Raw genomic sequence first — 72,089 nt, forward strand, 5'->3', positions numbered from 1 at the left:
AATAATCCCCAATCCCCCCAATAAACCCCAATCACCCCAACAAACCCCAATAAACCCCAATAAACCCCAATAAACCCCAATCACCCCAATAAACCCCTATCCCCCCAAATAACCCCAATCACCCCAATAAACACCAATAAACCCCAATAAACCCCAATCCCCCAATAAACCCCAAACCCCCCAATAAACCCCAATCCCCCCAATAAACCCCAATCCCCCCAATAAACCCCAATAAACCCCAATAAACCACAATCACCCCAATAAACCCCAATAAACCCCAATAAACCCCAATCACCCCAATAAACCCCAATCACCCCAATAAACCCCAATCCCCCCAATGAACCCCAATCACCCCAATAAACCCCAATAAACACCAATAAACCCCAATAACCCCAATCACTCCAATAAACCCCAATCACCCCAATAAACCCCAACCACTCCAATAAACCCCAATAAACCCTAATAAACCCCAATCACCCCAATAAACCCCAATAAACCCCAATCACTCCAATAAACCCCAATCCCCCAATAGACCCCAATCCCCCCAATAAACCCCAATCACCCCAATAACCCCAATAAACCCCAATAACTCCAATAAACCCCAATCACCCCAATAAACCCCAATCACCCCAATAAACCCCAATCCCCCCAATCCCCCCAATAAACCCCAATCCCCCCAATAAACCCCAATCCCCCCAATAAACCCCAATCCCCCCAATAAACCCCAATCACCCCAATAAACCCCAATAAACCCCAATCACTCCAATAAACCCCAATCACCCCAATAAACCCCAATCCCCCCAATAAACCCCAATCACCCCAATAAACCACAATCACTCCAATAAACCCCAATCACCCCAATAAACCCCAATCACCCCAATAAACCCCAATCACTCCAATAAACCACAATCACCCCAATAAACCCCTATCCCCCCAATCCCCCCAATAAACCCCAATCCCCCCAATAAACCCCAATCCCCCCAATAAACCCCAATCACTCCAATAAACCCCAATCACCCCAATAAACCACAATCAACCCAATCAGCCCAATAAACCCCAATCACCCCAATAAACCCCAAACACCCCAATAAACCCCAATCCCCCAATAATCCCCAATCCCCCCAATAAACCCCAATCACCCCAACAAACCCCAATAAACCCCAATAAACCCCAATAAACCCCAATAAACCCCAATCACCCCAATAAACCCCTATCCCCCCAAATAACCCCAATCACCCCAATAAACACCAATAAACCCCAATAAACCCCAATCCCCCAATAAACCCCAATCCCCCCAATAAACCCCAATCCCCCCAATAAACCCCAATAAACCCCAATAAACCCCAATAAACCCCAATAAACCACAATCACCCCAATAAACCCCAATAAACCCCAATAAACCCCAATCACCCCAATAAACCCCAATCACCCCAATAAAACCCAATCCCCCCAATGAACCCCAATCACCCCAATAAACCCCAATAAACACCAATAAACCCCAATAACCCCAATCCCCCAATAAACCCCAATCCCCCAATAAACCCCAATCCCCCCATTAAACCCCAACACCCCCAATAAACCCCAATAAACCCCAATAAACCCCAATCAACCCAATAAACCCCAATAAACCCCAATAAACCCCAATCACCGCAATAAACCCCAATCACCCCAATAAACCCCAATAAACCCAATTACTCCAATAAACCCCAATCACCCCAATAAACCCCAATCACCCCAATAAACCCCAATCACCCCAATAAACCCCAATCCCTCCAATAAACCCCAATAAACCCCAATCACCCCAATAAACCCCAATAAAACCCAATCACTACAATAAACCCCAATCACCCCAATAAACCCCAATCACCCCAATAAACCCCAATCCCCCAACAAACCCCAATCACCCCAATAAACACCAATCACCCGAATAAGCCCCAATCACCCCAATAAACCCCAATAAACCCCAATCCCCCAATAAACACCAATCACCCCAATAAACCCCAATCACCCCAATAATCCCCAATCACCCCAATAAACCCCAATCCCCCCAATAAACCCCAATCACCCCAATAAACCCCAATCACCCCAATAAACCCCAATCACCCCAATAGACCCCAATCACGCCAATAAACCCCAATCACCCCAATAAACCCCAATCCCCCCAATAAACCCCAATCACCCCAATAAACCCCAACCACTCCAATAAACCCCAATAAACCCCAATAAACCCCAATCACCCCAATAAACCCCAATAAACCCCAATCATTCCAATAAACCCCAATCACCCCAATAAACCCCAATCACCCCAATAAACCCCAATCCCCCCAATCTCCCCAATAAACCCCAATCCCCCCAATAAACCCCAATCCCCCAATAAACCCCAATCCCCCCAATAAACCCCAATCACCCCAATAACCCCAATAAACCCCAATCACCCCAATAAACCCCAATAAACCCCAATAAACCCCAATCACCCCAATAAACCCCAATCACCCCAATAAACCCCAACCCCCCCATTGAACCCAAATCACCCCAATAAAACCCAATAAACCCCAATCCCCCAATAAACCCCAACCCCCCAATAAACCCCAATCCCCCCAATAAACCCCAATCCCCCCAATAAACCCCAATAAACCCCAATAAACCCCAATCACCCCAATAAACCCCAATAAACTCCAATCCCCCCAACAAACCCAATCACCCCAATAAACACCAATCACCCGAATAAGCCCCAATCACCCCAATAAACCCCAATCACCCCAATAAACCCCAATCCCCCAATAAACACCAATCACCCCAATAAACCCCAATCACCCCAATAATCCCCAATCACCCCAATAAACCCCAATCCCCCAATAAACCCCAATCACCCCAATAAACCCCAATCACCCCAATAAAACCCAATCACCCCAATAAACCCCAATCACCCCAATAGACCACAATCACGCCAATAAACCCCAATCACCCCAATAAACCCCAATCCCCCCAATAAACCCCAATCACCCCAATAAACCCCAACCACTCCAATAAACCCCAATAAACCCCAATAAACCCCAATCACCCCAATACACCCCAATAAACCCCAATCACTCCAATAAACCCCAATCACCCCAATAAACCCCAATCACCCCAATAAACCCCAATCCCCCCAATCTCCCCAATAAACCCCAATCCCCCCAATAAACCCCAATCCCCCAATAAACCCCAATCCCCCCAATAAACCCCAATCACCCCAATAACACCAATAAACCCCAATCACTCCAATAAACCCCAAAATACCCCAATAAACCCCAATCCCCCCAATAAACCCCAATCCCCCCAATAAACCCCAATCCCCCCAATAAACCCCAATCACTCCAATAAACCCCAATCACCCCACTAAACCCCAATCACCCCAATCACCCCAATAAACCCCAATCACCCCAATAAACCCCATCACCCCAATAAATCCCAATCCCCCCAATAAACCCCATTCACCCAAAAATAAACCCCAATCACCCCAATAAACTCCAATCACCACAATAAACCCCAATCCCCCCAATAAACCCCATTCACCCCAACAAACCCCAATCACTCCAATAAACCCCAATAAACCCCAACCACCCCAATAAACCCCAATCACTCCAATAAACCCCAATCACCCCAGTAAACCCCAATCACCCCAATAAACCCCAATACTCCCAATCCCCCAATAAACCCCAATCCCCCCAATAAACCCCAGAACCCCCAATAAACACCAATCCCCCAATAAACCCCAATCCACCCAATAAACCCCAATCACCCCAATAAACCCCAATCACTCCAATAAACCCAAATCACCCCAATAAACCCCAATCCCCCCAATAAACGCCAATCACCCCAATAAACCCCAATAAACCCCAATCACCCCAATAAACCCCAATCACCCCAATAAACCCCAACCCCCCCATTGAACCCAAATCACCCCAATAAAACCCAATAAACCCCAATCCCCCAATAAACCCCAACCCCCCCAATAAACCCCAATCCCCCCAATAAACCCCAATCCCCCCAATAAACCCCAATAAACCCCAATAAACCCCAATCACCCCAATAAACCCCAATAAACTCCAATCCCCCCAACAAACCCCAATCACCCCAATAAACACCAATCACCCGAATAAGCCCCAATCACCCCAATAAACCCCAATCACCCCAATAAACCCCAATCCCCCAATAAACACCAATCACCCCAATAAACCCCAATCACCCCAATAATCCCCAATCACCCCAATAAACCCCAATCCCCCAATAAACCCCAATCACCCCAATAAACCCCAATCACCCCAATAAAACCCAATCACCCCAATAAACCCCAATCACCCCAATAGACCACAATCACGCCAATAAACCCCAATCACCCCAATAAACCCCAATCCCCCCAATAAACCCCAATCACCCCAATAAACCCCAACCACTCCAATAAACCCCAATAAACCCCAATAAACACCAATCACCCCAATACACCCCAATAAACCCCAATCACTCCAATAAACCCCAATCACCCCAATAAACCCCAATCACCCCAATAAACCCCAATCCCCCCAATCTCCCCAATAAACCCCAATCCCCCCAATAAACCCCAATCCCCCAATAAACCCCAATCCCCCCAATAAACCCCAATCACCCCAATAACACCAATAAACCCCAATCACTCCAATAAACCCCAAAATACCCCAATAAACCCCAATCCCCCCAATAAACCCCAATCCCCCCAATAAACCCCAATCCCCCCAATAAACCCCAATCACTCCAATAAACCCCAATCACCCCACTAAACCCCAATCACCCCAATCACCCCAATAAACCCCAATCACCCCAATAAACCCCATCACCCCAATAAATCCCAATCCCCCCAATAAACCCCATTCACCCAAAAATAAACCCCAATCACCCCAATAAACCCCAATCACCACAATAAACCCCAATCCCCCCAATAAACCCCATTCACCCCAATAAACCCCAATCACTCCAATAAACCCCAATAAACCCCAACCACCCCAATAAACCCCAATCACTCCAATAAACCCCAATCACCCCAGTAAACCCCAATCACCCCAATAAACCCCAATCCTCCCAATCCCCCAATAAACCCCAATCCCCCCAATAAACCCCAGAACCCCCAATAAACACCAATCCCCCCAATAAACCCCAATCCCCCCAATAAACCCCAATTACCCCAATAAACCCCAATAAACCCCAATCACTCCAATAAACCCAAGTCACCCCAATAAACCCCAATCCCCCCAATAAACGCCAATCACCCCAATAAACCCCAATAAACCCCAATCACTCCAATAAACCCCAATATCCCCAATAAACCCCAATCACCCCAATAAACCCCAATCCCCCCCAAAAATCCCCAATCACCCCAATAAACCCCAATAAACCCCAATAAACCCCAATAAACCCCAATCACCCCAATAAACCCCAATCACCCCAATAAACACCAACCCACCCATTGAACCCCAATCACCCCAATAAACCCCAATAAACCCCAATAACCCCCAATCCCCCAATAAACCCCAACCCCCCAATAAACCCCAATCACCCCAATAAACCCCAATAAACCCCAATCATCCCAATAAATCCCAATCACCCCAATAAACCCCAATCACCCCAATAAACCCAATCACTCCAATAAATCCCAATCACCCCAATAAACCCCAATCACCCCAATAAACCCCAATCACTCCAATAAACCCCAATAAACCCCAATCACCCCAATAAACCCCAATAAACCCCAATCACTCCAATAAACCCCAATCACCCCAATAAACCCCAATCACCCCAATAAACCCCAATCCCCCCAATAAACCCCAATCACCCCAATAAACCCCAATCACCCCAATAAACCCCAATCACCCCAATAAACCCCAATCACCCCAATAAACCCCAATCACCCCAATAAACCCCAATCACCCCAATAAACCCCAATCACCCCAATAAACCCCAATCCCCCCAATAAACCCCAATCACCCCAATAAACCCCAATCACCCCAATAAACCCCAATCACCCCAATAATCCCCAATCACTCCAATAAACCCCAATCACTCCAATAAACCCCAATAAACCCCAATCACCCAATAAACCCCAATCCCCCCAATAAACCCCAATCCCCCAATAAACCCCAAGAAACCCCAAGAAACCCCAATAAACCCCAATCACCCCAATAAACCCCAATAAACCCCAATCACCCCAATAAACCCCAATCACCCCAATAAACCCCAATCACCCCAATAAACCCCAATCACTCCAATAAACCCCAATCACCCCAATAAACCCCAATCACTCCAATAAACCCCAATCACTCCAATAAACCCCAATCACCCCAATAAACCCCAATCACCCCAATAAACCCCAATCACCCCAATAAACCCCAATCACTCCAATAAACCCCAATCACCCCAATAAACCCCAATCACCCCAATAAACCCCAATCACCCCAATAAACCCCAATCACTCCAATAAACCCCAATAAACCCCAATCACCCCAATAAACCCCAATAAACCCCAATCACTCCAATAAACCCCAATCACCCCAATAAACCCCAATCACCCCAATAAACCCCAATAAACCCCAATCACCCCAGTCGATTTCGGCGGCGTGAGAGCAGCTGGTTAGTCAGTTTCAGCGGGAGCATTGCGGAAGGAGGTTGCTGGGAGGTAAGTCAACCTTTAAAAGCACTTCTCTTTGCAGGGGCAGGCCAGTCGATTTCGGCGGGAGTGGAGCTGGCTGGTTACTCAATTTCAGCAGGAGCTGAGAATTTTTCTTTTTTTTTTAAATTAGTTTTTTAGGCGGGAACAGGAAGTCGACCCGCGGACGTCTGGGAAGACCCTCACCAATAAATTCTGGTGGAGAGGAAACCCGAGACACTACACGTGTAGTGTCTCCCACCCGCCCTCCTCCTCTAACCTAATAATAAAACCCATTGGTCTGAGGTAAGTACCATATTTTTATTATATTATTATTATTTTTTATAAAAATTTAATTTAGTTGTTAGCCAGATCTTGGTAGAAAGTTAGAGGAATGGCAGGGAAGGGAGTGCAATGTTCCTCCTGCAGGATGTTTGAGGTGAGGGATGCAGTTAGTGTCCCTGCTGATTTTACCTGCAGGAAGTGCTGCCATCTCCAGCTCCTCCAAGACCGAGTTAGGGAACTGGAGCTGGAGTTGGAAGAACTTCGGATCATTCGGGAGGCAGAAGGGGTCATAGATAGCAGCTTCAGGGAATTAGTTACACCAAAGATTGGAGATAGGTGGGTAACTGTAAGAGGGACTGGGAAAAAACAGTCAGTGCAGGGATCCCCTGCGGTCGTTCCCCTGAGAAACAAGTATACCGCTTTGGATACTTGTGGGGGGGATGACTTACCAGGGGTAAGCCATGGGGTACGGGCCTCTGGCACGGAGTCTGTCCCTGTTGCTCAGAAGGGAAGGGGGGAGAGGAGCAGAGCATTAGTAATTGGGGACTCTATAGTCAGGGGCACAGATAGGAGATTTTGTGGGAGCGTGAGAGACTCACGTTTGGTATGTTGCCTCCCAGGTGCAAGGGTACGTGATGTCTCGGATCGTGTTTTCCGGGTCCTCAGGGGGGAGGGGGAGCAGCCCCAAGTCGTGGTCCACATTGGCACCAACGACATAGGTAGGAAAGGGGACAAGGATGTCAGGCAGGCTTTCAGGGAGCTAGGATGGAAGCTCAGAACTAGAACAAACAGAGTTGTTATCTCTGGGTTGTTGCCCGTGCCACGTGATAGTGAGATGAGGAATAGGGAGAGAGAGCATTTAAACACGTGGCTACAGGGATGGTGCAGGCGGGAGGGTTTCAGATTTTTGGATAACTGGGGCTCTTTCTGGGGAAGGTGGGACCTCTACAGACAGGATGGTCTACATCTGAACCTGAGGGGCACAAATATCCTGGGGGGGGAGATTTGTTAGTGCTCTTTGGGGGGGTTTAAACTAATGCAGCAGGGGCATGGGAACCTGGATTGTAGTTTTAGGGTAAGGGAGAATGAGAGTATAGAGGTCAGGAGCACAGATTTGACGTCGCAGGAGGGGGCCAGCGTTCAGGTAGGTGGTTTGAAGTGTGTCTACTTCAATGCCAGGAGTATATGAAACAAGGTAGGGGAACTGGCAGCGTGGGTTGGTACCTGGGACTTCGATGTTGTGGCCATTTCGGAGACATGGATAGAGCAGGGACAGGACCATTCCATGTTGCAGGTTCCGGGGTTTAGGTGTTTTAGTAAGCTCAGAGAAGGAGGCAAAAGAGGGGGAGGTGTGGCGCTGCTAGTCAAGAGCAGTATTACGGTGGCGGAGAGGATGCTAGATGGGGACTCTTCTTCCGAGGTAGTATTGGCTGAAGTTAGAAACAGGAAAGGAGGGGTCACCCTGTTGGGAGTTTTTTATAGGCCTCCTAATAGTTCTAGGGATGTAGAGGAAAGGATGGCGAAGATGATTCTGGATATGAGCGAAAGTAACAGGGTAGTTATTATGGGAGACTTTAACTTTCCAAATATTGACTGGAAAAGATATAGTTCGAGTACAATAGATGGGTCGTTTTTTGTACAGTGTGTGCAGGAGGGTTTCCTGAAACAATATGTTGACAGGCCAACAAGAGGCGAGGCCACGTTGGATTTGGTTTTGGGTAATGAACCAGGCCAGGTGTTGGATTTGGAGGTAGGAGAGCACTTTGGGGACAGTGACCACAATTCGGTGAAGTTTACGTTAATGATGGAAAGGGATAAGTATACACCACAGGGCAAGAGTTATAGCTGGGGGAAGGGCAATTATGATGCCATTAGACGTGACTTGGGGGGGGATAAGGTGGAGAAGTAGGCTGCAAGTGTTGGGCACACTGGATAAGTGGGGCTTGTTCAAGGATCAGCTACTGCGTGTTCTTGATAAGTATGTACCGGTCAGACAGGGAGGAAGGCGTCGAGCGAGGCAACCGTGGTTTACCAAGGAAGTGGAATCTCTTGTTAAGAGGAAGAAGAAGGCCTATGTGAAGATGAAGTGTGAAGTTTCGGTTGGGGCGATGGATAGTTACAAGGTAGCGAGGAAGGATCTAAAGAGAGAGCTAAGACGAGCAAGGAGGGGACATGAGAAGTATTTGGCAGGAAGGATCAAGGAAAACCCAAAAGCTTTCTATAGGTATGTCAGGAATAAGCGAATGACTAGGGAAAGAGTAAGACCAGTCAAGGACAGGGATGGGAAAATGTGTGTGGAGTCTGAAGAGATAGGCGAGATACTAAATGAATATTTTTCGTCAGTATTCACTCAGGAAAAAGAAAATGTTGTGGAGGAGAATGCTGAGCCCCAGGCTAATAGAATAGATGGCATTGAGGTACGTAGGGAAGAGGTGTTGGCAATTCTGGACAGGCTGAAAATAGATAAGTCCCCGGGACCTGATGGGATTTATCCTAGGATTCTATGGGAGGCCAGGGAAGAGATTGCTGGACCTTTGGCTTTGATTTTTATGTCATCATTGGCTACAGGAATAGTGCCAGAGGACTGGAGGACAGCAAATGTGGTCCCTTTGTTCAAAAAGGGGAGCAGAGACAACCCCGGCAACTATAGACCGGTGAGCCTCACGTCTGTAGTGGGTAAAGTCTTGGAGGGGATTATAAGGGACAAGATTTATAATCATCTAGATAGGAATAATATGATCAGGGATAGTCAGCATGGCTTTGTGAAGGGTAGGTCATGCCTCACAAACCTTATTGAGTTCTTTGAGAAGGTGACTGAACAGGTAGATGAGGGTAGAGCAGTTGATGTGGTGTATATGGATTTCAGCAAAGCGTTTGACAAGGTTCCCCACGGTAGGCTATTGCAAAAAATACGGAGGCTGGGGATTGAGGGTGATTTAGAGATGTGGATCAGAAATTGGCTAGCTGAAAGAAGACAGAGGGTGGTGGTTGATGGGAAATGTTCAGAATGGAGTACAGTCACAAGTGGAGTACCACAAGGATCTGTTCTGGGGCCGTTGCTGTTTGTCATTTTTATCAATGACCTAGAGGAAGGCGCAGAAGGGTGGGTGAGTAAATTTGCAGACGATACTAAAGTCGGTGGTGTTGTCGATAGTGTAGAAGAATGTAGCAGGTTACAGAGGGATATAGATAAGCTGCAGAGCTGGGCTGAGAGGTGGCAAATGGAGTTTAATGTAGAGAAGTGTGAGGTGATTCACTTTGGAAGGAATAACAGGAATGCGGAATATTTGGCTAATGGTAAAGTTCTTGAAAGTGTGGCTGAGCAGAGGGATCTAGGTGTCCATGTACATAGATCCCTGAAAGTTGCTACCCAGGTTGATAGGGTTGTGAAGAAGGCCTATGGAGTGTTGGCCTTTATTGGTAGAGGGATTGAGTTCCGGAGTCGGGAGGTCATGTTGCAGCTGTACAGAACTCTGGTCCGGCCGCATTTGGAGTGTTGCGTACAGTTCTGGTCACCGCATTATAGGAAGGACGTGGAGGCTTTGGAGCGGGTGCAGAGGAGATTTACCAGGATGTTGCCTGGTATGGAGGGAAAATCTTATGAGGAAAGGCTGACGGACTTGAGGTTGTTTTCGTTGGAGAGAAGAAGGTTAAGAGGAGACTTAATAGAGGCATACAAAATGATCAGGGGGTTGGATAGGGTGGACAGTGAGAGCCTTCTCCCACGGATGGATATGGCTGGCACGAGGGGACATAACTTTAAACTGAGGGGTAATAGATATAGGACAGAGGTCAGAGGTAGGTTCTTTACGCAAAGAGTAGTTTGGCCGTGGAATGCCCTACCTGCTACAGTGGTGAACTCGCCAACATTGAGGGCATTTAAAAGTTTATTGGATAAACATATGGATGATAATGGCATAGTGTAGGTTGGATGGCTTTTGTTTCGGTGCAACATCGTGGGCCGAAGGGCCTGTACTGCGCTGTATTGTTCTATGTTCTATGTTAAATCCCAATAAACCCCAATAAACCCCAATCACCCCAATAAACCCCAATCACCCCAATAAACCCCAATCCCCCCAATAAACCCCAATCACCCCAATAAACCCCAATAAACCCCAATAAACCCTAATCACCCCAATAAACCCCAATCACCCCAATAAACCCCAATAAACCCCAATAAACCCCAATAAACCCCAATCCCCCAATAAACCCCAATCCCCCCAATCCCCCCAATAAACCCCAATCCCCCCAATAAACCCCAATAAACCCCAATCACCCCAATAAACCCCAATAAACCCCAATCACCCCAATAAACCCCAATCACCCCAATAAACCCCAATCCCCCCAATGAACCCCAATCACCCCAATAAACCCCAACAAACCCCAATAAACACCAATAAACCCCAATTCCCCAATAAACCCCAATCCCCCCAATAAACCCCAATCCCCCCAATAAACCCCAATCCCCCAATAAACCCCAATAAACCCCAATAGAACATAGAACATAGAAAATACAGCACAGAACAGGCCCTTCGGCCCACGATGTTGTGCCGAACCTTTGTCCTAGATTAATCATAGATTATCATTGAATCTACAATGCAGAAGGAGGCCATTCGGCCCCCTGAGTCTGCACCAGCTCTTGGAAAGAGCACCCTACCCAAACTCAACACCTCCACCCAACACCAAGGGCAATTTTGGACATTAAGGGCAATTTATCATTGGCCAATTCACCTAACCTGCACATCTTTGGACTGTGGGAGGAAACCGGAGCACCCGGAGGAAACCCACGCAGACACGGGGAGGACGTGCAGACTCCGCACAGACAATGACCCAAGCCGAAATCGAACCTGGGACCATGGATCTGTGAAGCAATTGTGCTATCCACAATGCTACCGTGCTGCCCTTAAGAACAAATAAATCTACACTATATAATTTTCCCGTAATCCATGTACCTATCCAACAGCTGCTTGAAGGTCACTAATGTTTCCGACTCAACTACTTCCACAGGCAGTGCATTCCATGCCCCCACTACTCTCTGGGTAAAGAACCTACCTCTGATATCCCTCCTATATCTTCCACCTTTCACCTTAAATTTATGTCCCCTTGTAATGGTGTGTTCCACCTGGGGAAAAAGTCTCTGACTGTCTACTCTATCTATTCCCCTGATCATCTTATAAACCTCTATCAAGTCGCCCCTCATCCTTCTCCGCTCTAATGAGAAAAGGCCTAGCACCCTCAACCTTTCCTCGTAAGACCTACTCTCCATTCCAGGCAACATCCTGGTAAATCTTCTTTGCACCTTTTCCAGAGCTTCCACATCCTTCCTAAAATGAGGCGACCAGAACTGTACACAGTACTCCAAATGTGGCCTTACCAAAGTTTTGTACAGCTGCATCATCACCTCACGGCTCTTAAATTCAATCCCTCTGTTAATGAACGCGAGCACACCATAGGCCTTCTTCACAGCTCTATCCACTTGAGTGGCAACTTTCAAAGATGTATGAACATAGACCCCAAGGTCTCTCTGCTCCTCCACAATGCCAAGAACTCTACCGTTAACCCTGTATTCCGCATTCATATTTGTCCTTCCAAAATGGACAACCTCACACTTTTCAGGGTTAAACTCCATCTGCCACTTCTCAGCCCAGCTCTGCATCCTATCTATGTCTCTTTGCAGCCGACAACAGCCCTCCTTACTATCCACAACTCCACCAATCTTCGTATCGTCTGCAAATTTACTGACCCACCCTTCAACTCCCTCATCCAAGTCATTAATGAAAATCACAAACAGCAGAGGACCCAGAACTGATCCCTGCGGTACACCACTGGTAACTGGGATCCAGGCTGAATATTTGCCATCCACCACCACTCTCTGACTTCTATCGGTTAGCCAGTTCGTTATCCAACTGGCCAAATTTCCCACTATCCCATGCCTCCTTACTTTGTGCAGAAGCCTACCATGGGGAACTTTATCAAATGCCTTACTAAAATCCATGTACACTACATCCACTGCTTTACCTTCATCCACATGCTTGGTCACCTCCTCAAAGAATTCAATAAGATTTGTAAGGCAAGACCTACCCCTCACAAATCCGTGCTGACTATCCCTAATCAAGCAGTGTCTTTCCAGATGCTCAGAAATCCTATCCTTCAGTACCCTTTCCATTACTTTGCCTACCACCGAAGTAAGACTATAAAGACAATAAACCCCAATCACCCCAATAAACCCCAATAAACCCCAATAAACCCCAATCACCCCAATAAACCCCAATAAACCCCAATCACCCCAATAAACCCCAATCACCCCAATAAATCCCAATAAACCCCAATAAACCCCAATCACCCCAATAAACCCCAATCCCCCCAATAAACCCCAATCCCCCAATAAACCCCAATCACCCCAACAAACCCCAATAAACCCCAATAAACACCAATCACACCAATAAACCCCAATCACCCCAATAAACCCCAATCACCCCAATAAACCCAATCACTCCAATAAACCCCAATCACCCCAATAAACCCCAATCACCCCAATAAACCCTAATTACCCCAATAAACCCCAATCCCTCCAATAAACCCCAATAAACCCCAATCACCCCAATAAACCCCAATAAACCCCAATCACTACAATAAACCCCAATCACCCCAATAAACCCCAATCACCCCAATAAACCCCAATCCCCCCAATAAACCCCAATCACCCCAATAAACACCAATCACCCGAATAAGCCCCAATCACCCCAATAAACCCCAATCACCCCAATAAACCCCAATCCCCCAATAAACACCAATCACCCCAATAAACACCAATCACCCCAATAATCCCCAATCACCCCAATAAACCCCAATCCCCCCAATAAACCCCAATCAGCCCAATAAACCCCAATCACCCCAATAAACCCCAATCACCCCAATAAACCCCAATCACCCCAATAGACCCCAATCACGCCAATAAACCCCAATCACCCCAATAAACCCCAATCCCCCCAATGAACCCCAATCACCCCAATAAACCCCAACCACTCCAATAAACCCCAATAAACCCCAATCACCCCAATAAACCCCAATAAACCCCAATCACCCCAATAAACCCCAATCACCCCAATAAACCCCAATCCCCCCAATCTCCCCAATAAACTCCAATCCCCCCAATAAACCCCAATCCCCCAATAAACCCCAAACCCCCAATAAACCCCAATCACCCCAATAACCCCAATAAACCCCAATCACTCCAATAAACCCCAATCACCCCAATAAACCCCAATCACCCCAATAAACCCCAATCACCCCAATAAACCCCAATCCCCCCAATCCCCCCAATAAACCCCAATCCCCCCAATAAACCCCAATACCCCAATAAACCCCAATCCCCCCAATAAACCCCAATCACCCCAATAAACCCCAATCACCCCAATAAACCCCAATAAACCACAATCACTCCAATAAACCCCAATCACCCCAATCACCCCAATAAACCCAAATCCCCCCAATCCCCCCAATAAACCCCAATGCCCCCAATAAACCCTAATCCCCCCAATAAACCCCAATCACTCCAATAAACCCCAATCACCCCAATAAACCCCAATCACCCCAATCACCCCAATAAACCCGAATCCCCCCAATAAACCCCAATCACTCCAATAAACCCCAATCACCCCAATAAACCCCAATCACCCCAATAAACCCCAATAAACCGCAATCACTCCAATATACACCAATCCCCCAATAAACCCCAATCACCCCAATAAACCCCAATCCCCCAATAAACCCCAATCCCCCCAATAAACCCCAATCACTCCAATAAACCCCAATCACCCCAATAAACCCCAATCACCCCAATAAACCCCAATCACCCAATAAACCCCAATCACCCCAATAAACCCCAATCACTCAATAAACCCCAATCACCCCAATAAACACCAATCACTGCAATAAACCCCAATCACCCCAATAAACCCCAATCACCCCAATAAACCCCAATCACCCCAATAAACCCCAATCCCCACAATAAACCCCAATCCCCCCAATAAACCCCAATCCCTCCAATAAACCCCAATCACCCCAATAAACCCCAATCACTCCAATAAACCCCAATCACCCCAATAAACCCCAATCACCCCAATCACCCCAATAAACCCCAATCACCCCAATAAACCCCAATCACCCCTATCACCCCAATAAACCCCAATCACCTCAATAAACCCCAATCACCCCAATAAACCCAAATCACTCCAATAAACCCCAATCACACCAATAAACCCCAATCACTCCAATAAACCCCAATAAACCCCAATCACCCCAATAAACCCCAAGCACTCAATAAACCCCAATCACCCCATTAAACCCCAATCACTCCAATAAACCCCAATCATCCCAATAAACGCCAATCCCCCCAATAGACCCCAATCACTCAATAAACCCCAATCATCCAATAAACCCCAATCACCCCAATAAACCCCAATCACTCAATAAACCCCAATCACCCCAATAAACCCCAATCTCCCCAATAAACCCCAATCACTCAATAAACCCCAATCACCCCAATAAACCCCAATCACCCCAATAAATCCCAATAAACCCCAATCACCCCAATAAATCCCAATCACCCCAAAAAACCCCAATCCCCCCAATAAACCCCAATCACTCAATAAACCCCAATCACACAAATAAACCCCAATAACCCCAATAAACCCAATCCCCCCAATAAACCCCAATCACCCCAATAAACCCCAATCCCCCCAATAAACCCCAATCCCCCAATAAACCCCAATCAACCAATAAACCCCAATCCCCCCAATAAACCCCAATCACCCCAATAAACCCCAATCACCCCAATAAACCCCAATCCCCCCAATAAACCCCAATCACTCAATAAACCCCAATAAACCCCAATCACCCCAATAAACCCCAATCACTCATTAAATCCCAATCACCCCAATAAACCCCAATCACCCCAATAAACCCCAATCCCCCCAATAAACCCCAATCCCCCCAATAAAGCCCAAACCACCAATAAACCCCAATCACCCCAATAAACCCCAATCCCCTCAATAAACCCCAATCCCCCAATAAACCACAATCACCCCAATAAACCCCAATCACTCCAATAAACCCCAATCACCCCAATAAACCCCAATAAACCCCAATCACCCCAATAAACCCCAATAAACCCCAAGCACTCCAATAAACCCCAATCACCCCAATCACCCCAATAAACCCCAATCCCCCCAATCCCCCCAATAAACCCCAATCCCCCCAATAAGCCCTAATCCCCCCAATAAACCCCAATCACTCCAATAAACCCCAATCACCCCAATAAACCCCAATCACCCGAATCACCCCAATAAACCCCAATCCCCCCAATAAACCCCAATCACTCCAATAAACCCCAATCACGCCAATAAACCCCAATCACCCCAATGAACCCCAATCACTCCAATAAGCCCCAATCACCCCAATAAACCCCAATCACCCCAATAAACCCCAATAAACCACAATCACTCCAATAAACCCCAATCACCCCAATCACCCCAATAAACCCAAATCCCCCCAATCCCCCCAATAAACCCCAATGCCCCCAATAAACCCTAATCCCCCCAATAAACCCCAATCACTCCAATAAACCCCAATCACCCCAATAAACCCCAATCACCCCAATCACCCCAATAAACCCCAATTCCCCCAATAAACCCCAATCACTCCAATAAACCCCAATCACCCCAATAAACCCCAATCACCCCAATAAACCCCAATAAACCCCAATCACTCCAATATACACCAATCCCCCAATAAACCCCAATCACCCCAATAAACCCCAATCCCCCCCAATAAACCCCAATCCCCCCAATAAACCCCAATCACTCCAATAAACCCCAATCACCCCAATAAACCCCAATCACCCCAATAAACCCCAATCACCCAATAAACCCCAATCACCCCAATAAACCCCAATCACTCAATAAACCCCAATCACCCCAATAAACCCCAATCACTGCAATAAACCCCAATCACCCCAATAAACCCCAATCACCCCAATAAACCCCAATCACCCCAATAAACCCCAATCACCCCAATAAACCCCAATCCCCACAATAAACCCCAATCCCCCCAATAAACCCCAATCCCTCCAATAAACCCCAATCACCCCAATAAACCCCAATCACTCCAATAAACCCCAATCACCCCAATAAACCCCAATCACCCCAATCACCCCAATAAACCCCAATCACCCCAATAAACCCCAATCACCCCAATCACCCCTATCACCCCAATAAACCCCAATCACCTCAATAAACCCCAATCACCCCAATAAACCCAAATCACTCCAATAAACCCCAATCACACCAATAAACCCCAATCACTCCAATAAACCCCAATAAACCCCAATTACCCCAATAAACCCCAAGCACTCAATAAAACCCAATCACCCCATTAAACCCCAATCACTCCAATAAACCCCAATCATCCCAATAAACGCCAATCCCCCCAATAGACCCCAATCACTCAATAAACCCCAATCACCCAATAAACCCCAATCACCCCAATAAACCCCAATCACTCAATAAACCCAAATCACCCCAATAAACCCCAATCTCCCCAATAAACCCCAATCACTCAATAAACCCCAAAAACCCCAATAAACCCCAATCACCCCAATAAATCCCAATAAACCCCAATCACCCCAATCACCCCAATAAACCCCAATCCCCCCAATAAACCCCAATCCCCCAATAAACCCCAATCACCCCAATAAACCCCAATCCCCCCAATAAACCCCAATCACCCCAATAAACCCCAATCACCCCAATAAACCCCAATCCCCCCAATAAACCCCAATCACTCAATAAACCCCAATAAACCCCAATCACCCCAATAAACCCCAATCACTCATTAAACCCCAATCACCCCAATAAACCCCAATCACCCCAATAAACCCCAATCCCCCCAATAAACCCCAATCCCCCAATAAACCCCAATCCCCCAATAAACCCCAATCACCCAATAAACCCCAATCCCCCCAATAAACCCCAATCACCCCAATAAACCCCAATCACCCCAATAAACCCCAATCCCCCAATAAACCCCAATCACTCAATAAACCCCAATAAACCCCAATCACCCCAATAAACCCCAATCACTCATTAAACCCCAATCACCCCAATAAACCCCAATCACCCCAATAAACCCCAATCCCCCCAATAAACCCCAAACCCCCCAATAAAGCCCAAACCACCAATAAACCCCAATCACCCCAATAAACCCCAATCCCCTCAATAAACCCCAATCCCCCAATAAACCACAATCACCCCAATAAATCCCAATCACTCCAATAAACCCCAATCACCCCAATAAACCCCAATAAACCCCAATCACCCCAATAAACCCCAATAAACCCCAAGCACTCCAATAAACCCCAATCACCCCAATCACCCCGATAAACCCCAATCCCCCCAATCCCCCCAATAAACCCCAATCCCCCCAATAAGCCCTAATCCCCCCAATAAACCCCAATCACTCCAATAAACCCCAATCACCCCAATAAACCCCAATCACCCGAATCACCCCAATAAACCCCAATCCCCCCAATAAACCCCAATCACTCCAATAAACCCCAATCACACCAATAAACCCCAATCACCCCAATAAACCCCAATCACTCATTAAACCCCAATCACCCCAATAAACCCCAATCACCCCAATAAACCCCAATCCCCCCAATAAACCCCAATCCCCCCAATAAACCCCAAACCACCAATAAACCCCAATCACCCCAATAAACCCCAATCCCCTCAATAAACCCCAATCCCCCAATAAACCACAATCACCCCAATAAACCCCAATCACTCCAATAAACCCCAATCACCCCAATAAACCCCAATAAACCCCAATCACCCCAATAAACCCCAATAAACCCCAAGCACTCCAATAAACCCCAATCACCCCAATCACCCCAATAAACCCCAATCCCCCCAATCCCCCCAATAAACCCCAATCCCCCCAATAAGCCCTAATCCCCCCAATAAACCCCAATCACTCCAATAAACCCCAATCACCCCAATAAACCCCAATCACCCCAATCACCCCAATAAACCCCAATCCCCCCAATAAACCCCAATCACTCCAATAAACCCCAATCACGCCAATAAACCCCAATCACCCCAATAAACCCCAATAAACCCCAATCACTCCAATAAACCCCAATCACCCCAATAAACCCCAATCACCCCAATAAACCCCAATCACCCCAATAAACCCCAATCACCCCAATAAACCCCAATCACCCCAATAAACCCCAATCCCCAAAATAAACCCCAATCCCCCCAATAAACCCCAATCACTCCAATAAACCCCAATCACCCCAATAAACCCCTATCACCCCAATAAACCCCAATCACCCAATAAACCCCAATCACCCCAATAAACCCCAATCACTCAATAAACCCCAATCACCCCAATAAACCCCAATCACTCAATACACCCCCATCACTCCAATAAACCCCAATCACCCCAATAAACCACAATCACCCCAATAAACCCCAATCACCCCAATAATCCCCAATCACTCCAATAAACCCCAATCACCCCAATAAACCACAATCACCCCAATAAACCCCAATCACTCCAATAAACCCCAATCACCCCAATAAACCCCAATCACCCCAATAAACCCCAATCCCCCCAATAAACCACAATCACCCCAATAAACCCCAATCCCCCCAATAAACCCCAATCCCCCCAATAAACCCCAATCACTCCATTAAACCCCAATCACCCCAATAAACCCCAATCACCCCAATAAACCCCAATCCCCCCAATAAACCCCAATCACCCCAATAAACCCCAATCACCCCAATCACCCCAATAAACCCCAATCCCCCCAATAAACCCCAATCACTCCAATAAACCCCAATAAACCCCAATCACCCCAATAAACCCCAATCCCCCCAATAAACCCCAATCACTCCAATAAACCCCAATCACCCCAATAAACCCCTATCACCCCAATAAACCCCAATCACCCAATAAACACCAATCACCCCAATAAACCCCAATCACTCAATAAACCACAATCACCCCAATAAACCCCAATCACTCAATAAACCCCAATCACTCCAATAAACCCCAATCACCCCAATAAACCCCAATCACCCCAATAAACCCCAATCACCCAAATAAACCCCAATTACTCCAATAAACCCCAATCACTCAATAAACCACAATCACCCCAATAAACCCCAATCACTCCAATAAACCCCAATCACCCCAATAAACCCCAATCACCCCAATAAACCCCAATCACCCCAATAAACCCCAATCACCCCAATAAACCCCAATCACCCCAATAAACCCCAATCACTCCAATAAACCCCAATCACCCCAATAAACCACAATCACCCCAATAAACCCCAATCACTCCAATAAACCTAAATCACCCCAATAAACCCCAATCACCCCAATAATCCCCAATCACTCCAATAAACCCCAATCACCCCAATAAACCACAATCACCCCAATAAACCCCAATCACTCCAATAAACCCCAATCACCCCAATAAACCCCAATCACCCCAATAAACCCCAATCCCCCCAATAAACCCCAATCACCCCAATAAACCCCAATCCCCCCAATAAACCCCAATCCCCCCAATAAACCCCAATCACTCCATTAAACCCCAATCACCCCAATAAACCCCAGTCACCCCAATAAACCCCAATCCCCCCAATAAACCCCAATCACCCCAATAAACCCCAATCACCCCAATAAACCCCAATCCCCCCAATAAACCCCAATCACTCCAATAAACCCCAATAAACCCCAATCACCCCAATAAACCCCAATCCCCCCAATAAACCCCAATCACTCCAATAAACCCCAATCACCCCAATAAACCCCTATCACCCCAATAAACCCCAATCACCCAATAAACACCAATCACCCCAATAAACCCCAATCACTCAATAAACCACAATCACCCCAATAAACCCCAATCACTCAATAAACCCCAATCACTCCAATAAACCCCAATCACCCCAATAAACCCCAATCACCCCAATAAACCCCAATCACCCAAATAAACCCCAATTACTCCAATAAACCCCAATCACTCAATAAACCACAATCACCCCAATAAACCCCAATCACTCCAATAAACCCCAATCACCCCAATAAACCCCAATCACCCCAATAAACCCCAATCACCCCAATAAACCCCAATCACCCCAATAAACCCCAATCACCCCAATAAACCCCAATCACTCCAATAAACCCCAATCACCCCAATAAACCACAATCACCCCAATAAACCCCAATCACTCCAATAAACCTAAATCACCCCAATAAACCCCAATCACCCCAATAAACCCCAATCCCCCCAATAAACCCCAATCCCCCCAATAAACCCCAATCCCCCCAATAAACCCCAATCACCCCAATAAACCCCAATCACCCCAATAAACCCAAATCACTCCAATAAACCCCAATCTCACCAATAAACCCCAATCACTCCAATAAACCCCAATAAACCCCAATCACCCCAATAAACCCTAATAACCCCAATCACCCCAATAAACCCCAATCACCCCAATAAACCCCAATCCCCCCAATAAACCCCAATCCCCCCAATAAACCCCAATCACCCCAATAAACACCAATCCCCCCAATAAACCCCAATCCCCCCAATAAACCCCAATCCCCCCAATAAAACCCAATCACCCCAATAAACCCCAATAAACACCAATCACTCCAATAAACCCCAATCACCCCAATAAACCCCAATCCCCCCAATAAACCCCAATCCCCCCAATAAACCCCAATCCCCCCAATAAACCCCAATCACTCCATTAAACCCCAATCACCCCAATAAACCCCAATCACCCCAATAAACACCAATCACCCCAATAAACCCCAATCACCCCAATAAACCCCAATCACCCCAATAAACCCAAATCACTCCAATAAACCCCAATCTCACCAATAAACCCCAATCACTCCAATAAACCCCAATAAACCCCAATCACCCCAATAAACCCTAATAACCCCAATCACCCCAATAAACCCCAATCACCCCAATAAACCCCAATCCCCCCAATAAACCCCAATCCCCCCAATAAACCCCAATCACCCCAATAAACACCAATCCCCCCAATAAACCCCAATCCCCCCAATAAACCCCAATCCCCCCAATAAAACCCAATCACCCCAATAAACCCCAATAAACACCAATCACTCCAATAAACCCCAATCACCCCAATAAACCCCAATGACCCCAATAAACCCCAATCACCCCAATAAACCCCAATCCCCCCAATAAACCCCAATCCCCCCAATAAACCCCAATCACTCCATTAAACCCCAATCACCCCAATAAACCCCAATCACCCCAATAAACACCAATCACCCCAATAAACCCCAATCACCCCAATAAACCCCAATCACCCCAATAAACCCCAATCACCCCAATAAACCCCAATCCCCCCAATCCCCCCAATAAACCCCAATCCCCCAATAAACCCCAATCCCCCCAATAAACCCCAATCACTTCAAAAAACCCCAATCACCTCAATAAACCCCAATCACCCCAATCAACCCAATAAACCCCAATCACCCCAATAAACCCCAATCACCCCAATAAACCCCAATCACCCCAATAAACCCCAATCACCCCAATAAACCACAATCACCCCAATAAACCCCAATCACCCGAATAAACCCAAATCACTCCAATAATCCCCAATCACCCCAATAAACCCTAATCACCCCAATAAACCCCAATCACCCCAATAAACCCCAATCACTCCAATAATCCCCAATAAACCCCAATAAACCCCAATCACCCCAATAAACCCCAATCACTCCAATAAACCCCAATCACCCCAATAAACCCCAATCCCCCCAATAAACCCCAATCCCCCCAATAAACCCCAATCCCCCCAATAAACCCCAATCCCCCCAATAAACCCCAATCCCCCCAATAAACCCCAATCACCCCAATAAACCCCAATAAACCCCAATCACTCCAATAAACCCCAATCACCCCAATAAACCCCAATCACCCCAATAAACCCCAATCACCCCAATAAACCCCAATCACTCCAATAAACCCCAATCACTCCAATAAACCCCAATCACCCCAATAAACCCCTATCACTCCAATAAACCCCAATCACTCCAATAAACCCCAATCACACCAATAAACCCCAATCATCCCAATAAACCCCAATCACCCCAATAAACCCCAATCACCCCAATAAACCCCAATCACTCCAATAATCCCCAATAAACCCCAACAAACCCCAAACACCCCAATAAACCCCAATCACTCCAATAAACCCCAATCACCCCAATAAACCCCAATCCCCCCAATAAACCCCAATCCCCCCAATAAACCCCAATCCCCCCAATAAACCCCAATCACCCCAATAAACCCCAATAAATCCCAATCACTCCAATAATCCCCAATCACCCCAATAAACCCCAATCACCCCAATACACCCCAATCACCCCAATAAACCCCAATCACTCCAATAAACCCCAATCACCCCAATAAACCCCAATAAACCCCAATCACTCCAATAAACCCCAATCACCCCAATAAACCCCAATCACCCCAATAAACCCCAATCACCCCAATAAACCCCAATCCCCGCAATAAACCCCAATCCCCCCAATAAACCCCAATCCCCCCAATAAACCCCAATCCCCCCAATAAACCCCAACCCCCCCAATAAACCCCAATCACCCCAATAAACCCCAATAAACCCCAATCACTCCAATAAACCCCAATCACCCCAATAAACCCCAATCACCCCAATAAACCCCAATCACCCCAATAAACCCCAATCACTCCAATAAACCCCAATCACTCCAATAAACCCCAATCACTCCAATAAACCCCAATCACCCCAATAAACCCCAATCACTCAATAAACCCCAATCACCCCAATAAACCCCAATCACCCCAATAAACCCCAATCACTCCAATAAACCCCATTCACTCCAATAAACCCCAATCACCCCAATAAACCCCAATCACCCCAATAAACCCCAATCACCCCAATAAACCCCAATCACTCCAATAATCCCCAATAAACCCCAATAAACCCCAATCACCCCAATAAACCCCAATCACTCCAATAAACCCCATTCACTCCAATAAACCCCAATCACCCCAATAAACCCCAATCACTCCAATAAACCCCAATCACCCCAATAAACCCCAATCCCCCCAATAAACCCCAATCCCCCCAATAAACCCCAATCCCCCCAATAAACCCCAATCACCTCAATAAACCCCAATCACTCCAATAAACCCCAATCACCCCAATAAACCCCAATCACCCCAATAAACCCCAATCACCCCAATAAACCCCAATCACTCCAATAAACCCCAATCACCCCAATAAACCCCAATAAACCCCAATCACTCCAAAAAACCCCAATCACCCCAATAAACCCCAATCACCCCAATAAACCCCAATCACCCCAATAAACCCCAATCCCCGCAATAAACCCCAATCCCCCCAATAAACCCCAATCCCCCCAATAAACCCCAATCCCCCCAATAAACCCCAATCCCCCCAATAAACCACAATCACCCCAATAAACCCCAATAAACCCCAATCACTCCAATAAACCCCAATCACCCCAATAAACCCCAATCACCCCAATAAACCCCAATCACCCCAATAAACCCCAATCACTCCAATAAACCCCAATCACTCCAATAAACCCCAATCACTCCAATAAACCCCAATCACCCCAATAAACCCCAATCACTCAATAAACCCCAATCACCCTAATAAACCCCAATCACCCCAATAAACCCCAATCACTCCAATAAACCCCAATCACCCCAATAAACCCCAATCACCCCAATAAACCCCAATCACTCCAATAAACCCCAATCACTCCAATAAAGCACAATCCCCCCAATAAACCCCAATCACCCCAATAAACCCCAATCACTCCAATAAACCCCAATCACCCCCAATAAACCCCAATCACCCCAATAAACCCCAATCACCCCAATAAACCCAAATCCCCCCAATAAACCCGAATCCCCCTAATAAACCCCAATCACTCCAATAAACCCCAATCACCCCAATAAACCCCAATCACCCAATAAACCCCAATCACTCCAATAAACCCCAATCCCCCCAATATACCCCAATCACTCCAATAAGCCCCAATCATCCCAATAAACACCAATCACCCCAATAAACCCCAATCCCCCCAATAAACCCCAATCACCCCAATAAACCCCAATCACTCCAATAAGCCCCAATCACCCCAATAAACACCAATCACCCCAATAAACCCCAATCACCCCAATAAACCCCAATCACCCCAATAAACCCCAATCCCCCCAATAAACCCCAATCACTCCAATAAGCCCCAATCACCCCAATAAACACCAATCACCCCAATAAACCCCAATCACCCCAATAAACCCCAATCCCCCAAATAAACCCCAATCACTCCAATAAACCCCAATCCCCCCAATAAACCCCAATCACTCCAATAAGCCCCAATCACCCCAATAAACACCAATCACCCCAATAAACCCCAATCACCCCAATAAACACCAATCACCCCAATAAACCCCAATCACTCAATAAACCCCAATCACCCCAATAAACCCCAATCCCCCAATAAACCGCAATCACTCAATAAACCCCAATCACCCCAATAAACCCCAATCTCCCCAATAAATCCCAATCACCCTAATAAACACCAATCACCCCAATAAACCCCAATCACCCCAATAAACACCAATCACCCCAATAAATCCCAATCACACCAACAAACCCCAATCACTCCAATAAACCCCAATCACACCAATAAACCCCAATCACCCCAATAAACACCAATCACCCCAATAAACCCCAATCACCCCAATAAACACCAATCACCCCAATAAACCCCAATCACTCAATAAACCCCAATCACCCCAATCACCCCAATAAACCCCAATCACCCCAATAAACCCCAATCACCCCAATAAACCCCAATCACCCCAATAAACACCAATCACCCCAATAAACCCCAATCACTCAATAAACCCCAATCACCCCAATAAACCCCAATCACTCAATAAACCCCAATCACCCCAATAAACCGCAATCCCCCCAATAAACCCCAATCACCCCAATACACCCCAATCACCCCAATAAACCCCGATCACTCAATAAACGCCAATCACCCCAATAAACCCCAATCACCCCAATAAACCCCAAACACCCCAATAAACACCAATCATCCCAATAAACCCCAATCACCCCAATAAACACCAATCACCCCAATAAACACCAATCACCCCAATAAACCCCAATCACCCCAATAAACCCCAATCACCCCAATAAACCCCAATCACTCCAATAAACCCCAATCACCCCAATAAACCCCAATCACCCCAATAAACCCCAACCCCCCAATAAACCCCAATCACCCCCAATAAACCCCAATCACCCCAATAAACCCCAATCCCCCAAAAAAGTGTGGCATCCGGGCAATAGTAAGGGATGACATTGGTGCTATGGAGGACAAGGTTGAATCCATTTGGGTGGAAATCAGGAATAGTAAGGCGAAAAAGTCACTGATAGGAGTAATCTATAGGCCACCAAATAGTAACATTATGGTGGGGCAGGCAATAAACAAAGAAATAACTGATGCATGTAGAAATGGTACAGCAGTTATCATGGGGGATTTTAAACTACATGTCGATTTTTTTAACCAGGTCGGTCAAGGCAGCCTTGAGGAGGAGTTTATAGAATGTATCCGCGATAGTTTCCTAGAACAGTATGTAATGGAACCTACAAGGGAACAAGCAGTCCTAGATCTGGTCCTGTGTAATGAGACAGGATTGATTCAGGATCTCATGGTTAGAGATCCTCTCGGAAGGAGCGATCACAATATGGTGGAATTTAAAATACAGATGGAGGGTGAGAAGGTAAAATCAAAAACCAGTGTTTTGTGCTTAAACAAAGGAGATTACAATGGGATGAGAGAAAAACTAGCTAAGGTAGACTTGGGGCAAAGACTTGATGGTGAAACAGTTGAGGAACAGTGGAAAACCTTCCAAGCGATTTTTCACAGTGCTCAGCAAAGGTTTATACCAACAAAAAGGAAGGACGGTAAAAAGAGGGAAAATCGACCGTGGATATCTCAGGAAATAAGGGAGAGTATCAAATTGAAGGAAAAAACATACAAAGTAGCAAAGATCAGTGGGAGACTAGAGGACTGGGAAATCTTTAGGGGGCAACAGAAAGCTACTAAAAAAAGCTATAAAGAAGAGTAAGATAGATTATGAGAGTAAACTTGCTCAGAATATAAAAACAGATAGTAAAAGTTTCTACAAATATATAAAACGTAAAAGAGTGGCTAAGGTAAATATTGGTCCTTTAGAGGATGAGAAGGGAGATTTAATAATGGGAGATGAGGAAATGGCTGAGGAACTGAACAGTTTTTTTGGGTCGGTCTTCACAGTGGAAGACATAAATAACATGCCAGTGACTGATGGAAATGAGGCTATGACAGGGAAATGAGGCTATGACAGGTGAGGACCTTGAGAGGATTGATATCACCAAGGAGGTAGTGATGGGCAAGCTAATGGGGCTAAAGGTAGACAGGTCTCCTGACCCTGATGGAATGCATCCCAGAATGCTAAAAGAGATGGCTAGTGAAATTGCAAATGCACTAGTGATAATTTACCAAAATTCACTAGACTCTGGGGTGGTCCCGGTGGATTGGAAATTAGCAAACGTGACACCATTGTTTAAAAAAGGAGGTAGGCAGAAAGCGGGTAATTATAGGCCAGTGAGCTTAGCTTCGGTAGTAGGGAAGATGCTGGAATCTATCATCAAGGAAGAAATAGCGAGGCATCTGGATGGAAATTGTCCCATTGGGCAGACGCAGCATGGGTTCATAAAGGGCAGGTCGTGCCTAACTAATTTAGTGGAATTTTTTGAGGACATTACCAGTGTGGTAGATAACTGGGAGCCAATGGATGTGGTATATCTGTATTTCCAGAAAGCCTTTGACAAGGTGCCACACAAAAGGTTGCTGCATAAGATAAAGATGCATGGCATTAAGGGGAAAGTAGTAGCATGGATAGAGGATTGGTTAATTAATAGAAAGCAAAGAGTGGGGATTAATGGGTGTTTCTCTGGTTGGCAATCAGTAGCTAGTGGTGTTCCTCAGGGATCAGCATTGGGCCCACAATTGTTCACAATTTACATAGATGATTTCGAGTTGAGGACCAAGGGCAATGTGTCCAAGTTTGCAGACGACACTAAGATAAGTGGTAAAGCAAAAAGTGCAGAGGATACTGGAAGTCTGCAGAGGGATTTGGATAGGCTAAGTGAATGGGCTAGGGTCTGGCAGATGGAATACAATGTTGACAAATGTGAGGTTATCCATTTTGGTAGGAATAACAGCAAAAGGGATTATTATTTAAATGATAAAATATTAAAACATGCTGCTGTGCAGAGAGACCTGGGTGTGCTAGTGCATGAGTCGCAAAAAGTTGGTTTTCAGGTGCAACAGGTGATTAAGAAGGCAAATGGAATTTTGTCCTTCATTGCTAGAGGGATGGAGTTTAAGACTAGGGAGTTTATGCTGCAATTGTATAAGGTGTTAGTGAGGCCACACCTGGAGTATTGTGTTCAGTTTTGGTCTCCTTACTTGAGAAAGGACGTACTGGCACTGGAGGGTGTGCAGAGGAGATTCACTAGGTTAATCCCAGAGCTACAGGTCCACAGATCACTGAAAGGGGCTACACAGGTGGAGAAGGTAGTCAAGAAGGCATACGGCATGCTTGCCTTCATTGGCCGGGGCATTGAGTATAAGAATTGGCAAGTCATGTTGCAGCTGTATAGAACCTTAGTTAGGCCACACTTGGAGTATAGTGTTCAATTCTGGTCGCCACACTACCAGAAGGATGTGGAGGCTTTAGAGAGGGTGCAGAAGAGATTTACCAGAATGTTGCCTGGTATGGAGGGCATAAGCTATGAGGAGCGATTGAATAAACTCGGTTTGTTCTCACTGGAACGAAGGAGGTTGAGGGGCGACCTGATAGAGGTATACAAAATTATGAGGGGCATAGACAGAGTGGATAGTCAGAGGCTTTTCCCCAGGGTAGAGGGGTCAATTACTAGGGGGCATAGGTTTAAGGTGAGAGGGGCAAAGTTTAGAGTAGATGTACGAGGCAAGTTTTTTACGCAGAGGGTAGTGGGTGCCTGGAACTCACTACCGGAGGAGGTAGTGGAGGCAGGGACGATAGGGACATTTAAGGGGCATCTTGACAAATATATGAATAGGATGGGAATAGAAGGATACGGACCCAGGAAGTGTAGAAGATTGTAGTTTAGTCGGGCAGTATGGTCGGCACGGGCTTGGAGGGCCGAAGGGCCTGTTCCTGTGCTGTACATTTCTTTGTTCTTTGTTCTTTGAAGGGGTTGGATTACGAGGAGAGGTTGAGTAGACTGGGACTGTACTTGTTGGAATTTAGAAGGATGAGGGGGAATCTTATAGAAACATATAAGATTATGAAGGGAATAGATAGGATAGATGTGGGTAGGTTGTTTCCACTGGCGGGTGAAAGCAGAACTAGGGGGCATAGCCTCAAAATAAGGGGAAGTAGATTTAGGACTGAGTTTAGGAGGAACTTCTTCACCCAAAGGGTTGTGAATCTATGGAATTCCTTGCCCAGTGAAGCAGTTGAGGCTCCTTCATTAAATGTTTTTAAGATAAAGATAGATAGTTTTTTGAAGAATAAAGGGATTAAGGGTTATGGTGTTCGGGCCGGAAAGTGGAGCTGAGTCCACAAAAGATCAGCCATGATCTCATTGAATGGTGGAGCAGGCTCGAGGGGCCAGATGGCCGACTCCTGCTCCTAGTTCTTAAGTTCTTATGTTCTTATAAACCCCAATCACCCCAATAAAAACCAATCACCCCAATAAAAACCAATCACCCCAATAAACCCCAATCACCTCAATAAACGCCAATCACCCCAATGAGGAGGTCGTGGATAGCACGCTCAGTGAGTTGGTCACATCGCAGATTAGGATTGGTGAGGGAGACAGGGAATGGGTGACCAAAGGACAGAGAAAGAGCAGGAAGGCAGTGCAGGTGTCCCCTGCGGTCATCTCATCAAGGGGCTGTTTAGCACAGGGCTAAATCGCTGGCTTTGAAAGCAGACCAAGGCAGGCCAGCAGCATGGTTCGATTCCCGTAATAGCCTCCCCGAACAGGCGCCGGAATGTGGCGACTAGGGGCTTTTCACAGTAACTTCATTTGAAGCCTACTTGTGACAATAAGCGATTTTCATTTTCATTTCATTTTTCATTTTTTTTTCCCTCCAAAATACCGTTTTGGATACTGTTGGGGGAGATGACTCACCAGGGGAAGGCAGTAGTAGCCAGGCTCATGGCACCGTGGCTGGCTCTGCTGCACAGAACGGTGGGAAAAAGACTGGCAGGGCTATAGTCATAGGGGATTCAATCGTAAGGGGAGTAGACAAGCGTTTCTGTGGTCGAAAACGAGACTCCCGAATGGTATGTTGCCTCCCGGGTGCACGGGTCAGGAATGTCTCAGATCGGCTGCAGGACATACTGAAGGGGGAGGGTGAACAGCCAGTTGTCGTGGTGCATATAGGCACCAACGATATAGGTAAAAAACGGGATGAGGTCCTACAATCGGAATTTAGGGAGTTAGGAGATAAGTTAAAAAGTAGGACCTCAAAGGTAGTACAAAGAACAAAGAACAAAGAAATGTACAGCACAGGAACAGGCCCTTCGGCCCTCCAAGCCCGTGCCGACCATACTGCCCGACTAAACTACAATCATCTACACTTCCTGGGTCCGTATCCTTCTATTCCCATCCTATTCATATATTTGTCAAGATGCCCCTTAAATGTCCCTATCGTCCCTGCTTCCACCACCTCCTCCGGTAGCGAGTTCCAGGCACCCACTACCCTCTGCGTAAAAAACTTGCCTCGTACATCTACTCTAAACCTTGCCCCTCTCACCTTAAACCTATGCCCCCTAGTAATTGACCCCTCTACCCTGGGGAAAAGCCTCTGACTATCCACTCTGTCTATGCCCCTCATAATTTTGTATACCTCTATCAGGTCGCCCCTCAACCTCCTTCGTTCCAGTGAGAACAAACCGAGTTTATTCAATCGCTCCTCATAGCTTATGCCCTCCATACCAGGCAACATTCTGGTAAATCTCTTCTGCACCCTCTCTAAAGCCTCCACATCCTTCTGGTAGTGTGGCGACCAGAATTGAACACTATACTCCAAGTGTGGACTAACTAAGGTTCTATACAGCTGCAACATGACTTGCCAATTCTTATACTCAATGCCCCGGCCAATGAAGGCAAGCATGCCGTATGCCTTCTTGACTACCTTCTCCACCTGTGTTGCCCCTTTCAATGACCTGTGGACCTGTACTCCTAAATCTCTTTGACTTTCAATACTCTTGAGGGTTCTACCATTCACTGTATATTCCCTACCTGCATTAGCCCTTCCAAAATGCATTACCTCACATTTGTCCAGATTAAACTCCATCTGCCATCTCTCCGCCCAAGTCTCTAGACAATCTAAATCCTGCTGTATCCTCAGACAGTCCTCATCGCTATCCGCAATTCCACCAACCTTTGTGTCGTCTGCAAACTTACTAATCAGACCAGTTACATTTTCCTCCAAATCATTTATATATACTACAAAGAGCAAAGGTCCCAGCACTGATCCCTGTGGAACACCACTGGTCACAGCCCTCCAATTAGAAAAGCATCCCTCCATTGCTACCCTCTGCCTTCTATGGCCTAGCCAGTTCTGTATCCACCTTGCCAGTTCACCCCTGATCCCGTGTGACTTCACCTTTTGTACTAGTCTACCATGAGGGACCTTGTCAAAGGCCTTACTGAAGTCCATATAGACAACATCTACTGCCCTACCTGCATCAATCATCTTAGTGACCTCCTCGAAAAACTCTATCAAGTTAGTGAGACACGACCTCCCCTTCACAAAACCGTGCTGCCTCTCACTAATACGTCCATTTGCTTCCAAATGGGAGTAGATCCTGTCTCGAAGAATTCTCTCCAGTAATTTCCCTACCACTGAAGTAAGGCTCACCGGCCTGTAGTTCCCGGGATTATCCTTGCTACCCTTCTTAAACAGAGGAACAACATTGGCTATTCTCCAGTCCTCCGGGACATCCCCTGAAGACAGCGAGGATCCAAAGATTTCTGTCAAGGCCTCAGCAATTTCCTCTCCAGCCTCCTTCAGTATTCTGGGGTAGATCCCATCAGGCCCTGGGGACTTATCTACCTTAATATTTTTTAAGACACCCAACACCTCGCCTTTTTGGATCACAATGTGACCCAGGCTATCTACACCCCCTTCTCCAGACTCAACATCTACCAATTCCTTCTCTTTGGTGAATACTGATGCAAAGTATTCATTTAGTACCTCGCCCATTTCCTCTGGCTCCACACATAGATTCCCTTGCCTATCCTTCAGTGGGCCAACCCTTTCCCTGGCTAACCTCTTGCTTTTTATGTACGTGTATAAAGCCTTGGGATTTTCCTTAACCCTATTTGCCAATGACTTTTCATGACCCCTTCTAGCCCTCCTGACTCCTTGCTTAAGTTCCTTCCTACTTATATTCCTCCTTATATTCCACGCAGGCTTCGTCTGTTCCCAGCCTTTTAGCCCTGACATATGCCTCCTTTTTCTTTTTGACGAGGCCTACAATATCACTCGTCATCCAAGGTTCCCGAAAATTGCCGTATTTATCTTTCTTCCTCACAGGAACATGCCTGTCCTGTATTCCTTTCAACTGACACTTGAAAGCCTCCCACATGTCAGATGTTGATTTGCCCTCAAACATCCGCCCCCAATCTATGTTCTTCAGTTCCCGCCTAATAGAACATAGAACATAGAACATAGAAAATACAGCACAGAACAGGCCCTTCGGCCCACGATGTTGTGCCGAACCTTTGTCCTAGATTAATCATAGATTATCATTGAATTTACAGTGCAGAAGGAGGCCATTCGGCCCTTTGAGTCTGCACCGGCTCTTGGAAAGAGCACCCTACCCAAACTCAACACCTTCACCCAACACCAAGGGCAATTTGGACATTAAGGGCAATTTATCATTGGCCAATTCATAGAACAATACAGCGCAGTACAGGCCCTTCGGCCCACGATGTTGCACCGAAACAAAAGCCATCCAACCTACACTATGCCATTATCATCCATATGTTTATCCAATAAACTTTTAAATGCCCTCAATGTTGGCGAGTTCACCACTGTAGCAGGTAGGGCATTCCACGGCCAAACTACTCTTTGCGTAAAGAACCTACCTCTGACCTCTGTCCTATATCTATTACCCCTCAGTTTAAAGTTATGTCCCCTCGTGCCAGCCATATCCATCCGCGGGAGAAGGCTCTCACTGTCCACCCTATCCAACCCCCTGATCATTTTGTATGCCTCTATTAAGTCTCCTCTTAACCTTCTTCTCTCCAACGAAAACAACCTCAAGTCCATCAGCCTTTCCTCATAAGATTTTCCCTCCATACCAGGCAACATCCTGGTAAATCTCCTCTGCACCCGCTCCAAAGCCTCCACGTCCTTCCTATAATGTTGTTCCTATAATATAATATAATATAAATGTTCCTATAATATTGTTATAATTAGCCTTCCCCCAATTTAGCACATTCATCCTCGGACCACTCTTATCCTTGTCCACCAGTACTTTAAAACTTACTGAATTGTGGTCACTGTTACCGAAATGCTCCCCTACTGAAACATCTACCACCTGGCCGGGCTCATTCCCCAATACCAGGTCCAGTACCGCCCCTTCCCTAGTTGGACTGTTTACATATTGTTTTAAGAAGCCCTCCTGGATGCTCCTTACAAACTCCGCCCCGTCTAAGCCCCTGGCACTAAGTGAGTCCCAGTCAATATTGGGGAAGTTGAAGTCTCCCATCACCACAACCCTGTTGATTTTACTCTTTTCCAAAATCTGTCTACCTATCTGCTCCTCTATCTCCCGCTGGCTGTTGGGAGGCCTGTAGTATACCCCCAACATTGTGACTGCACCCTTCTTATTCCTGATCTCTACCCATATAGCCTCACTGCCCTCTGAGGTGTCCTCTCGCAGTATAGCTGTGATATTCTCCCGAACAAGTAGCGCAACTCCGCCTCCCCTTTTACATCCCCCTCTATCCCGCCTGAAACATCTAAATCCTGGAACGTTTAGCTGCCAATCCTGCCCTTCCCTCAACCAGGTAATGGCAACAACATCATAGTTCCAAGTAGTAATCCAAGCTCTAAGTTCATCTGCCTTACCCGTAATGCTCCTTGCATTAAAACATATGCACTTCAGGCCACCAGACCCGCTGTGTTCAGCAACTTTTACCCGTCTGCTCTGCCTCAGAGCCACACTGTCCCTATTCCCTAGTTCTCCCTCAATGCCCTCACCTTCTGACCTATTGCTCCCATGCCCACCCCCCTGCCATACTAGTTTAAACCCTCCCGTGTGACACTAGCAAACCTCGCGGCCAGGATATTTATGCCTCTCCGGTTTAGATGCAACCCGTCCATCTTATACAGGTCACACCTGCCCCGGAAGAGCTCCCAGTGGTCCAGATAACGGAAACCCTCCCTCCTACACCAGCTGTTTAGCCACGTGTTTGTCTGCTCTATCTTCCTATTTCTAGCCTCACTGGCACGTGGCACAGGGAGTAATCCTGAGATTACAACCCTCGAGGTCCTGTCTTTTAACTTTCTGCCTAGCTCCCTGAACTCCTGCTGCAGGACCTCATGCCGCTTCCTGCCTATGTCGTTAGTACCAATATGTACAACGACCTCTGCCTGTTTGCCCTCCCCCTTCAGGATTCCCTCTACCCGTTCGGAGACATCCTGGCACCAGGGAGGCAACATACCATCCTGGAGTCTCTTTCACGTCCACAGAAGCGCCTATCTGTGCCCCTGACTATAGAGTCCCCTATTACTATTACTCTTCTGCGCTTTGACCCTCCCTTCTGAACATCAGAGCCAGCCGTGGTGCCACTGCTCTGGCTGCTGCTGTTTTCCCCTGATAGGCTATCCCCCCCGACAGTATCCAAAGGGGTATATCTGTTCGAGAAGGGGACAACCACAGGGGATTCCTGCACTGACTGCCTGCCCTTTCTGGTGGTCACCCATTTCTCTGCCTGCACCTTGTGTGTGACCACATTTACATAACTGCGATCTATGACGCTTTCCACCACCTGCATGCTCCTAAGTGCATCCAATTGCTGCTCCAACCGAACCATGCGGTCTGTGAGGAGCTGCAGTTGGGTGCACTTTCTGCAGATAAAGCCATCCGGGACGCTGGAAGCCTCCCGGACCTGCCACATCTCACAGTCAGAGCACAGCACCCCTCTAACTGACATTGCGTCAATTAATTAAAATTTGTCTTTTTTTTTTAAATACTTTTTTTTAAAATTGCAAAGTTACTGTCAACTATCTGTTTCCGAGCACTAGATTTCTAATAGAAATGCGATAGCTAACTATAATACTCTCCGATCTCTGGCTTAGATATCCTCTAAATTATAATTAAGTTATTATGTTTAATTAGTTCCCAAATACTCAAATTTTTTTTAAATTTAGGTTAGAATCCCAACCAGCCACTCAGGTCACAGCTTTTCTGTGATGTCACTTCAGTTTTCCCCCGACACACACAATTTGAAAAAAGGTATAAAAGTAAAAATCACTTACTTACCTTCTTACCTTCTGAGTGTCTTAGATGTTCTCAGGTTCTCTCGCTGACAAAGACTGCTCCTCCACCTCCGAACCTTGACCTGCACAATGCTAATAATATAATAATATAATATGGCACTTACCTTACACCAATGGGTCTTATTATTAGGTTAGAGGAGGAGGGCGGGTGGGTGTCTCGGGTTTCCTCTCCACCAGAATTTATTGGTTGGGGGGGGGGGGGGGGGGGGGGACTTGCCAGAGGTAGAACTTCCGGTTCCCGCCTTATATAAAAACAAATAAAACAGAAAAGAAGAACAGACACGGGACCAGGCAAGGGTTTTAAATTCACTACTCACCTCCCAGAAGGCCCCTGCGCACCGCTGCCGCCGAAATCCAAAGGGCTGCTCCTGTAAAGGTAAGGCTTTTTAAATACACTACTCACCTCCAAGAAGGGCCCTACGCACCGCTGCCGCCGAAATCCAAAGGCTATTTTCAGTAATCTCAGGATTGCTACTAGTGCCACGAGACAGTCAGAGTAGAAATTCAAGAATAGTCAGAATGAATACGTGGCTTGAGAGATGGTGCAGGAGGGAGGGGGTTCAGATTTTTGGGACATTGGAACCGGTTCTGGGGGCGGTGGGACCATTACAAATCGGATGGTCTACACCTGGGCAGGACTGGAACCAATGTCCTAGGGGGTGCTTTTGCTAACACTGTTGGGGAGGTTTTAAACTAATGTGGCAGGGGGATGGGAACCAGATTAAGAAGTTAGAGGTCAGTAAAGAGGCAGCAACTACAGCCAGTAAGGTACTAGCTAATAAACTCAATGTGACTAAGGGGAAGAGTAGACAGGAGAAGATATGAAGAACGCAAAGGGACAGGTGGTCTGAGGTGCATTTGTTTCAATGCGAGAAGTGTAGCAGGTAAGGCAGATGAGCTTAGGGCTTGGATTAGTACCTGGGAATATGATGTTATTGGTATTACGGGGACTTGGTTGAGGGAAGGGCAAGACTGGCAACTAAATATCCCAGGGTATGGATGCTTCAGGAGGGATAGAGAGGGAGTTAAAAGGGGTGGAGGAGTTGCATTACTGGTCAGAGATGATATCACAGCTGTGATTAAGGAGGGCACGATGGAGGATTCGAGCACTGAAGCAATATGGGGAGAGCCAAGAAATAGGAAGGGGGCAGTAACATTGTTGGGACTTTACTACAGGCCTACCAAAAGCGAGCGTGAAGTGGAGGTACAAATGTGTCGACAGATTATCAAAAAATGTAGGAGCAATAGGGTGGTCGTGATGGGAGATTTTAACTTCCCCAACATTGAATGGGACTCATGTAGTGTTGGAGGCGTAGATGGAGCAGAATTTGTAAGGAGCATCCAGGAGAGTTTTTTAGAGCAGTCTGTAAATAGTCCAACTCGGGAAGGGGCCATACTGGACCTGGTATTGGGGAATGATCCCGGCCAGGTGGTTGAAGTTTCAGCCGGTGATTACTTTGGGAATAGCGATCACAATTCCGTAAGATTTGGAATACTCATGGACAAAGACGAGAGTGGTCCTAAAGGAAGAGTGCTAAATTGGGGAAAGGCAAAGTATAACAAAATTCGGCAGGAGCTAGGGAATGTGGATTGGGAGCAGCTCTTTAAGGGTAAATCCACATTTGAAATGTGGGAGTCTTTTAAGGAAAGGTTGATTAGAGTGCAGGACAGACATGTCCCTGTGAAAATGAGGGATAGAAATGGCAAGATTAGGGAACCATGGATGACGGGTGGAATTGTGAGACTATCTAAGATGAAAATGGAAGCATACATAAGATCTAGGCGACTTAAATCTGATAAAGCTTTGGAGGAATATCGGGAAAGTAGGACAAATCTCAAACGCGCAATAAAGAGGGCTAACAGGGGTCATGAAATATCTTTGGCTAACAGGGTTAAGGAAAATCCCAAAGACTTATATTCGCATATAAGGAGCAAGAGGGTAACTAGAGAAAGGATTGGCCCACTCAAAGAGGAGAGCGGCGGGGCAAAGTGAAAGAGCGCGAGGAGAGTGGCGGGGACACAGTGAAAGAGCGTGAGGGGAGCGGCGGGGACACAGTGAAAGAGCGCGAGGAGAGTGGCGGGGACACAGTGAAAGAGCGCGTGGGCAGCGGCGGGGACACAGTAAAAGAGCGGGAGGAGAGCGGCGGGGACACAGTGAAAGAGCGCGAGGAGAGTGGCGGGGACACAGTGAAAGAGCGCGAGGGGAGCGGCGGGGACACAGTGAAAGAGCACGAGGAGAGTGGCGGGGACACAGTGAAAGAGCGCGAGCTGAGCGGCGGGGACACAGTAAAAGAGCGGGAGGAGAGCGGCGGGGACACAGTGAAAGAGCACGAGGAGAGCGGCGGGGACACAGTGAAAGAGTGCGAGGAGAGCGGCGGGGACATAGTGAAAGAGAGCGAGGGGAGCGGTGGAGACACAGTGAAAGAGCGCGAGGAGAGCAGCGGAGACACAGTGAAAGAGCACGAGGAGAGCGGCGGGGACACAGTGAAAGAGCGCTAAGATAGTGGCGGGGACACAGTGAAAGAGCGCGAGGAGAGCGGCGGGGGTAGAGTGAAAGACCGCAAGGAGAGCGGCGGGGACACAGTGAAAGAGTGCGAGGAGAGCTGCGGAGACTCAGTGAAAGAGCACGAGGAGAGGGGCGTGGCCGCAGTGAAAGAGCGCGAGGAGAGCGGTGGGGACACAGTGAAACAGCGCGAGGAGAGAGGCGGGGACACAGTGAAAGAGCGCGAAGCGAGCGGCGGGGACACAGTGAAAGAGCGCGAGGAGAGCGGCGGAGACACAGGAAAAGAGCGCGAGGAGAGTGGCGGGGACACAGTGAAAGAGCGCGAGGAGAGCGGTGGGGACTGTGGCGCACAAAGACTCCGTGAGACGAATAGAGTGAAGTCGATGATGCTTTATTAAGCGTGTCTGTTCCCCCGCAGCTCGATAGTAAACTGGCCTGTGGGGGAAGGCACCGGCTTCTTATACTCCGCCTTCAGGGCGGAGCTTGAGGTCAACGGCCAACCAGGACCCGGGATCTGTCAGCCAATGACATTAGGGCTTCCAGTCCCACATGACCCCCAATACATACTACCACATTCACCACTTGTCAAAAATGAACCCGGCGGGGTGATGCTTCGTATGGTGGTAAGGGTTTACAGGGCTGGTCCTGGGAGGATAGAACAGTTACATGGTAGTACAGTATTGGACAGTATCGTCCTGTTACAACTATTTACAGAGGATATAGGAAAAACAAAATGTTCATTGGACAGTCCATCTTTGTTTTACATCGACGCCACGAGTCGGTCGGGCGGTCTGGTCGTCCGTGTCGATCGCCTCGGCCCCGGCGGTGGTGGTGGTGCTTGTACCAGTGTTGTCGCTTCCAGGAGCCGTACGGTTTCAGCTGTCGGTGCAAAGGGGAGGGGGACCGATCCTCCTGGGAAGGGGGCGGTCGCGGGGTGCGGCGGTGGCAGGAAGGGGGGCGGTTGGGTTGATGGTGTCGGGGGGGTGTGCGTGGTGCCGGCGGGCGCCAGATCCCGCAGGGAGACCGTGTCCTGTCGGCCGTCGGGGTACTCCACGTAGGCGTACTGGGGGTTTGCGTGGAGGAGGTGAACCCTTTCGACCAACGGGTCCGCCTTATGTGCCCGCACATGCTTTCGGAGCAGGATGGGTCCTGGGGCCGCCAGCCAGGTCGGCAGCGACGTTCCAGAGGAGGACCTCCTAGGGAAGACAAGGAGACGCTCGTGAGGCGTTTGATTAGTGCTCGTACATAATAACGACCGGATGGAATGGAGAGCGTCCGGGAGGACCTCCTGCCACCGGGAAACTGGGAGGTCCCTGGACCGTAGGGCCAGTAGGACGGCCTTCCAGACCGTGCCGTTCTCCCTTTCTACTTGCCCGTTCCCCCGGGGGTTGTAGCTGGTCGTCCTGCTTGAAGCTATACCCTTGCTGAGCAGGAACTGGCGCAGCTCGTCACTCATGAAAGAGGACCCCCTGTCGCTGTGGACGTATGCGGGGTAACCGAACAGTGTGAAGATGCTGTTCAGGGCTTTAATGACTGTGGCCGCGGTCATGTCAGAGCAGGGAATGGCAAAAGGGAAGCGGGAGTATTCGTCCACTACATTAAGGAAATACGCGTTGCGGTCGGTGGAGGGGAGGGGCCCTTTGAAATCGAGACTGAGGCGTTCGAAGGGGCGGGAAGCCTTAATCAGGTGCGCTCCATCTGGCCTGAAAAAGTGCAGTTTGCACTCTGCGCAAATGTGGCAGTCTCTTGTGACTGTACGGACCTCCTCTAAGGAGTATGGGAGGTTGCGGGACTTGATGAAGTGGTAAAACCGAGTGACCCCCGGGTGGCAGAGGTCCTCGTGGAGGGCTTGGAGGCGGTCAATTTGTGCGTTGGCACATGTCCCGCGGGATAGGGCATCGGACGGCTCGTTCAGCTTTCCGGGCCGGTACAAGATCTCATAGTTGAAGGTGGAGAGTTCGATCCTCCACCGCAAGATCTTGTCGTTCTTGATCTTGCCCCGCTGTGCATTATCGAACATGAAGGCTACCGACCGTTGGTCAGTGAGGAGAGTGAATCTCCTGCCGGCCAGGTAATGCCTCCAATGTCGCACAGCTTCCACTATGGCTTGGGCTTCCTTTTCCACTGAGGAGTGGCGGATTTCTGAGGCGTGGAGGGTTCGGGAGAAGAAGGCCACGGGTCTGCCCGCTTGGTTAAGGGTGGCCGCTAGAGCTACGTCGGAGGCGTCGCTCTCGACCTGGAAGGGGAGGGACTCGTCGATGGTGCGCATCGTGGCCTTTGCGATATCCGCTTTGATGCGGCTGAAGGCCTGGCAAGCCTCTGTCGGCAGAGGGAAGGTCGTGGTCTGTATTAGGGGGCGGGCCTTGTCTGCGTACTGGGGGACCCACTGGGCGTAGTATGAAAAGAACCCCAAGCAGTGTTTCAGGGCTTTTGGGCAGTGCGGGAGGGGAAATTCCATGAGTGCGCGCATACGTTCGGGGTCGGGGCCTATTATCCCATTGCGCACTATGTAGCCCAGAATGGCTAGCCGATCGGTGCTAAAAACGCACTTGTCCTCGTTGTACGTGAGGTTCAAGGCTTTAGCGGTCTGGAGGAATTTTTGGAGGTTGGCGTCGTGGTCCTGCTGATCGTGGCCGCAGATGGTTACATTGTCGAGGTACGGGAACGTGGCCCGCAACCCATGTTGATCAACCATTCGGTCCATTTCCCGTTGGAAGACCGAGACGCCGTTTGTGACGCCAAAAGGGACCCGTAGGAAATGGTATAATCGCCCGTCTGCCTCGAAGGCTGTGTACTTGCGGTCACTTGGGCGGATGGGGAGCTGATGGTAGGCGGACTTGAGGTCCACGGTGGAGAAGACTTTATACTGGGCAATCCGATTGACCATGTCGGATATGCGGGGGAGAGGGTATGCGTCGAGTTGTGTGTACCTGTTGATGGTCTGGCTATAGTCAATGACCATCCTTTGTTTCTCCCCTGTCTTCACTACTACCACCTGCGCTCTCCAGGGACTATTGCTGGCCTGGATTATGCCCTCCTTTAGTAGCCGCTGGACTTCGGACCGAATGAAGGTCCGGTCCTGGGCGCTGTACCGTCTGCTCCTAGTGGCGACGGGTTTGCAATCCGGGGTGAGGTTCGCAAACAAGGACGGGGGTTGCACCTTGAGGGTGGCGAGGCCGCAGATAGTGAGTGGGGGTATGGGGCCGCCGAATTTAAACGTAAGGCTCTGTAGGTTACATTGAAAATCTAAGCCCAGCAAGGTGGGGGCACAGAGTTGGGGAAGGACGTTAAGTTTGTAGTTTTTGAACTCCCTCCCCTGCACCGTTAGGGTAACTATGCAGAATCCCTGGATCTGTACGGAGTGGGATCCTGCAGCTAGGTAAATCTTTTGTGCGCTGGGGAAGGTAGTTAAGGAACAGCGTCTTACCGTGTCGGGATGTATAAAGCTTTCCGTGCTCCCGGAGTCGACTAGGCATGGCGTCTCGTGGCCGTTAATTAGGACCGTTGTCGTCGTCGTCTGGAGAGTCCGGGGCCGAGCCTGATCGAGTGTAACCGAAGCGAGCCGTGGTTGTAGTAGTGGGGTGGGGTCCGTTGTTGCCGTCCAAGATGGCGTCGGGGGTGGACAAAATGGCCGCCCCCATGCGTCGTACAGGTCGGGGGCGGTCCAAGATGGCGGGGCCCCTCCTCCCCTCGTGGTGGCCGGGACCCAAAATGGCGGCGTCTGCGGGTCGCACATTGAGTGCTGGGGGGTCTGGGGGGCGCTAGGACCGCGCGGAGTTCCTGCATTGCGAGCGCCCGGGCCGCGGGCGCTAGGACCGCGCGGAGCTCCCTCGCCGGGGACAGCGGTGGTCGGGGCCCAGGCCGGCGGGTCAGTACTGCGAGCGCTGGGACCGCGAGGAGCTCCCTCGCCGGGGACGGAGGTGATCGGGGTCCAGATAAGTTGCGCTGGCGGGTCAGGCGTGGGGCGCGGGACGGGGGTGAGGGCTCAGGTCGGCGGCGCCGGCGGGTCAGGCGTGGGGCGCGGGGCGGGGGTGAGGGCCCAGGTCGGCGGCGCCGGAGAGCGGCGGGGACACAGTGAAAGAGACCGAGGAGAGCGGCGGGGACACAGTGAAAGAGACCGAGGAGAGCGGCGGGGACACAGTGAAAGAGACCGAGGAGAGCGGAGGAGACTCAGTGAAAGAGCGCGAGGAGAGCGGAGGAGACTCAGTGAAAGAGACCGAGGAGAACGGAGGAGACTCAGGGAAAGAGCGCGAGGAGTGCGGCGGAGACTCAGGGAAAGAGCGCGAGGAGAGCGGCGGAGAATCAGTGAAAGAGCACGAGGGGAGCGGCGGGGACACAGTGAAAGAGGGTGAGGAGAGCTGCGGGACCACAGTGAAAGAGCCCGAGGAGAGCGGCGGGGACTCAGTGAAATAGCGCGAGGAGAGCAGCGGGGACACAGTGAAAGAGACCGAGGATAGCGGTGGAGAATCAGTTAAAGAGCGCAAGGAGAGAGGCGGGGACACAGTGAAAGAGCGCGAGGACAGCGGCGGGGGCACAGTGAAAGAGCGCGAGGAGAGCGGCGGGGACACAGTGAAAGAGCGCAAGGAGAGCGGCGGGGACACAGTGAAAGAGCACGAGGAGAGCGGCGGGGGCACAGTGAAAGAGCGCAAGGAGAGCGGCGGGGGCACAGTGAAAGAGCGCAAGGAGAGCGGCGGGGACACAATGAAAGAGCACGAGGAGAGCGGCGGGGGCACAGTGAAAGAGCGCGAGGAGAGCGGCGGGGGCACAGTGAAAGAGCGCGAGGAGAGCGGCAGGGCACAGTGAAAGAGCGCGAGGAGAGCGGCGGGGGCACAGTGAAAGAGCGCGAGGAGAGCGGCGGAGACACAGTGAAAGAGTGCGAGGAGAGCGGCGGGGACACAGTGAAAGAGCACGAGGAGAGCGGCGGGGGCACAGTGAAAGAGCGCGAGGAGAGCGGCGGGGACACAGTGAAAGAGCACGAGGAGAGCGGCGGTGGCACAGTGAAAGAGCGCGAGGAGAGCAGCGAGACACATTGAAAAAGCCTGAGGAGAGCGGCGGGGGCACAGTGAAAGAGCGCGAGGAGAACGGCGGGGACACAGTGAAAGAGCGCGAGGAGAGCGGCGGAGACACAGTGAAAGAGCGCGAGGAGAGCGACAGGGACAAAGTGAAAGAGCGCGAGGAGAGCGGCGGGGACACAGTGAAAGAGCACGAGGAGAGCGGCGGGGGCACAGTGAAAGAGCGCGAGGAGAGCGGCAGGGCACAGTGAAAGAGCGCGAGGAGAGCGGCGGGGGCACAGTGAAAGAGCGCGAGGAGAGCGGCGGAGACACAGTGAAAGAGTGCGAGGAGAGCGGCGGGGACACAGTGAAAGAGCACGAGGAGAGCGGCGGGGGCACAGTGAAAGAGCGCGAGGAGAGCGGCGGGGACACAGTGAAAGAGCACGAGGAGAGCGGCGGTGGCACAGTGAAAGAGCGCGAGGAGAGCGGCGAGACACATTGAAAAAGCCTGAGGAGAGCGGCGGAGGCACAGTGAAAGAGCGCGAGGAGAACGGCGGGGACACAGTGAAAGAGCGCGAGGAGAGCGGCGGAGACACAGTGAAAGAGCGCGAGGAGAGCGACAGGGACAAAGTGAAAGAGCGCGAGGAGAGCGGCGGGGACACAGTGAGAGAGCGCGGGGAGAGAGGCGGGGACAGAGTGAAAGAGTGCGAGGAGAGGGACGGGGACTCAGTGAAAGAGCGCGAGGAGAGCGTTGGGGACACAGTGAATGAGCGCGAGGAGAGCGGCGGGGACACAGTGAAAGAGCGCAAGGAGAGCGGAGGGGATACAGTGAAAGAGCGCGAGGAGAGCGGAGGGGACACAGTGAAAGAGCGTGAGGAGAGCGGCAGGGACACAGTGAAAGAGCGTGAGGAGAGCGGCAGGGACACAGTGAAAGAGCCCGAGGAGCGAGGCGGGGACACAATGAAAGAGCCCGAGGAGAGGGCCTTGGATACAGTGAAAGAGACCGAGGAGAGCGGAGGAGACACAGTGAAAGAGCGCGAGGGGAGCAACGGGGACACAGTGAAAGACCGTGAGGAGAACGGCAGGGACACAGTGAAAGAGCGCGAGGAGAGCGGCGGAGACATGAGTGAAAGAGAGCTAGGAGAGCGGCGGGGACACTGAGAAAGAGCGCGAGGAGAGCATAGGGAACACAGTGAAAGAACGCGAGGAGAGCGGCAGGGACAAAGTGAAAGAGCGCGAGGAGAGCGGCGGGGACACAGTGAAAGAGCGCGAGGAGAGCGGCGGGGACACAGTGAAACAGGGCAAGGAGAGCGGCGGGACACAGTGAAAAAGCGTGAGGAGAGCGGCGGGGGCACAGTGAAAGAGCGCGAGGAGAACGGCGGGGACACAGTGAAAGAGCGCGAGGAGAGCGGCGGAGACACAGTGAAAGAGCGCGAGGAGAGCGGCAGGGACAAAGTGAAAGAGCGCGAGGAGAGCGGCGGGGACACAGTGAAAGAGCGCAAGGAGAGCGGCGGGGACACAGTCAAAGAGTGCGAGGAGGGTGGCGGGGACTCAGTGAAAGAGCGCGAGGAGAGCGGTGGGGTCACAGTGAAAGAGCGCGAGGAGAGCGGCGGGGACACAGTGAAAGAGCGCGAGGAGAGCGGAGGGGACACAGTGAAAGAGCGTGAGGAGAGCAGCAGGGACACAGTGAAAGAGCCCGAGGAGAGAGGCGGGGACACAATGAAAGAGCCCGAGGAGAGCGGCGGGGACACAGTGAAAGAACGCGAGGAGAGTGGTGGTGACACAATGAAAGAGCGGGAGGAGAGCGGCTTGGATACAGTGAAAGAGACCGAGGAGAGCGGAGGAGACACAGTGAAAGAGGGCGAGGAGAGCAACGGGGACACAGTGAAAGACCGTGAGGAGAGCGCCGGAGACACAGTGAAAGAGGACGAGGAGAGCATAGGGAACACAGTGAAAGAGCGCGAGGAGAGCGGCAGGGACAAAGTGAAAGAGCGCGAGGAGAGCGGCGGGGACATAGTGAAAGAGCGCGAGGAGAGCGGCGGGGACACAGTGAAAGAGCGCGAGGAGAGCGGCAGGGACAAAGTGAAAGAGCGCGAGGAGAGCGGCGGGGACACAGTGAAAGAGCGCGAGGAGAGCGGCGGGGACACAGTGAAAGAGCGCGAGGAGAGCGGCGGGGGCACAGTGAAAGAGGGCAAGGAGGGCGGCGGAGACACAGTGAAAGAGAGCTAGGAGAGCGGCGGGGACACTGAGAAAGAGCGCGAGGAGAGCATAGGGAACACAGTGAAAGAGCGCGAGGAGAGCGGCAGGGACAAAGTGAAAGAGCGCGAGGAGAGCGGCGGGGACACAGTGAAAGAGCGCGAGGAGAGCGGCGGGGACACAGTGAAAGAGGGCAAGGAGAGCGGCGGGACACAGTGAAAAAGAGTGAGGAGAGCGGCGGGGGCACAGTGAAAGAGCGCGAGGAGAACGGCGGGGACACAGTGAAAGAGCGCGAGGAGAGCGGCGGAGACACAGTGAAAGAGCGCGAGGAGAACGGCAGGGACAAAGTGAAAGAGCGCGAGGAGAGCGGCGGGGACACAGTGAAAGAGCGCGAGGAGAGCGGCAGGGACACAGTGAAAGTGCCCGAGGAGAGAGGCGGGGACACAATGAAAGAGCCCGAGGAGTGCGGCGGGGACACAGTGAAAGAGCGCGAGGAGAGCGGCGGGGACACAGTGAAAGAACGCGAGGAGAGTGGTGGTGACACAATGAAAGAGCGGGAGGAGAGCGGCTTGGATACAGTGAAAGAGACCGAGGAGAGCGGAGGAGACACAGTGAAAGAGCGCGAGGAGAGCAACGGGGACACAGTGAAAGACCGTGAGGAGATCGGCGGGGACACAGTGAAAGAGGGCGAGGAGAGCATAGGGAACACAGTGAAAGAGCGCGAGGAGAGCGGCAGGGACAAAGTGAAAGAGCGCGAGGAGAGCGGCGGGGACACAGTGAAAGAGCGCGAGGAGAGCGGCGGGGACACAGTGAAAGAGCGCGAGGAGAGCGGCGGGGGCACAGTGAAAGAGGGCAAGGAGAGCGGCGGGACACAGTGAAAAAGCGTGAGGAGAGCGGCGGGGGCACAATGAAAGAGCGCGAGGAGAACGGCGGGGACACAGTGAAAGAGCGCGAGGAGAGCGGCGGAGACACAGTGAAAGAGCACGAGGAGAGCGGCAGGGACAAAGTGAAAGAGCGCGAGGAGAGCGGCGGGGACACAGTGAAAGAGCGCGAGGAGAGCGGCGGGGACACAGTGAAAGAGTGCGAGGAGAGTGGCGGGGACTCAGTGAAAGAGCGCGAGGAGAGCGGCGGGGACACAGTGAAAGAGCGCGAGGAGAGCGGCGGGGACACAGTGAAAGAGGGCAAGGAGAGCGGCGGGACCCAGTGAAAAAGCGTGAGGAGAGCGGCGGGGGCACAGTGAAAGAGCGCGAGGAGAACGGCGGGGACACAGTGAAAGAGCGCGAGGAGAGCGGCGGAGACACAGTGAAAGAGCGCGAGGAGAGCGGCAGGGACAAAGTGAAAGAGCGCGAGGAGAGCGGCGGGGACAAAGTGAAAGAGCGCGAGGAGAGCGGCGGGGACACAGTGAAAGAGTGCGAGGAGAGTGGCGGGGACTCAGTGAAAGAGCGCGAGGAGAGCGGCGGGGTCACAGTGAAAGAGCGCGAGGAGAGCGGCGGGGACACAGTGAAAGAGCGCGAGGAGAGCGGAGGGGACACAGTGAAAGAGCGTGAGGAGAGCGGCAGGGACACAGTGAAAGAGCCCGAGGAGAGAGGCGGGGACACAATGAAAGAGCCCGAGGAGAGCGGCGGGGACACAGTGAAAGAACGCGAGGAGAGTGGTGGTGACACAATGAAAGAGCGGGAGGAGAGCGGCTTGGATACAGTGAAAGAGACCGAGGAGAGCGGAGGAGACACAGTGAAAGAGGGCGAGGAGAGCAACGGGGACACAGTGAAAGACCGTGAGGAGAGCGCCGGAGACACAGTGAAAGAGGACGAGGAGAGCGGCGGGGACACAGTGAAAGAGCGCGAGGAGAGCGGCGGGGACACAGTGAAAGAGCGCGAGGAGAGCGGCAGGGACAAAGTGAAAGAGCGCGAGGAGAGCGGCGGGGACACAGTGAAAGAGCGCGAGGAGAGCGGCGGGGACACAGTGAAAGAGCGCGAGTAGAGCGCCGGGGGCACAGTGAAAGAGGGCAAGGAGAGCGGCGGAGACACAGTGAAAGAGAGCTAGGAGAGCGGCGGGGACACTGAGAAAGAGCGCGAGGAGAGCATAGGGAACACAGTGAAAGAGCGCGAGGAGAGCGGCAGGGACAAAGTGAAAGAGCACGAGGAGAGCGGCGGGGACACAGTGAAAGAGCGCGAGGAGAGTGGCGGGGACACAGTGAAAGAGGGCAAGGAGAGCGGCGGGACACAGTGAAAAAGCGTGAGGAGAGCGGCGGGGGCACAGTGAAAGAGCGCGAGGAGAACGGCGGGGACACAGTGAAAGAGCGCGAGGAGAGCGGCGGAGACACAGTGAAAGAGCGCGAGGAGAACGGCAGGGACAAAGTGAAAGAGCGCGAGGAGAGCGGCGGGGACACAGTGAAAGAGCGCGAGGAGAGCGGCAGGGACACAGTGAAAGCGCCCGAGGAGAGAGGCGGGGACACAATGAAAGAGCCCGAGGAGTGCGGCGGGGACACAGTGAAAGAGCGCGAGGAGAGCGGCGGGGACACAGTGAAAGAACACGAGGAGAGTGGTGGTGACACAATGAAAGAGCGGGAGGAGAGCGGCTTGGATACAGTGAAAGAGACCGAGGAGAGCGGAGGAGACACAGTGAAAGAGCGCGAGGAGAGCAACGGGGACACAGTGAAAGACCGTGAGGAGATCGGCGGGGACACAGTGAAAGAGGGTGAGGAGAGCATAGGGAACACAGTGAAAGAGCGCGAGGAGAGCGGCGGGGACACAGTGAAAGAGCGCGAGGAGAGCGGCGGGGACACAGTGAAAGAGCGCGAGGAGAGCGGCGGGGGCACAGTGAAAGAGGGCAAGGAGAGCGGCGGGACACAGTGAAAAAGCGTGAGGAGAGCGGCGGGGGCACAATGAAAGAGCGCGAGGAGAACGGCGGGGACACAGTGAAAGAGCGCGAGGAGAGTGGCGGAGACACAGTGAAAGAGCACGAGGAGAGCGGCAGGGACAAAGTGAAAGAGCGCGAGGAGAGCGGCGGGGACACAGTGAAAGAGCGCGAGGAGAGCGGCGGGGACACAGTGAAAGAGTGCGAGGAGAGTGGCGGGGACTCAGTGAAAGAGCGCGAGGAGAGCGGTGGGGTCACAGTGAAAGAGCGCGAGGAGAGCGGCGGGGACACAGTGAAAGAGCGCGAGGAGAGCGGAGGGGACACAGTAAAAGAGCGTGAGGAGAGCTGCAGGGACACAGTGAAAGAGCCCGAGAAGAGAGGCGGGGACACAATGAAAGAGCCCGAGGAGTGCGGCGGGGACACAGTGAAAGAGCGCGAGGAGAGCGGCGGGGACATAGTGAAAGAGCGCGAGGAGAGCGGCGGGGAAACAGTGAAAGAGCGCGAGGAGAGCGGCAGGGACAACGTGAAAGAGCGCGAGGAGAGCGGCGGGGACACAGTGAAAGAGCGCGAGGAGAGCGGCGGGAACACAGTGAAAGAGCGCGAGGAGAGCGGCGGGGGCACAGTGAAAGAGGGCAAGGAGGGCGGCGGAGACACAGTGAAAGAGAGCTAGGAGAGCGGCGGGGACACTGAGAAAGAGCGCGAGGAGAGCATAGGGAACACAGTGAAAGAGCGCGAGGAGAGCGGCAGGGACAAAGTGAAAGAGCGCGAGGAGAGCGGCGGGGACACAGTGAAAGAGCGCGAGGAGAGCGGCGGGGACACAGTGAAAGAGGGCAAGGAGAGCGGCGGGACACAGTGAAAAAGAGTGAGGAGAGCGGCGGGGGCACAGTGAAAGAGCGCGAGGAGAACGGCGGGGACACAGTGAAAGAGCGCGAGGAGAGCGGCGGAGACACAGTGAAAGAGCGCGAGGAGAACGGCAGGGACAAAGTGAAAGAGCGCGAGGAGAGCGGCGGGGACACAGTGAAAGAGCGCGAGGAGAGCGGCAGGGACACAGTGAAAGTGCCCGAGGAGAGAGGCGGGGACACAATGAAAGAGCCCGAGGAGTGCGGCGGGGACACAGTGAAAGAGCGCGAGGAGAGCGGCGGGGACACAGTGAAAGAACGCGAGGAGAGTGGTGGTGACACAATGAAAGAGCGGGAGGAGAGCGGCTTGGATACAGTGAAAGAGACCGAGGAGAGCGGAGGAGACACAGTGAAAGAGCGCGAGGAGAGCAACGGGGACACAGTGAAAGACCGTGAGGAGATCGGCGGGGACACAGTGAAAGAGGGCGAGGAGAGCATAGGGAACACAGTGAAAGAGCGCGAGGAGAGCGGCAGGGACAAAGTGAAAGAGCGCGAGGAGAGCGGCGGGGACACAGTGAAAGAGCGCGAGGAGAGCGGCGGGGACACAGTGAAAGAGCGCGAGGAGAGCGGCGGGGGCACAGTGAAAGAGGGCAAGGAGAGCGGCGGGACACAGTGAAAAAGCGTGAGGAGAGCGGCGGGGGCACAATGAAAGAGAGCGAGGAGAACGGCGGGGACACAGTGAAAGAGCGCGAGGAGAGCGGCGGAGACACAGTGAAAGAGCACGAGGAGAGCGGCAGGGACAAAGTGAAAGAGCGCGAGGAGAGCGGCGGGGACACAGTGAAAGAGCGCGAGGAGAGCGGCGGGGACACAGTGAAAGAGTACGAGGAGAGTGGCGGGGACTCAGTGAAAGAGCGCGAGGAGAGCGGCGGGGACACAGTGAAAGAGCGCGAGGAGAGCGGCGGGGACACAGTGAAAGAGGGCAAGGAGAGCGGCGGGACCCAGTGAAAAAGCGTGAGGAGAGCGGCGGGTGCACAGTGAAAGAGCGCGAGGAGAACGGCGGGGACACAGTGAAAGAGCGCGAGGAGAGCGGCGGAGACACAGTGAAAGAGCGCGAGGAGAGCGGCAGGGACAAAGTGAAAGAGCGCGAGGAGAGCGGCGGGGACACAGTGAAAGAGCGCGAGGAGAGCGGCGGGGACACAGTGAAAGAGTGCGAGGAGAGTGGCGGGGACTCAGTGAAAGAGCGCGAGGAGAGCGGTGGGGTCACAGTGAAAGAGCGCGAGGAGAGCGGCGGGGACACAGTGAAAGAGCGCGAGGAGAGCGGAGGGGACACAATGAAAGAGCGGGAGGAGAGCGGCTTGGATACAGTGAAAGAGACCGAGGAGAGCGGAGGAGACACAGTGAAAGAGGGCGAGGAGAGCAACGGGGACACAGTGAAAGACCGTGAGGAGAGCGCCGGAGACACAGTGAAAGAGGACGAGGAGAGCATAGGGAACACAGTGAAAGAGCGCGAGGAGAGCGGCAGGGACAAAGTGAAAGAGCGCGAGGAGAGCGGCGGGGACACAGTGAAAGAGCGCGAGGAGAGCGGCGGGGACACAGTGAAAGAGCGCGAGGAGAGCGGCAGGGACAAAGTGAAAGAGCGCGAGGAGAGCGGCGGGGACACAGTGAAAGAGCGCGAGGAGAGCGGCGGGGACACAGTGAAAGAGCGCGAGGAGAGCGCCGGGGGCACAGTGAAAGAGGGCAAGGAGAGCGGCGGAGACACAGTGAAAGAGAGCTAGGAGAGCGGCGGGGACACTGAGAAAGAGCGCGAGGAGAGCATAGGGAACACAGTGAAAGAGCGCGAGGAGAGCGGCAGGGACAAAGTGAAAGAGCACGAGGAGAGCGGCGGGGACACAGTGAAAGAGCGCGAGGAGAGTGGCGGGGACACAGTGAAAGAGGGCAAGGAGAGCGGCGGGACACAGTGAAAAAGCGTGAGGAGAGCGGCGGGGGCACAGTGAAAGAGCGCGAGGAGAACGGCGGGGACACAGTGAAAGAGCGCGAGGAGAGCGGCGGAGACACAGTGAAAGAGCGCGAGGAGAACGGCAGGGACAAAGTGAAAGAGCGCGAGGAGAGCGGCGGGGACACAGTGAAAGAGCGCGAGGAGAGCGGCAGGGACACAGTGAAAGTGCCCGAGGAGAGAGGCGGGGACACAATGAAAGAGCCCGAGGAGTGCGGCGGGGACACAGTGAAAGAGCGCGAGGAGAGCGGCGGGGACACAGTGAAAGAACACGAGGAGAGTGGTGGTGACACAATGAAAGAGCGGGAGGAGAGCGGCTTGGATACAGTGAAAGAGACCGAGGAGAGCGGAGGAGACACAGTGAAAGAGCGCGAGGAGAGCAACGGGGACACAGTGAAAGACCGTGAGGAGATCGGCGGGGACACAGTGAAAGAGGGTGAGGAGAGCATAGGGAACACAGTGAAAGAGCGCGAGGAGAGCGGCAGGGACAAAGTGAAAGAGCGCGAGGAGAGCGGCGGGGACACAGTGAAAGAGCGCGAGGAGAGCGGCGGGGACACAGTGAAAGAGCGCGAGGAGAGCGGCGGGGGCACAGTGAAAGAGGGCAAGGAGAGCGGCGGGACACAGTGAAAAAGCGTGAGGAGAGCGGCGGGGGCACAATGAAAGAGCGCGAGGAGAACGGCGGGGACACAGTGAAAGAGCGCGAGGAGAGCGGCGGAGACACAGTGAAAGAGCACGAGGAGAGCGGCAGGGACAAAGTGAAAGAGCGCGAGGAGAGCGGCGGGGACACAGTGAAAGAGCGCGAGGAGAGCGGCGGGGACACAGTGAAAGAGTGCGAGGAGAGTGGCGGGGACTCAGTGAAAGAGCGCGAGGAGAGCGGTGGGGTCACAGTGAAAGAGCGCGAGGAGAGCGGCGGGGACACAGTAAAAGAGCGTGAGGAGAGCTGCAGGGACACAGTGAAAGAGCCCGAGAAGAGAGGCGGGGACACAATGAAAGAGCCCGAGGAGTGCGGCGGGGACACAGTGAAAGAGCGCGAGGAGAGCAGCGGGGACACAGTGAAAGAGCGCGAGGAGAGCGGTGGGGACACAGTGACAGAACGCGACGAGAGTGGTGGTGACACAGTGAAAGAGCGGGAGGAGAGCGGCGGGGACACAGTGAAAGAGTGCGAGTTGAGTGGCGGGGACACAATGAAAGAGCGGGAGGAGAGCGGCTTGGATACAGTGAAAGAGCGCGAGGAGTGCGGCCGCGATACAGTGAAAGAGCGCGAAGAGTGCGACACGGACACAGTGAAAGAGCGCGAGCTGAGCGGCGGGGGCACAGTTTAAGAGTGAGGAGTACGGCAGGGACACAGTGAAAGAGCGCGAGGAGAGCGGCGGGGACACAGCGAAAGACCGCGAGGAGAGTGGCGGGGCCCCATTGAAAGAGCGCAAGGAGAGTGGCGGGGACACAGTGAAATAGCGCGAGGAGAGCAGCGGGGGCACAGTGAAAGAGCGCGACGAGAACGGCGGGGAGACAGGGAAAGAGCGCGAGGAGAGCGGCAGGGGCACAGTGAAAGAGCGCGAGGAGAGCGGTAGGGGCACAGTGAAAGAGCGCGAGGAGAGAGGCGTAGACACAGTGAAAGAGCGCGAGGAGAGCGGCGGGGACACGGTGAAAGAGCGCGAGGAGAGCGGCGGGGACACAGCGAAAGAGCGTGAGGAGAGTGGCGGTGACACAGTGAAAGGGCGCGAGGAGAGTGGTGGAGACTAAGTGAAAGAGCGCGCGGAAAGCTGCGGGGGCACAGTGAAAGAGCGCGAGGAGAGCGGCGGGGGCACAGTGAAAGAGCGCGAGGCGAGCGGCAGGGCACAGTGAAAGAGCGCGAGGAGAGCGGCGGGGGCACAGTGAAAGAGCGCGAGGAGAGCGGCGGAGACACAGTGAAAGAGTGCGAGGAGAGCGGCGGGGACACAGTGAAAGAGCGCGAGGAGAGCGGCGGGGGCACAGTGAAAGAGCGCGAGGAGAGTGGCGGGGACACAGTGAAAGAGCGCGAGGAGAGCGGCAGGGGCACAGTGAAAGAGCGCGAGGAGAGCGGCGGGACACAGTGAAAAAGCGTGAGGAGAGCGGCGGGGGCACAGTGAAAGAGCACGAGGAGAGCGGCGGAGACACAGTGAAAGAGCGCGAGGAGAGCGGCAGGGACAAAGTGAAAGAGCGCGAGGAGAGCGGCGGGGACACAGTGAAAGAGCGCAAGGAGAGCGGCGGGGACACAGTGAAAGAGCACGAGGAGAGCGGTGGGGACACAGTGAAAGAGCGCGAGGAGAGCGGCAGGGGCACAGTGAAAGAGCGCGAGGAGAGCGGCGGGACACAGTGAAAAAGCGTGAGGAGAGCGGCGGGGGCACAGTGAAAGAGCACGAGGAGAGCGGCGGAGACACAGTGAAAGAGCGCGAGGAGAGCGGCAGGGACAAAGTGAAAGAGCGCGAGGAGAGCGGCGGGGACACAGTGAAAGAGCGCAAGGAGAGCGGCGGGGACACAGTGAAAGAGCACGAGGAGAGCGGTGGGGACACAGTGAAAGAGCGCGAGGAGAGCGGTGGGGACACAGTGAAAGAGCACGAGGAGAGTGGCGGGGACTCAGTGAAAGTGCGCGAGGTGAGCGGCGGGGACACAATGAAAGAGCGCTAGGAGTGCGGCCGGGATTCAGTGAAAGAGCGCGAGGAGTGCGGCAGGGACACAGTGAAAGAGCGCGAGGAGAGCGGCGGGGGCACAGTTTAAGAGTGAGGAGTACGGCAGGGACACAGTGAAAGAGCGCGAGGAGAGCGGCGGAGACACAGTGAAAGAGCGCGAGGAGTGCGGCAGGGACACAGTGAAAGAGCGCGAGGAGTGCGGCAGGGACACAGTGAAAGAGCGCGAGGAGAGCGGCGGGGGCACAGTTTAAGAGTGAGGAGTACGGCAGGGACACAGTGAAAGAGCGCGAGGAGAGCGGCGGAGGCACAGTGAAAGAGCGCGAGGACAGTGGCTGGGACACAATGAAAGTTTACGAGGAGAGCGGCGGAGACTCAGTGAAAGAGCGCGAGGAGAGCGGCGGAGACTCAGGGAAGGAGCGCGAGGAAAGCGGAGGAGACTCAGTGAAAGAGACCGAGGAGAGCGGCGTAGACTCAGGGAAAGAGCGCGAGGAGAGCGGAGGAGACTCAGTGAAAGAGCGCGAGGAGAGCGGCGGGGACACGGTGAAAGAGCGCGAGGAGAGCGGCGGGGACACTGAGAAAGATCGTGAGGAGAGCGGCGGGGACACAGTGAAATAGCGTGAGGAGAGCGGCGGGGACACAGTGAAAGAGACCGAGCACAGCGGCGGGGACACAGTGAAAGAACGCGAGGAGAGCGGTGGAGACTCAGTGAAAGAGCACGAGGAGAGCGGCGGGGACACAGTGAAAGAGCATGAGGAGAGCGGCAGAGACACTGTGAAAGAGCGCGAGGAGTGCGGCGGAGGCACAGTGAAAGAGCGCGAGGAGAGTGGCGGGGTCACAGTGAAAGAGCGCGAGGAGAGCGACGGGGGCACAGTGAAAGAGCGCGAGGAGAGCGGCGGGACACAGTGAAAAAGCGTGAGGAGAGCGGCGGGGGCACAGTGAAAGAGCGCGAGGAGAGCAGCGGGGACACAGTGAAAGAGCGCGAGGAGAGCGGCGGAGACACAGTGAAAGAGCGCGAGGAGAGCGGCAGGTACAAAGTGAAAGAGCGCGAGGAGAGCGGCGGGGACACAGTGAAAGAGCGCGAGGAGAGCGGCGGGGACACAGTGAATGAGTGCGAGGAGAGTGGCGGGGAATCAGTGAAAGAGCGCGACGAGAGCAGTGGGGACACAGTGAAAGAGCACGAGGAGAGCGGTGGGGACACAGTGAAAGAGCCCGAGGAGTGCGGCAGGGACACAGTGAAAGAGCGTGAGGTGAGCGGCGGGGACACAATGAAAGAGCGCGAGGAGAGCAGTGGGGACACAGTGAAAGAGCGCGAGGAGAGCGGTGGGGACACAGTGAAAGACCGTTGGAGTGCGGCCGGGATACAGTGAAAGAGCGCGAGGAGAGCAGTGGGGACACAGTGAAAGAGCGCTAGGAGTGCGGCCGGGATACAGTGAAAGAGCGCGAGGAGTGCGGCAGGGACACAGTGAAAGAGCGCGAGGTGAGCGGCGGAGACACAGTGAGAGACAGCGAGGAGAGCGGCGGAGACACAGTGAAAGAGCGCGAGGAGAGCGGCGGGGACACAGGATAAAAGTGCGCAAGGAGAGCAGCGGAGACACAGTTAAAGAGCACGAGGAGAGCGGTGGAGACTCAGTGAAAGAGCACGAGGAGAGTGGTGGAGACTAAGTGAAAGAGCGCGAGGAATGCTGTCGGGGCACAGTGAAAGAGCGCGAGGAGAGCGGCGTAGAATCAGGGAAAGAGCGCGAGGAGAGTGGCAGGGACTCAGAGAAAGAGCGCGAGGAAAGCGGTGGAGACTCACTGAAAGAGCGTGAGGCGAGCGGCAGGGCACAGTGAAAGAGCGCGAGGAGAGCGGCGGGGGCACAGTGAAAGAGCGCGAGGAGAGCGGCGGAGACACAGTGAAAGAGTGCGAGGAGAGCGGCGGGGACACAGTGAAAGAGCGCGAGGAGAGCGGCGGGGGCACAGTGAAAGAGCGCGAGGAGAGTGGCGGGGACACAGTGAAAGAGCGCGAGGAGAGCGGCAGGGGCACAGTGAAAGAGCGCGAGGAGAGCGGCGGGACACAGTGAAAAAGCGTGAGGAGAGCGGCGGGGGCACAGTGAAAGAGCACGAGGAGAGCGGCGGAGACACAGTGAAAGAGCGCGAGGAGAGCGGCAGGGACAAAGTGAAAGAGCGCGAGGAGAGCGGCGGGGACACAGTGAAAGAGCGCAAGGAGAGCGGCGGGGACACAGTGAAAGAGCACGAGGAGAGCGGTGGGGACACAGTGAAAGAGCGCGAGGAGAGCGGCAGGGGCACAGTGAAAGAGCGCGAGGAGAGCGGCGGGACACAGTGAAAAAGCGTGAGGAGAGCGGCGGGGGCACAGTGAAAGAGCACGAGGAGAGCGGCGGAGACACAGTGAAAGAGCGCGAGGAGAGCGGCAGGGACAAAGTGAAAGAGCGCGAGGAGAGCGGCGGGGACACAGTGAAAGAGCGCAAGGAGAGCGGCGGGGACACAGGGAAAGAGCACGAGGAGAGCGGTGGGGACACAGTGAAAGAGCGCGAGGAGAGCGGTGGGGACACAGTGAAAGAGCACGAGGAGAGTGGCGGGGACTCAGTGAAAGTGCGCGAGGTGAGCGGCGGGGACACAATGAAAGAGCGCTAGGAGTGCGGCCGGGATTCAGTGAAAGAGCGCGAGGAGTGCGGCAGGGACACAGTGAAAGAGCGCGAGGAGAGCGGCGGGGGCACAGTTTAAGAGTGAGGAGTACGGCAGGGACACAGTGAAAGAGCGCGAGGAGAGCGGCGGAGACACAGTGAAAGAGCGCGAGGAGTGCGGCAGGGACACAGTGAAAGAGCGCGAGGAGTGCGGCAGGGACACAGTGAAAGAGCGCGAGGAGAGCGGCGGGGGCACAGTTTAAGAGTGAGGAGTACGGCAGGGACACAGTGAAAGAGCGCGAGGAGAGCGGCGGAGGCACAGTGAAAGAGCGCGAGGACAGTGGCGGGGACACAGTGAGGAGAGCGGTGGGTACACAGTGAAAGTTTACGAGGAGAGCGGCGGAGACTCAGTGAAAGAGCGCGAGGAGAGCGGCGGAGACTCAGGGAAGGAGCGCGAGGAAAGCGGAGGAGACTCAGTGAAAGAGACCGAGGAGAGCGGCGTAGACTCAGGGAAAGAGCGCGAGGAGAGCGGAGGAGACTCAGTGAAAGAGCGCGAGGAGAGCGGCGGGGACACGGTGAAAGAGCGCGAGGAGAGCGGCGGGGACACTGAGAAAGATCGTGAGGAGAGCGGCGGGGACACAGTGAAATAGCGTGAGGAGAGCGGCGGGGACACAGTGAAAGAGACCGAGCACAGCGGCGGGGACACAGTGAAAGAACGCGAGGAGAGCGGTGGAGACTCAGTGAAAGAGCACGAGGAGAGCGGCGGGGACACAGTGAAAGAGCATGAGGAGAGCGGCAGAGACACTGTGAAAGAGCGCGAGGAGTGCGGCGGAGGCACAGTGAAAGAGCGCGAGGAGAGTGGCGGGGTCACAGTGAAAGAGCGCGAGGAGAGCGACGGGGGCACAGTGAAAGAGCGCGAGGAGAGCGGCGGGACACAGTGAAAAAGCGTGAGGAGAGCGGCGGGGGCACAGTGAAAGAGCGCGAGGAGAGCAGCGGGGACACAGTGAAAGAGCGCGAGGAGAGCGGCGGAGACACAGTGAAAGAGCGCGAGGAGAGCGGCAGGTACAAAGTGAAAGAGCGCGAGGAGAGCGGCGGGGACACAGTGAAAGAGCGCGAGGAGAGCGGCGGGGACACAGTGAATGAGTGCGAGGAGAGTGGCGGGGAATCAGTGAAAGAGCGCGAGGAGAGCAGTGGGGACACAGTGAAAGAGCACGAGGAGAGCGGTGGGGACACAGTGAAAGAGCCCGAGGAGTGCGGCAGGGACACAGTGAAAGAGCGTGAGGTGAGCGGCGGGGACACAATGAAAGAGCGCGAGGAGAGCAGTGGGGACACAGTGAAAGAGCGCGAGGAGAGCGGTGGGGACACAGTGAAAGACCGTTGGAGTGCGGCCGGGATACAGTGAAAGAGCGCGAGGAGAGCAGTGGGGACACAGTGAAAGAGCGCTAGGAGTGCGGCCGGGATACAGTGAAAGAGCGCGAGGAGTGCGGCAGGGACACAGTGAAAGAGCGCGAGGTGAGCGGCGGAGACACAGTGAGAGACAGCGAGGAGAGCGGCGGAGACACAGTGAAAGAGCGCGAGGAGAGCGGCGGGGACACAGGATAAAAGTGCGCAAGGAGAGCAGCGGAGACACAGTTAAAGAGCACGAGGAGAGCGGTGGAGACTCAGTGAAAGAGCACGAGGAGAGTGGTGGAGACTAAGTGAAAGAGCGCGAGGAATGCTGTCGGGGCACAGTGAAAGAGCGCGAGGAGAGCGGCGTAGAATCAGGGAAAGAGCGCGAGGAGAGTGGCAGGGACTCAGAGAAAGAGCGCGAGGAAAGCGGTGGAGACTCACTGAAAGAGCGTGAGGAGAGCGGCAGAGACACAGTGAAAGAGCGCGAGGAGAACGGTGGGGACACAGTGAAAGAGCGCGTGGAGAGCGGCGGGGACACAGTGAAAGAGCGCGAGGAGAGTGGTGGAGACACAGTGAAAGAGCGCGAGGAGAGCGGCGGGGACACAGTGAAATACCGCAAGGAGAGCGGCGGGGACACAGTGAAAGAGCACAAGGAGAGCGGCGGGCACACAGTAAATGAGCGCGAGGAGAGCGGTGGAGATTCACTGAAAGAGCGTGAGGCGAGCGGCAGGGCACAGTGAAAGAGCGCGAGGAGAGCGGCGGGGGCACAGTGAAAGAGCGCGAGGAGAGCGGCGGAGACACAGTGAAAGAGTGCGAGGAGAGCGGCGGGGACACAGTGAAAGAGCGCGAGGAGAGCGGCGGGGGCACAGTGAAAGAGCGCGAGGAGAGTGGCGGGGACACAGTGAAAGAGCGCGAGGAGAGCGGCAGGGGCACAGTGAAAGAGCGCGAGGAGAGCGGCGGGACACAGTGAAAAAGCGTGAGGAGAGCGGCGGGGGCACAGTGAAAGAGCACGAGGAGAGCGGCGGAGACACAGTGAAAGAGCGCGAGGAGAGCGGCAGGGACAAAGTGAAAGAGCGCGAGGAGAGCGGCGGGGACACAGTGAAAGAGCGCAAGGAGAGCGGCGGGGACACAGTGAAAGAGCACGAGGAGAGCGGTGGGGACACAGTGAAAGAGCGCGAGGAGAGCGGCAGGGGCACAGTGAAAGAGCGCGAGGAGAGCGGCGGGACACAGTGAAAAAGCGTGAGGAGAGCGGCGGGGGCACAGTGAAAGAGCACGAGGAGAGCGGCGGAGACACAGTGAAAGAGCGCGAGGAGAGCGGCAGGGACAAAGTGAAAGAGCGCGAGGAGAGCGGCGGGGACACAGTGAAAGAGCGCAAGGAGAGCGGCGGGGACACAGGGAAAGAGCACGAGGAGAGCGGTGGGGACACAGTGAAAGAGCGCGAGGAGAGCGGTGGGGACACAGTGAAAGAGCACGAGGAGAGTGGCGGGGACTCAGTGAAAGTGCGCGAGGTGAGCGGCGGGGACACAATGAAAGAGCGCTAGGAGTGCGGCCGGGATTCAGTGAAAGAGCGCGAGGAGTGCGGCAGGGACACAGTGAAAGAGCGCGAGGAGAGCGGCGGGGGCACAGTTTAAGAGTGAGGAGTACGGCAGGGACACAGTGAAAGAGCGCGAGGAGAGCGGCGGAGACACAGTGAAAGAGCGCGAGGAGTGCGGCAGGGACACAGTGAAAGAGCGCGAGGAGTGCGGCAGGGACACAGTGAAAGAGCGCGAGGAGAGCGGCGGGGGCACAGTTTAAGAGTGAGGAGTACGGCAGGGACACAGTGAAAGAGCGCGAGGAGAGCGGCGGAGGCACAGTGAAAGAGCGCGAGGACAGTGGCGGGGACACAGTGAGGAGAGCGGTGGGTACACAGTGAAAGTTTACGAGGAGAGCGGCGGAGACTCAGTGAAAGAGCGCGAGGAGAGCGGCGGAGACTCAGGGAAGGAGCGCGAGGAAAGCGGAGGAGACTCAGTGAAAGAGACCGAGGAGAGCGGCGTAGACTCAGGGAAAGAGCGCGAGGAGAGCGGAGGAGACTCAGTGAAAGAGCGCGAGGAGAGCGGCGGGGACACGGTGAAAGAGCGCGAGGATAGCGGCGGGGACACTGAGAAAGATCGTGAGGAGAGCGGCGGGGACACAGTGAAATAGCGTGAGGAGAGCGGCGGGGACACAGTGAAAGAGACCGAGCACAGCGGCGGGGACACAGTGAAAGAACGCGAGGAGAGCGGTGGAGACTCAGTGAAAGAGCACGAGGAGAGCGGCGGGGACACAGTGAAAGAGCATGAGGAGAGCGGCAGAGACACTGTGAAAGAGCGCGAGGAGTGCGGCGGAGGCACAGTGAAAGAGCGCGAGGAGAGTGGCGGGGTCACAGTGAAAGAGCGCGAGGAGAGCGACGGGGGCACAGTGAAAGAGCGCGAGGAGAGCGGCGGGACACAGTGAAAAAGCGTGAGGAGAGCGGCGGGGGCACAGTGAAAGAGCGCGAGGAGAGCAGCGGGGACACAGTGAAAGAGCGCGAGGAGAGCGGCGGAGACACAGTGAAAGAGCGCGAGGAGAGCGGCAGGTACAAAGTGAAAGAGCGCGAGGAGAGCGGCGGGGACACAGTGAAAGAGCGCGAGGAGAGCGGCGGGGACACAGTGAATGAGTGCGAGGAGAGTGGCGGGGAATCAGTGAAAGAGCGCGAGGAGAGCAGTGGGGACACAGTGAAAGAGCACGAGGAGAGCGGTGGGGACACAGTGAAAGAGCCCGAGGAGTGCGGCAGGGACACAGTGAAAGAGCGTGAGGTGAGCGGCGGGGACACAATGAAAGAGCGCGAGGAGAGCAGTGGGGACACAGTGAAAGAGCGCGAGGAGAGCGGTGGGGACACAGTGAAAGACCGTTGGAGTGCGGCCGGGATACAGTGAAAGAGTGCGAGGAGAGCAGTGGGGACACAGTGAAAGAGCGCTAGGAGTGCGGCCGGGATACAGTGAAAGAGCGCGAGGAGTGCGGCAGGGACACAGTGAAAGAGCGCGAGGTGAGCGGCGGAGACACAGTGAGAGACAGCGAGGAGAGCGGCGGAGACACAGTGAAAGAGCGCGAGGAGAGCGGCGGGGACACAGGATAAAAGTGCGCAAGGAGAGCAGCGGAGACACAGTTAAAGAGCACGAGGAGAGCGGTGGAGACTCAGTGAAAGAGCACGAGGAGAGTGGTGGAGACTAAGTGAAAGAGCGCGAGGAATGCTGTCGGGGCACAGTGAAAGAGCGCGAGGAGAGCGGCGTAGAATCAGGGAAAGAGCGCGAGGAGAGTGGCAGGGACTCAGAGAAAGAGCGCGAGGAAAGCGGTGGAGACTCACTGAAAGAGCGTGAGGAGAGCGGCAGAGACACAGTGAAAGAGCGCGAGGAGAACGGTGGGGACACAGTGAAAGAGCGCGTGGAGAGCGGCGGGGACACAGTGAAAGAGCGCGAGGAGAGTGGTGGAGACACAGTGAAAGAGCGCGAGGAGAGCGGCGGGGACACAGTGAAATACCGCAAGGAGAGCGGCGGGGACACAGTGAAAGAGCACAAGGAGAGCGGCGGGCACACAGTAAATGAGCGCGAGGAGAGCGGTGGCGATTCAGTGAAAGAGCGCGAGGAGAGCGGCAGGGACACAGTGAAAGAGCGCGAGGAGAGCGGCGGGGTCACAGTGAAAGAGCGCGAGTAGAGCGGCGGGGACACAGTGTAAGAGCGGGAGGAGAGCGGCGGGGAGACAGCGAAAGAGCGCGAGGAGAGCCGTGGGGACACAGTGAAAGAGCGCGAGGAGAGCGGCGGGGACACAGTGAAAGAGCGCGAGGAGAGGGGTGGAGACACAGTGAAAGAGCGCGAGGAGAGCGGCGGGGACACTGTGAAAGAGCGCGAGGAGAGTGGCGGAGACACAGTGAAATAGCGCGAGGTGAGCGGCGGGGACACAGTGAAAGAGCGCGAGGAAAGCGGCAGGGACACGGTGAAAGAGCACGAGGAGAGCGGCAGGGACACAGTAAAAGTCCGAGAGGAGAGTGGCGGGTAATCAGTGAAAGAGCGCCAGGAGAGTGGCGGGGACACAGTGAAAAAGCACGAGGAGAGCAGCGGGGACACAGTGAAAGTGCTCGAGGAGAGTGGCGGGTACTCAGAGAAAGTGCGCGAGGAGAGTGGCGGGGACACAGTGAAAGAGCGCGAGGAATGCTGTGGGGGCACAGTGAAAGAGCGCGAGGAGAGCGGCGGGGGCACAGTGAAAGAGCGCGAGGAGAGCGGCGGGACACAGTGAAAGAGCGCGAGGAGAGCGGCGGGGACATAGTGAAAGAGAGCGAGGAGAGTGGCGGGGACACAGAGAAAGAGCGCGAGGAGATCGGCGGGGACACAGTGAAAGAGCGCGAGGAGAGCGGCGGGTCACAGTGAAAGAGCACGAGGAGAGCGGCGGGGACACAGTGTAAGAGCGCGAGCATGAGGAGAGCGGCGGGGTCACAGTGAAAGAGCGCGAGGATAGCGCCGGGGACACAGTGTAAGAGCGCGAGGTGAGCGGCGGGGAGACAGCGAAAGAGCGCGAGGAGAGCGGTGGGGACATAGTGAAAGAGCGCGAGGAGAGCGGCGGTGACACAGTGAAAGAGCGTGAGGAGAGTTGTGGAGACACAGTGAAAGAGCGCGAGGAGAGCGGCGGGGACACAGTGAAAGAGCGCGAGGAGAGTGACAGAGAGACAGTGAAAGAGCGCGAGGTGAGCGGCGGGGACACAGTGAAAGAGCGCGAGGAGAGTGGCAGGGACACAGTAAAAGTGCGCGAGGAGAGTGGCGGGTACTCAGTGAAAGAGCGCGAGGAGAGTGGCGGGGACACAGTGAAAGAGCGCGAGGAGAGCGGCGGGGACACAGTGAAAGTGCACGAGGAGAGCGGCGGGGACACAGTAAAAGAGCGCGAGTAGAGCAGTGGGGACTCAGTGAAAGACAGCGAGGTGAGCGGCGGGGACACAGTGAAAGAGGGCGAGGAGAGCTGTGGGGACACTGTGAAAGAGCACGAGGAGAGTGGTGGAGACACAGTGAAAGAGCGCGAGGAGAGCGGCGGGACACAGTGAAAGAGGGCGAGGAGAGCTGTGGGGACACTGTGAAAGAGCACGAGGAGAGCGATGGAGACACAGTGAAAGAGACCGAGGATAGCGGCGGGGACACAGTGAAAGAGTGCGAGGAGAGCGGTGGAGACTCAGTGAAAGAGCGTGAGGAGAGCGGCGGGGACACAGTGAAAGAGCGCGAGGAGAGTGGCATAGACTCAGTGAAAGAGCTTGAGGAGAGCGGCGGGGACAGAGTGAAAGAGAGCGAGGAGAGCGGCGGGGACACATTGAAAGAGCGCGAGGAGATTGGCATAGACTCAGTGAAAGAGCTTGAGGAGAGCGGCAGGAACACAGTATAAGTGCACGAGGAGAGCGGCGGGGACACAGTAAAAGAGCGCGAGGAGAGCAGTGGGGACTCAGTGAAAGACAGCGAGGTGAGCGGCGGGGACACAGTGAAAGAGCACACGGAGAGCGGCGGTGACACAGTGAAAGAGCGCAAGGAGTGCGGCGGAGACACAGTGAAAGAGCGTGAGGAGAGTGGCGGAGACTCGGTGAAAGAGACCGAGGAGAGCGGCGGAGACTCAGGGAAAGAGACCGAGGAGAGCGGAGGAGACACAGGGAAAGAGACCGAGGAGAGCGGAGGAGACTCAGGGAAAGAGCGCGAGGAGAGTGGCAGGGACTCAGTGAAAGAACGCGAGGAGAGCGGTGGCGACTCAGTGAAAGAGCACGAGGAGAGCGGCGGGGACACAGTGAAAGAGGGCGAGGAGAGCTGTGGGGACACAGTGAAATAGCGCGAGGAGAGTGGTGGAGACTAAGAGAAAGAGCGCGAGGAATGCTGTCGGGGCACAGTGAAAGAGCGCGAGGAGAGCGGCGGGGACACAGCGAAAGAGCGCGAGGACAGTGGCGGAGACACAGTGAAATAGCGCGAGGAGAGCGGCGGGGACACAGTGAAAGAGCGCGAGGAGAGTGGTGGAGACACAGTGAAAGAGCGCGAGGAGAGCGGCGGGACGACAGCGGCGGGGGCACAGTGAAAGAGCGCGAGGAGAGCGGCGGGACACAGTGAAAGAGCGCGAGGAGAGCGGCGGGGACACAGTGAAAGTGCGCGAGGAGAGTGGCAGGTATTCAGTGAAAGAGCGCGAGGAGAGTGGCGGGGACACGGTGAAAGAGCGCGAGGAGAGTGGCGGGGACACGGTGAAAGAGCGCGAGTAGAGCGGCAGGGACACAGTAAAAGTGCGCGAGGAGAGTGGCGGGTACTCAGTGAAAGAGCGCGAGGAGAGTGGCGGGGACACAGTGAAAGTGCGCGAGGAGAGTGGCGGGGACACAGTGAAAGAGCGCGAGGAATGCTGTGGGGACACAGTGAAAGAGCGCGAGGAGAGCGGCGGGGACACATTAAAAGTGCGCGAGGAGAGTGGCGGGTACTCAGTGAAAGAGCGCGAGGAGAGCGGCGGGACACAGTGGAAGAGCGCGAGGATAGCGGCGGGGACATAGTGAAAGAGAGCGAGGAGAGCGGCGGGGACACAGAGAAAGAGCGCGAGGAGATCGGCGGGGACACAGTGAAAGAGCGCGAGGAGAGCGTTGGGGTCACAGTGAAAGAGCGCGAGGAGAGCGGCGGGGACACAGTGTAAGAGCGCGAGTGCGAGGAGAGCGGCGGGGTCACAGTGAAAGAGCGCGAGGAGAGCGCCGGGGACACAGTGTAAGAGCGCGAGGAGAGCGGCGGGGAGACAGCGAAAGAGCGCGAGGAGAGCGGTGGGGACATAGTGAAAGAGCGCGAGGAGAGCGGCGGGGACACAGTGAAAGAGCGCGAGGAGAGTGGTGGAGACACAGTGAAAGACCGCGAGGAGAGCGGCGCGGACACAGTGAAAGAGCGCGAGGAGAGTGACGGAGACACAGTGAAAGAGCGCGAGGTGAGCGGCGGGGACACAGTGAAAGAGCGCGACGAGAGCGGCGGGGACACAGTGAAAGTGCGCGAGGAGAGTGGCAGGTATTCAGTGAAAGACCGCGAGGAGAGTGGCGGGGACACGGTGAAAGAGCGCGAGGAGAGCGGCAGGGACACAGTAAAAGTGCGCGAGGAGAGTGGCGGGGACACAGTGAAAGTGCGTGAGGAGAGTGGCAGGTATTCAGTGAAAGAGCGCGAGGAGAGTGGCGGGGACACGGTGAAAGAGCGCGAGGAGAGCGCCAGGGACACAGTAAAAGTGCGCGAGGAGAGTGGCGGGTACTCAGTTAAAAAGCGCGAGGAGAGTGGCGGGGACACAGTGAAAGAGCGCGAGGAGAGCGGCGGGGACACAGTGAAAGTGCGCGAGGAGAGTGGCGGGGACACAGTGAAAGAGCGCGAGGAATGCTGTGGGGGCACAGTGAAAGAGCGCAAGGAGAGTGGCGGGGGCACAGTGAAAGAGCGCGAGGAGAGCAGCGGGACACAGTGAAAGAGCGCGAGGAGTGCGGCGGGGACACAGTAAAAGTGCGCGAGGAGAGTGGCGGGTACTCAGTGAAAGAGCGCGAGGAGAGCGGCGAGACACAGTGAAAGAGCACGAGGAGAGCGGCGGGGACATAGTGAAAGAGAGCGAGGAGAGCGGCGGGGACACAGAGAAAGAGTGCGAGGAGATCGGCGGGGACACAGTGAAAGAGCGCGAGGAGAGCGTTGGGGTCACAGTGAAAGAGCGCGAGGAGAGCGGCGGGGACACAGTGTAAGAGCGCGAGTGCGAGGAGAGCGGCGGGGTCACAGTGAAAGAGCGCGAGAAGAGCGCCGGGGACACAGTGTAAGAGCGCGAGGAGAGCGGCGGGGAGACAGCGAAAGAGCGCGAGGAGAGCGGTGGGGACATAGTGAAAGAGCGCGAGGAGAGCGGCGGGGACACAGTGAAAAGGCGCGAGGAGAGTGGTGGAGACACAGTGAAAGAGCGCGAGGAGAGCGGCGGGGACACAGTGAAATAGCGCGAGGAGAGTGACGGAGACACAGTGAAAGAGCGCGAGGTGAGCGGCGGGGACACAGTGAAAGAGCGCGAGGAGAGCGGCGGGGACACAGTGAAAGTGCGCGAGGAGAGCGGCAGGTATTCAGTGAAAGAGCGCGAGGAGAGTGGCGGGGACACGGTGAAAGAGCGCGAGGAGAGCGGCAGGGACACAGTAAAAGTGCGCGAGGAGAGTGGCGGGTACTCAGTGAAAGAGCGCGAGGAGAGTGGCAGGGACTCAGAGAAAGAGCGCGAGGAGAGCGGTGGAGACTCACTGAAAGAGCGTGAGGAGAGCGGCGGAGACACAGTGAAAGAGCGCGAGGAGAACGGTGGGGACACAGTGAAAGAGCGCGTGGAGAGCGGCGGGGACACAGTGAAAGAGCGCGAGGAGAGTGGTGGAGACACAGTGAAAGAGCGCGAGGAGAGCGGCGGGGACACAGTGAAATACCGCAAGGAGAGCGGCGGGGACACAGTGAAGGAGCACAAGGAGAGCGGCGGGCACACAGTAAATGAGCGCGAGGAGAGCGGTGGAGATTCAGTGAAAGAGCGCGAGGAGAGCGGCAGGGACACAGTGAAAGAGCGCGAGGAGAGCGGCGGGGTCACAGTGAAAGAGCGCGAGTAGAGCGGCGGGAACACAGTGTAAGAGCGGGAGGAGAGCGGCGGGGAGACAGCGAAAGAGCGCGAGGAGAGCCGTGGGGACACAGTGAAAGAGCGCGAGGAGAGCGGCGGGGACACAGTGAAAGAGCGCGAGGAGAGTGGTGGAGACACAGTGAAAGAGCGCGAGGAGAGCGGCGGGGACACAGTGAAAGAGCGCGAGGAGAGTGGCGGAGACACAGTGAAATAGCGCGAGGTGAGCGGCGGGGACACAGTGAAAGAGCACGAGGAAAGCGGCAGGGACACGGTGAAAGAGCACGAGGAGAGCGGCAGGGACACAGTAAAAGTCCGCGAGGAGAGTGGCGGGTAATCAGTGAAAGAGCGCCAGGAGAGTGGCGGGGACACAGTGAAAAAGCGCGAGGAGAGCGGCGGGGACACAGTGAAAGTGCTCGAGGAGAGTGGCGGGTACTCAGAGAAAGTGCGCGAGGAGAGTGGCGGGGACACAGTGAAAGAGCGCGAGGAATGCTGTGGGGGCACAGTGAAAGAGCGCGAGGAGAGCGGCGGGGGCACAGTGAAAGAGCGCGAGGAGAGCGGCGGGACACAGTGAAAGAGCGCGAGGAGAGCGGCGGGGACATAGTGAAAGAGAGCGAGGAGAGTGGCGGGACACAGAGAAAGAGCACGAGGAGAGCGGCGGGGACACAGTGTAAGAGCGTGAGCATGAGGAGAGCGGCGGGGTCACAGTGAAAGAGCGCGAGGAGAGCGCCGGGGACACAGTGTAAGAGCGCGAGGAGAGCGGCGGGGAGACAGCGAAAGAGCGCGAGGAGAGCGGTGGGGACATAGTGAAAGAGCGCGAGGAGAGCGGCGGGGACACAGTGAAAGAGTTGTGGAGACACAGTGAAAGAGCGCGAGGAGAGCGGCGGGGACACAGTGAAAGAGCGCGAGGAGAGTGACGGAGAGACAGTGAAAGAGCGCGAGGTGAGCGGCGGGGACACAGTGAAAGAGCGCGAGGAGAGCGGCGGGGGACACAGTGAAAGTGCGCGAGGAGAGTGGCAGGTATTCAGTGAAAGAGCGCGAGGAGAGTGGCGGGGACAAGGTGAAAGAGCGCGAGGAGTGTGGCAGGGACACAGTAAAAGTGCGCAAGGAGAGTGGCGGGTACTCAGTGAAAGAGCGCGAGGAGAGTGGCGGGGACACAGTGAAAGAGCGCGAGGAGAGCGGCGGGGACACAGTGAAAGTGCACGAGGAGAGCGGCGGGGACACAGTAAAAGAGCGCGAGTAGAGCAGTGGGGACTCAGTGAAAGACAGCGAGGTGAGCGGCGGGGACACAGTGAAAGAGGGCGAGGAGAGCTGTGGGGACACTGTGAAAGAGCACGAGGAGAGCGATGGAGACACAGTGAAAGAGACCGAGGATAGCGGCGGGGACACAGTGAAAGAGTGCGAGGAGAGCGGTGGAGACTCAGTGAAAGAGCGTGAGGAGAGCGGCGGGGACACAGTGAAAGAGCGCGAGGAGAGTGGCATAGACTCAGTGAAAGAGCTTGAGGAGAGCGGCGGGGACAGAGTGAAAGAGAGCGAGGAGAGCGGCGGGGACACATTGAAAGAGCGCGAGGAGATTGGCATAGACTCAGTGAAAGAGCTTGAGGAGAGCGGCAGGAACACAGTATAAGTGCACGAGGAGAGCGGCGGGGACACAGTGTAAGAGCGCGAGTGCGAGGAGAGCGGCGGGGTCACAGTGAAAGAGCGCGAGGAGAGCGGCGGGGACACAGTGTAAGAGCGCGAGTGCGAGGAGAGCGGCGGGGTCACAGTGAAAGAGCGCGAGGAGAGCGCCGGGGACACAGTGACAGAGCGCGAGGAGAGCGGCGGGGAGACAGCGAAAGAGCGCGAGGAGAGCGGTGGGGACATAGTGAAAGAGCGCGAGGAGAGCGGCGGGGACACAGTGAAAGAGCGCGAGGAGAGTGGTGGAGACACAGTGAAAGAGCGCGAGGAGAGCGGCGGGGACACAGTGAAAGAGCGCGAGGAGAGTGACGGAGACACAGTGAAAGAGCGCGAGGTGAGCGGTGGGGACACAGTGAAAGAGCGCGAGGAGAGCGGCGGGGACACAGTGAAAGTGCGCGAGGAGAGTGGCGGGTACTCAGTGAAAGAGCGCGAGGAGAGTGGCAGGTATTCAGTGAAAGAGCGCGAGGAGAGTGGCGGGGTCACGGTGAAAGAGCGCGAGGAGAGTGGCAGGTATTCAGTGAAAGAGCGCGAGGAGAGTGGCGGGGACACGGTGAAAGAGCGCGAGGAGAGCGGCAGGGACACAGTAAAAGTGCGCGAGGAGAGTGGCGGGGACACAGTGAAAGTGCGCGAGGAGAGTGGCAGGTATTCAGTGAAAGAGCGCGAGGAGAGTGGCGGGGACACGGTGAAAGAGCGCGAGGAGAGCGGCAGGGACACAGTAAAAGTGCGCGAGGAGAGTGGCGGGTACTCAGTTAAAAAGCGCGAGGAGAGTGGCGGGGACACAGTGAAAGAGCGCGAGGAGAGCGGCGGGTACACAGTGAAAGTGCGCGAGGAGAGTGGCGTGGACACAGTGAAAGAGCGCGAGGAATGCTGTGGGGGCACAGTGAAAGAGCGCGAGGAGAGTGGCGGGGGCACAGTGAAAGAGCGCGAGGAGAGCAGCGGGACACAGTGAAAGAGCGCGAGGAGAGCGGCGGGGACACAGTAAAAGTGCGCGAGGAGAGTGGCGGGTACTCAGTGAAAGAGCGCGAGGAGAGCGGCGAGACACAGTGAAAGAGCGCGAGGAGAGCGGCGGGGACATAGTGAAAGAGAGCGAGGAGAGCGGCGGGGACACAGAGAAAGAGCGCGAGGAGATCGGCGGGGACACAGTGAAAGAGCGCGAGGAGAGCGTTGGGGTCACAGTGAAAGAGCGCGAGGAGAGCGGCGGGGAAACAGTGTAAGAGCGCGAGTGCGAGGAGAGCGGCGGGGTCACAGTGAAAGAGCGCGAGGAGAGCGCCGGGGACACAGTGTAAGAGCGCGAGGAGAGCGGCGGGGAGACAGCGAAAGAGCGCGAGGAGAGCGGTGGGGACATAGTGAAAGAGCGCGAGGAGAGCGGCGGGGACACAGTGAAAGAGCGCGAGGAGAGTGACGGAGACACAGTGAAAGAGCGCGAGGTGAGCGGCGGGGACACAGTGAAAGAGCGCGAGGAGAGTGGCGGGGACACAGTGAAAGTGCGCGAGGAGAGTGGCGGGTACTCAGTGAAAGAGCGCGAGGAGAGTGGCAGGGACTCAGAGAAAGAGCGCGAGGAGAGCGGTGGAGACTCACTGAAAGAGCGTGAGGAGAGCGGCGGAGACACAGTGAAAGAGCGCGAGGAGAACGGTGGGGACACAGTGAAAGAGCGCGTGGAGAGCGGCAGGGACACAGTGAAAGAGCGCGAGGAGAGTGGTTGAGACACAGTGAAAGAGCGCGAGGAGAGCGGCGGGGACACAGTGAAATACCGCAAGGAGAGCGGCAGGGACACAGTGAAAGAGCACAAGGAGAGCGGCGGGCACACAGTAAATGAGCGCGAGGAGAGCGGTGGAGATTCAGTGAAAGAGCGCGAGGAGAGCGGCGGGGTCACAGTGAAAGAGCGCGAGTAGAGCGGCGGGGACACAGTGTAAGAGCGGGAGGAGAGCGGCGGGGAGACAGCGAAAGAGCGCGAGGAGAGCCGTGGGGACACAGTGAAAGAGCGCGAGGAGAGCGGCGGGGACACAGTGAAAGAGCGCGAGGAGAGTGGTGGAGACACAGTGAAAGAGCGCGAGGAGAGCGGCGGGGACACAGTGAAAGAGCGCGAGGAGAGTGGCGGAGACACAGTGAAATAGCGCGAGGTGAGCGGCGGGGACACAGTGAAAGAGCGCGAGGAAAGCGGCAGGGACACGGTGAAGGAGCACGAGGAGAGCGGCAGGGACACAGTAAAAGTCCGCGAGGAGAGTGGCGGGTAATCAGTGAAAGAGCGCCAGGAGAGTGGCGGGGACACAGTGAAAAAGCGCGAGGAGAGCGGCGGGGACACAGTGAAAGTGCTTGAGGAGAGTGGCGGGTACTCAGAGAAAGTGCGCGAGTAGAGTGGCGGGGACACAGTGAAAGAGCGCGAGGAATGCTGTGGGGGCACAGTGAAAGAGCGCGAGGAGAGCGGCGGGGGCACAGTGAAAGAGCGCGAGGAGAGCGGCGGGACACAGTGAAAGAGCGCGAGGAGAGCGGCGGGGACATAGTGAAAGAGAGCGAGGAGAGTGGCGGGGACACAGAGAAAGAGCGCGAGGAGATCGGCGGGGACACAGTGAAAGAGCGCGAGGAGAGCGGCGGGTCACAGTGAAAGAGCACGACGAGAGCGGCGGGGACACAGTGTAAGAGCGCGAGCATGAGGAGAGCGGCGGGGTCACAGTGAAAGAGCGCGAGGAGAGCGCCGGGGACACAGTGTAAGAGCGCGAGGAGAGCGGCGGGGAGACAGCGAAAGAGCGCGAGGAGAGCGGTGGGGACATAGTGAAAGAGCGCGAGGAGAGCGGCGGGGACACAGTGAAAGAGCGTGAGGAGAGTTGTGGAGACACAGTGAAAGAGCGCGAGGAGAGCGGCGGGGACACAGTGAAAGAGCGCGAGGAGAGTGACGGAGAGACAGTGAAAGAGCGCGAGGTGAGCGGCGGGGACACAGTGAAAGAGCGCGAGGAGAGCGGCGGGGGACACAGTGAAAGTGCGCGAGGAGAGTGGCAGGTATTCAGTGAAAGAGCGCGAGGAGAGTGGCGGGGACAAGGTGAAAGAGCGCGAGGAGAGTGGCAGGGACACAGTAAAAGTGCGCGAGGAGAGTGGCGGGTACTCAGTGAAAGAGCGCGAGGAGAGTGGCGGGGACACAGTGAAAGAGCGCGAGGAGAGCGGCGGGGACACAGTGAAAGTGCACGAGGAGAGCGGCGGGGACACAGTAAAAGAGCGCGAGTAGAGCAGTGGGGACTCAGTGAAAGACAGCGAGGTGAGCGGCGGGGACACAGTGAAAGAGGGCGAGGAGAGCTGTGGGGACACTGTGAAAGAGCACGAGGAGAGCGATGGAGACACAGTGAAAGAGACCGAGGATAGCGGCGGGGACACAGTGAAAGAGTGCGAGGAGAGCGGTGGAGACTCAGTGAAAGAGCGTGAGGAGAGCGGCGGGGACACAGTGAAAGAGCGCGAGGAGAGTGGCATAGACTCAGTGAAAGAGCTTGAGGAGAGCGGCGGGGACAGAGTGAAAGAGAGCGAGGAGAGCGGCGGGGACACATTGAAAGAGCGCGAGGAGAGTGGCATAGACTCAGTGAAAGAGCTTGAGGAGAGCGGCGGGGACAGAGTGAAAGAGAGCGAGGAGAGCGGCGGGGACACAGTGAAAGAGCGCGAGGAGAGTGGCATAGACTCAGTGAAAGAGCTTGAGGAGAGCGGCGGGGACACAGTAAAAGAGCGCGAGGAGAGCAGTGGGGACTCAGTGAAAGACAGCGAGGTGAGCGGCGGGGACACAGTGAAAGAGCACACGGAGAGCGGCGGTGACACAGTGAAAGAGCGCAAGGAGTGCGGCGGAGACACAGTGAAAGAGCGTGAGGACAGTGGCGGAGACTCGGTGAAAGAGACCGAGGAGAGCGGTGGAGACTCAGGGAAAGAGCGCGAGGAGAGCGGCGGAGACTCAGGGAAAGAGACCGAGGAGAGCGGCGGAGACTCAGGGAAAGAGACCGAGGAGAGCGGAGGAGACTCAGGGAAAGAGCGCGAGGAGAGTGGCAGGGACTC

The sequence above is a fragment of the Scyliorhinus torazame genome, chromosome 29 (genome assembly GCF_047496885.1).
Source record: "Scyliorhinus torazame isolate Kashiwa2021f chromosome 29, sScyTor2.1, whole genome shotgun sequence".
Classification (NCBI taxonomy): Eukaryota; Metazoa; Chordata; class Chondrichthyes; order Carcharhiniformes; family Scyliorhinidae; genus Scyliorhinus; species Scyliorhinus torazame.